This window comes from Myotis nattereri (genome assembly GCF_964212035.1).
Source record: "Myotis nattereri genome assembly, chromosome: 18".
NCBI lineage: Eukaryota > Metazoa > Chordata > Mammalia > Chiroptera > Vespertilionidae > Myotis > Myotis nattereri.
Genome location: NC_138093.1, coordinates 33,334,547 through 33,395,385, shown reverse-complemented (window position 1 = coordinate 33,395,385; position 60,839 = coordinate 33,334,547). Strand labels below are relative to the sequence as shown.

The window sequence follows — 60,839 nt, the reverse complement described above, 5'->3', positions numbered from 1 at the left end:
TTCTGATCTTCAGCAGGTTATCTGACCCACTTCTCAGACGGGGAAGTGAGTGCCCCTGGTGGGAGCACCAAGGAGATGACAGTGTGCAAATGACTTGGACATGAGGCAGACTGGCGGGTGCTGTAGGAGAGGCCCAGAGTGAGTGGGGGGGTTCCTGGGGAGGGGTCCCCTCTCATTAGGGAGATCAAGGAAAGAAAGGCACATGGCAGAGGAGGGGGTGCTGACTCAGGGACATAGGTGTTATGGGGGACACAGGAGACATACAAGGATTTTTTTCCTACTAAACAGGAGCTCAACCACATTCCCCTCCAAAACCCTTTATGGGATGCTGATGGTGTGCCAACCCTCTGCTGGCTACTGAGCCTGAGGAATAGGGTGCGTGGTCAGTAGCTCAGGAGAAAGCCTTGGAGTTGTATTGAACTTGGGTCAAAACTATGGGCAGGCGACTTGACCTCTCTGAACCTGAGCTTATCAACCAGTGCAATTGGGATAATAATCATGGAACCCCACAATTATTAATTATAATTCAGTTATTGATTATAGTATCTATGCATTAATTATATTAGAATTTGTCTTATATGATTCATTATACATCAATAATTATTAATACTATTTATGATGCTAATTAATTATTGGTTATGAGAAGGTGTCTCCAATTCCAGCATAATCACCCAGGGCCCCAGCTGCTGGGCCCCGAAGCCCATTGCTGCGTCTGCACTGAGGCCATGTTTCTTGCCTGCTCTCCACCAGCGATAGCACAGCAGGGACGCCAAAGCACATCGTTTCTGGGGAAACCAGGACCCTAGTGATGGCTGGCTTTGGCTGGAGGATTCCCTGGCAATTCTGCGAACCTTCCAGAGATTGCTCAGTAGTCCAGCAAACTTACACTCCTGTCCTCGTTCCTCTCAGTGGAGGCTGGGCATGGTCTGGTGGCTCCCCTATCCCCTCCCCCTTCCTCCCAGCTCGGCCTGGCTCCCCTCCTATTTTCTCTCATAAAGACATTTCTCCTAACAAGACCTTTGCCTGTCATTTTGGCATCTGTTTCTCAGAGGACCCAGACTAACATAACATCTGCCTCTTAGGTTGTGGTGAAGATCAAATGAAAAGTATCAAAGCTTGAGCACAATGCCGGGAACAGACCCCTCGCTAGCACACACCAGAGTAATTGGTGCCATTACTGTACCAGCGCATGCAGGTGGATTTAACTAAAAAGGAGAGTTTGGGTTTTGGAATTAGAAATGTGTCTTTCTGCCCCTTCCCTGCTTCATTTCCCCCTGCGTTCTCTACTCCCCCCACCACTCACTCCCCGACACATGTCCTTTTATAACAGTGGCAGCTGTGGTGGCCTGGGTGGGCAACCAGGTGGTTACCATTATGTGGCTTTGCCTGAGAAAGGGGGCACTAATGTTCTGCTGCAGGAATATTTAGACCCACTTGTGGTGGCTCATTAGCCCAGCAGAGAGGACCCCACCCATGCTGGGACCCCACCCATGCTGGGATCCCACCCATGCTGGCTCGTGGACTTGCTGGGAGGAAGTGTGAGTAGTTGGGTGGGTCACGAGGTGGGTGTTAGCAGCCAGGCAGAGTTGGGGGCCAAGGGAGGATGGTGGGAAGCCAGTGTGCCTTCTAGTAAAACAGGGGCCATGAGAAGGGAGGGTGAGTCACAGGGTTTCTCTCAAAACCCTGGTGCCCCTGATATTTAGAATGAGCTGAGAGAGGAGCCCGCCAGCCCCAGTTCTAAGAATGTGTCCCCCTTCCTCCCCTCCCACAGCTGCCAAAATTAATCAGGCCCCTGACTTTGGGGGTATTGCTCTCTTCTCTGAGAATAATTTTTCTTTTTCTCAAAGAAAACCGCTGGGTTATATCCCAGCAAAGGAGGCCGCAGAGATTAGGGCTGATTGGAAGGAAATGTGAGAGCAGTTGTGTCTAGTTTGGGTTTTAGCTAACCAGTGTCAACTCTCAGGCCAGTTCCAGGACATGTGAATGAAAGCCCAGTGAAGGAACCGCTCAGCCCGATTCAGAAGCCCCTGGTCCCCTTTGAGACAGTCTCTTCTATTTTGGATTTGGACCTCCAAAAACCCTGTGAGGTAGAGGTGTTACTACTCCACTTTACAGATTTATACACTGAGGCTCAGCTTGATAAGTATCTATTAAACAAGCGGTTGCAGGACCCTGATGTTCCACAGAAGTTTACAGCCCATTGGAACACCTCCCAAAGGCACAGAGGAGGCAGCCAAAGCCTCAGGCACAGAGAAGCTGTTTAGGGAACTACAGCAGTCATGGACCTGAAGGGCTGGAAGGGCTCAGCATTGGCCATTTTGTGCCCCTCCCCCAAGATGAAACGTTACTTCTTGAGATAAATGCACAACTCATTTCCCTTAGGTTTTGTTCATGGGCCACTTTTTCTATGATGCCTACCTTATTGCTCTATTTAAAACTGCAATCTTCTCTCCCATCCCTGCCTCCCCGTTCTGGGCACTCTGTTACCCTCCATGGCTTTATTTTTTAAAAATTGCTTGTTTTTATTAAAATATAATGCCCATAAAAAAGTTACCCTACACCCTAGCCGGTTCGGCTCAGTGGATAGAGCGTCAGCCTGGAAACTGAAGGGTCCCAGGTTCGATTCTGGTCAAGGGCACATGCCCGGGTTGTGGGCTCGGTCCCCAGTGGGAGACTTGCAGGAGGCAGCCGATCCATGATTCTCTCTCATCATGGATGTTTCTCTCTCTCCCTCTTCCTTCCTCTCTGAAATCAATAAAAATATATTTTAAAAAAGTTACCCTAGCCAGAACCGGTTTGGCTCAATGGATAGAGCGTCGGCCTGCGGACTCAAGGGTCCCGGGTTCGATTTCGGTCAAGGGCATGTACCTTGGTTGTGGGCACATCCCCAGTGGGGGGCGTGCAGGAGGCAGCTGATCGATGTTTCTCTCTCATCGATGTTTTTGGCTCTCTATCACTCTCCTTTCCTCTCTGTAAAAAATCAATAAAATATATTTAAAAAAAAAAGTTACCCTACTTAATTCCCCCACCCCCACTCTCCCATAGAACTGATCACCTTCTAATAATCTATATAATTTACTTATGTATAACGACTGGAATGGATGGTCAACAGGGCAGGAATTTGTGTCTGCTTTATTTACTGCTATATTCCCCAGCGTCTGGCACATAGTAGGCCCTCAAATATTGGCTGAACGTTGGCGGAAACCTTGTAGTGCCAGGCACTCTTTGTAGAGAATGCACATAACAGTTTCGTCAAGAGCAACACCAGGTGATGTCTGAGTAAGTGTCAAAGGGTGTGGTGGAGACAGCCACAGGCCTGGCGGGAGCAGGCTCCACAGCTCTATGACACACCCAGGAAGGCCTCCTGCACGAGGTTAGCTGGCACCCTGGTACTTTGAGCTCCCCTGTCACCGGAGATAGCACCTCCTTCCCTCTGTCAGCCCCAGTACCTCCACTACTGTTTCAGCCCATTTCCTCTTGTTCTGCCCTTAGTGGTCCTGTGGCAGTGACCGCACAAACCATTCCCACACATTTCATTCCTCAACCCCATGGCCCAGCAGGAGAGCTGAGGTGGCCAAAGACAAATTGCCCACAGGCTTGTGCAGCTCGGGAGGGGCGGGGGGAGAGGGGCAAGCTGAAAACTCTCGCTCTCAGAGTCGGTGGACTTGTGGAGTCAATCTCCTGACACCCCGCGGCCTGCTGTCAGCTGAGTGGATGGGTGAAGCTGAGGGTTAACAAATGCTCTGAGAAGTCCTAATTACCTAGCTTTTATCTAGACTGAATTTTGATTGTTATTTCACTTTCCTATTTATTTGCTTTAGTATTTGATTTTTATGCCACGTTTTCCCAAAGTGACAGTTCAAAACTTGTATTCAATGTGGTACAATTTAGCTGGGTACAAAAAAAAAAAAAAGAAATCAAGGGGGAGTGGGGAATGGAACAATATGGAGAGGAGTGTGCCCTGAAAGCTCTTACTAAGAAGCTGAGACCCGGACATGTAAACCCTGCTGGTGTCAGGCACTTGTCTGACTGTGTCTGCAATGAGCCACTCTGAGGGCAGCGCTGGGCCACAGCCCTGCCTTGGTGTAGGGGCATGTCCCTTGTTCGTGGGTCTACAGAAAGAAAGTGGATGTCACAGTTCTCATGGGGCCCAGCTCCTCATTGGCTTATATCATCACATGCCCTGCCAGGTGCACTCGAGAGCCGATGCGTGCTGCACATGCCGGGGGGTCTCCCTGAATCCAGAATCTCAGGGCCAGAGGCCTGTGAAGGGACACTGATGTTTCTCAAACTTTCCAGAATCATAAGACACCCAATAACATTTCATATGCTTCGCTCCTATACACCTTTTACTTAAAGAGCATCCCTGCCCCCAACCACTGAGTAGCTACATATAGAGCAAAACCCAAGGAGATGTAATTTCCTTAGGAATTGTGGTCCAAGAGTAGCATTTGATCTGTTTTTACCAACAGAAAATAATAAAACAATATTCTTTTTTCCCAACAGCACATTTGCCATTGTTTTTATAGGATCTAGAGTTCCATGAACTCTTACAGCTGAATTCACCAATCCCAGAGTTTACCCCCTCCCAGGAAGGAGTTCTGTAGCCTGGTTGGAACCCGCACCCTTTTCCTCTTGGTTTGTCCCTGGCGATTCCGAAAAGTGGTGCGCGGTGGCCTCTGGGGGGTCACCCTGGGCTGACTAATGACCTTTCAGCTGCAGAGCCCTGGCATGTACGGACCCTTTTCTAATTTGGAATCTACAACTTCCTATTTTTTCTCAAAGACAGCCTCCACGGTATTCAAGCCTCACTCACTAGATCCGAGGTTTCTTTCCACGGTGGCAGGAAAGGCCGGCTGTTTGCTAAAGATCCCGCTCCCCCTGGCCTTGTTGCTGGGCAGGTGCCGCTCAGTGACTTGTTTCTAATCATAGAAGGCGGGCCAAGTTTCAGCCCACCATTCCCGGGCCTGGCTGTTAAAACCTCCCCGTCCCTTTCCCTTCTTGCCTGATCTGCAGGCTGGGTATTGACATCCAGGCCAACCACGGAGGCCGTTTGTCTGTGACAACAAAGTGTAATTAAGAGTTTGCTTTCTGGCAGTGAACGTGGAGTTACATCTGGTCCTTCTCCTACCCTACAAACGTCAGCTTCTGACTTATGTTATTCCTGGTATTTGTGCATCTCTCCTTTCTCACTCTCACCCTCACTCCCAGTTTCTATGTGAAAGGCTGCCCACTGCTTCTCTCTACCTCAGAGCGGGGTGGAATGACAGCTTGTGACTCCAATGGTGTGCGAGCAAGTTCAGGAGAAGGCAACAGTCACGAGAATCCAGCAAACCTTCACTGGTCAGGTCCCACCTTTAAACTGCAAAAGCCACTTGTCAGGACTGTGGTTCAGGAGATATAGGAGTCAGGAAGAGTCTGTGGGTATGGGTGCTGAGTCGGATTTTAGAGGACATTCAGGGTCATGCCTGGGAGACCAAGTACTTCAGATCTGAAGGCTGATCCAAGAACAGAACAAGCAGCAGAGTCAGGGAGATTACCTGGGGTAGAGAAATTCAGGTTCACTCAGAAAAATGAAATGATGCTTTTGCATGGTGCCAATCTTGAGGGGAGAGGGCAGGTTCAAGGTCACTCTGGTGTGACCTTTTGGACTTCCAGTAGACTTGGTATATCTGGATTGCATCAAGGCATCCGAGAAAGTCTTATATCATCAATCTGTGGATAAGATATAGCTGCCTATTATTTGTAGCTGGGAGAAGGACCTTGATGGCTATCTGATGTGCTATGGCCTTGACTCACCATATTTAGTATTCTGTCAATCTAGGCAAAAGTATAGAAGCCAGGTTTATCGAAAGTTAGATCAATAGCCTTAAATATCTAAGAACAAAGCAAAGATGGATGAGCATCCCGTAAGTCATACATTTAGTTTAAAAAACTTCAGTGAACAACACAGACTGAGAATGAGGTAACTTAGTCATAGTTCAAATACAAAAGACTCGGGATTTTCGTTGATCTCAGGGTATCAGGTTCCTAGGGCTACTGTGAAATGTGAAAAACTACCACAAAGTAGATGCCTTGAGGCAGTAGAAATGTATTCTCTCCCAAGTCTGGAGTCTAGAAGTCCAAAATCAAGGACATGCTTACCCTGAAAGTCTAGGTGAGAACACTCCCGCCTTTTCTGGTTTTTGGTGGTTGCCAGCAATCTTTGATATTCCGTGGTTTGTGGCAGCATAGCTTTAATTCTGCCTCCGTCTTTACACGGCCTTCTTCCCTGTGTGTCTGTGTCTCTGTAGCCACGCTTTCCTTTTGTTATAAGGACACCAGTCATTGGATTCGGGCCCACCCTAACGACCTCATCTTAACTTGATTACACGTGCAAAGGCGACTTCCAAATAAGGTCACATTCACAGGTACTAGGGGGTTAGGACTGGAGCACATCTTCTTTTCTTTTCCTTTTCCTTTTTTTGCTCTTGTTTATTTTCATTTTTGTTATCATGAAACCATATCCGTATGTGAAACCTATCTGTATGGTTTAGAAGCAATACTAAAGCCAATGCCTGTGAACTCATAACCCAGGTTAGGAGATGTTTGTGATCATTTGTGGCGGCAGCCATGGAGGACCCACACAGGCTCCAGAGCTTTGAACAAACCTTTTGGGGAGACACAAGTCAACTCTCCACACCCAGGATGGCCAGCAATGTGGTGTGGCTGCTGCTGAAGGTTCTGTGGGACAGTGGTGAGGCCGTCTCCTGACAGGTGATCCTGTGGAAGGAGGGAGAGAGTCGGAACCTGCCTGGCCAGGCACATGCAGCGGACTTCCGCAGTCCTGGGCTCCTCCCGCTCCCCTTGGTTTCCATGATCGCACTCCACTTTCCCTCTGGCCTTTGTTTCTCCTTGGTCTCCGCTGCTGATACCTCTTCCTCAGCTCACGCATTCAATGATTGTATTCCCTGTTTTAAACCGTTTCATCTCATTCTACACATATTTTTCTGTGTTGACATCCTCTCCCATGACCCAGCTACCATTTATATATTGATGACTGCAGAGTCTTGTGGGCATGTCTCTTGAAATCCATTTAGACACCTTCACTTAGACATCTTCAAGTATCTCAGCTGAGTCTACCCAACCCTCGGATCTCCAGCTTCCTCATTCTTTACACCTGGGTCTCCACCAGGGTTTCCAACCATTTGCCTGTTTGTCTTAGATCAGTGGTTCTCAACCTTGGCTGCACATTAGAGTCACCAGGGAATCTTTTTAAAATCCTGATTTCTGGGCCGCATCCTCTGGAAATTCTGTTTCTTTGTGATGGGGTGGGGCCACAACATGAGTAACAAAGAAACAGAATTTCTGGAGGATGAGGCCCAGAAATCAGGATTTTAAAAAGATTCCCAGGTGACTCTAAGGTGCAGCCAAGGTTGAGAACCACTGTCTTCGATAGTCTTAATTTATCCCTTTTGGCCACTCTCCACATCCAGGCAGCCATCAGATCTCATTCACTACATCTGACCTATTACACAATTATGTCTATGTAAGTTCTTTTTATTTCCACTGCTGCTACTTTGGTTCAGGCCACTGTTGATTTCTTTTGGCTTGGATTACTGCACAGATTTTGAATTCGACTCCCTGTCTCCGGTCTTATTCTCTCTCAATTCACTTTCCATGCAGCAGCCAGAATGCAAATATGATGATGTTACTTCCTTGCTTAAAACCCTTCAATATGAGTCTTTAGGATATGAGTCAACCCTTTAACATGGCCTAATAGAAACTCTATGGCCTGATCCTGGTTTACATCTTAAGCCTCATAATCTTTCTATTCACTCTTCTTGTCTTTTTTTTTTTTTAAATCTTTATTGTCCAGATTATTACAGTTGTTCCTCTTTTTTCTCCCCATAGCTCCCCTCCCCCGGTTCCCACCCCACCCTCTGCCCTTACCCACCCCCACCACTGTCCTCATCCATAGGTGTATGACTTTTGTCCTGTCTCTTCTCGAACCCCCCACACCCCTTTCTCCCTGAGAATTGTCAGTTTGCTCTCTTTATATGCCCCTGGTTCTATTATATTCACCAGTTTATTCTGTTCATCAGATTTTTTATTCACTTGATTTTTAGATTCACTTGTTGATAGATGTGTATTTGTTGTTCATAATTTTTATCTTTACCTTTTTCTTCTTCTTCCTCTTCTTAAAGAAAACCTTTCAGCATTTCATATAATACTGGTTTGGTGGTGATGAACTCCTTTAGCTTTTTCTTATCTGTGAAGCTCTTTATCTGACCTTCAATTCTGAATGATAGCGTTGCTGGGTAAAGTAATCTTGGTTGTAGGTTCTTGCTATTCATCACTTTGAATATTTCTTGCCACTCCCTTCTGGCCTGCAAAGTTTCTGTTGAGAAATCAGCTGACAGTCATATGGGTACTCCCTTGTAGGTAACTGACTTTTTTTCTCTTGCTGCTTTTAAGATTCTCTCTTTGTCTTTTGCTCTTGGCATTTTTTTTTTTTATTTTTTTTTATTTTATTTTTTTTTTAATTTTTATTTTTTTTTATTTTTATTTTTTAATTAAATCTTTATTGTTCAGATTATTACATTTGTTCCTCTTTTTTTCCCCCCATAACTCCCCTCCTCCCAGTTCCTGCCCCACCATCCGCCCTCACTCCCCACCCACTGTCCTCATCCATAGGTGCACGATTTTTGTCCAGTCTCTTCCCGCATCTCCCACACCCCTTTCCCCCCCAAGAATAGTCAGTCCATTCCCTTTCTATGTTCCTGATTCTATTATAATCACCAGTTCATTCTGTTCATCGGATTATTTATTCACTTGATTCTTAGATTCACTTGTTGATAGATGCATATTTGTTGTTCATAATTTGTATCTTTACCTTTTTCTTCCTCTTCCTCTTCTTAAAGGATACCTTTCAGCATTTCATATAATCCTGGTTTGGTGGTGATGAACTCCTTTAGCTTTTCCTTATCTGTGAAGCTCTTTATCTGACCTTCAATTCTGAATGATAGCTTTGCTGGATAAAGTAATCTTGGTTGTAGGTTCTTGGTATTCATCACTTTGAATATTTCTTGCCACTCCCTTCTGGCCTGCAAAGTTTCTGTTGAGAAATCAGCTGACAGTCGTATGGGTATTCCCTTGTAGGTAACTGAGTCTCTTTCTCTTGCTGTTTTTAAGATTCTCTCTTTATCTTTTGCTCTTGGCATTTTAATTATGATGTGTCTTGGTGTGGTCCTCTTTGGATTCCTTTTGTTTGGGGTTCTCCGCGCTTCTTGGACCTGTAAGTCCATTTCTTTCACCAGGTGAGGGAAGTTTTCTGTCATTATTTCTTCAAATAGGTTTTCAATATCTTGCTCTCTCTCATCTTCTGGCACCCCTATAATTCTGATGTTGGTACGCCTGAAGCTGTCCCAGAGGCTCCTTACACTATCCTCGCATTTTTGGATTCTTTTTTCATTTTGCTTTTCCGGTTGGGTGTTTTTTGCTTCCTCGCATTTCAAATCATTGACTTGATTCTTGTGCTCCTCTGTTCTGCTGTCGGGAGTCTGTATAATATTCTTTATTTCAGTAAGTGTATGCTTAATTTCTAGTTGGTTCCCCAATATAACATCGAGGGTCTCATTTGTTTTCTTGTAGATCTCATTAAGTTTATCGGCGGCTTCTAAACAGTTCTTGAGAGACCTTAAAAGTGTGGTTCTGAACTCTAGATCTTCCATTGACAATTTTGTCCTGTTTCTTTGTCTCCGCATTTTGTTATGCTTCCTTGGTGCACCCCCTAGTGGTCTTTGTTCGTGGTTTTATAGTTAAATCTTGATTGTTGTAGCTAATTCCAGGGAGGGTTTGACCTCCAGGCCAAGTGGCTATGAGAATCAGCTGTGTCAGCAGTGAGAGAACTTCTGTCCTCTAGGGAGGTGCTAATCTGGCGTTTGCCTGAGGCTATCCGGCAAATGCCTGTGTTCAGGGCTTGGGCGGGGCGGGTCGCACAGGATCAACAGGGTGGGCCGGAGAGAGCAGTTATGGAGGCTCTCAGTCCTGTCCCCAGGGGCTCTGCCTCTCTGAGTCCCAGCACCCGCTGCAAAGCTCGGAGAGAAAGCTGCACTCGCTCTGACCGAAGCCAGACAGTCGCGCTTCTCCCGTTTGAGTCTGGGTCCCTAAAGACTCGCCCGGATCTGGAGCTCAGAGTCTATGACTTCCTCCCGATTGAAAACGCCAACCGCGCCCTCCGCCGCCAGCCCACTCCGCGCACTCCGCACCTCAGAATTTGACTTCAGCACTGCGCCTCCTCTGAGTGTCCGTATGCGTTTCTCTTTCCTCCTAGTTGTAGGACTTCCACTCAGCCAGCGTTCCAGTGGTTTTGGGTGATGTCCGTTCTGTCTTTTAGTTTCACTTTTGAAGTAGTTGTTCAAAGCAGCAAACTCCGGCGTTAACCTATGCCGCCATCTTGGTTCTCCGGCATTTTAATTATGATGTGTCTTGGTGTGGTCCTCTTTGGATTCCTTTTGTTTGGGGTTCTCTGCACTTCCTGGACTTGTAAGTCTATTTCTTTCACCAGGTAGGGGACGTTTTTTGTCACTATTTTTTCAAATAGGTTTTCAATATCTTGCTCTCTCTCATCTTCTGGCACCCCCATAATTTGGATGTTGGTTCACTTGAAGTTGTCCCAGAGGCTCCTTACACTATCTTTATATTTTTGATTCTTTTTTCTTTTCTGGTTGGGTGTTTTTTACTTCTTCGTACTTCAAATCTTTGACTTGATTCTTGTGATCCTCTAGTCTGCTATTGGATCTCTGTATAATATTCTTTATTTTAGTCAGTGTATGCTTAATTTCTAGTTGGTCCTTTTTTCATATCCTCGAGGGTCTCACTAGACTTATTGAGGGTCTCACAAAATTTATGGGCGGTTTCTAGAAAATTCTTGAAAAACCTTATAACAGTGGTTTTGAACTCTATATCTAGTAGTTTGCTTTCCTCCATTTCTGTCATTTGTGACCTGTTTTTTTGTCTCCACATTTTGGCTGCTTCCCTGTGTTGATAGGGTGGCTTTCTGTGCTAGGTGTCCTATAGGGCCCAGTGGCTCAGCCTCCCAATTACCTGAGGTAGACACTCTTGGTGCACCCCTTTGTGGGCTGTGTGCACAATCTTGTTGTAGTTAAGCCTTGATTGTTTTTGGTATCACTGGGAGGATTTGACCTCCAGGCCAATTGGCTGTGAGAATCAGCTGTGTCTACGGTGGGAGAACTTCTGTGCTGGAGACACCCTTCTGGGGCAAGACTTGCTTCAGTTGGGCTTTGGTGCTCACTGAGTCTGCTCCCTGAGTGTGTCCCTTATGGATCTCAGGAGTTGTAATCTGGGTGGTCCCACTCTGACTAATGGGTACACTGGCACTTGGATCTCTAAGGAGGTGCTAATTTAGCCTCTTCCTGAGGCTACCCAGCAGGAGCTATGGAGAGATATGCAGATTCCTCTTCTTTGTTTGGAGTTTGGAGGTGCCCAGATGAGGCCCAGCTGTGAAGCAATGCAAGCTGCTGTGGGGCCTTGGGCCTTCTTTTGAATGTTTTGGGTCTCTCTGACTCAGCTGCAGTTTTTTAGGTAATTGTAGATTGCAAAGGGCCAGGTCATTCATATGCAAAAGCCTCTGCCACTGCTTGGGTGGGGCAGGGTCTCAGGGAATCAACAGGGTGGAGCAAGCAGCTATGGCTGCTCCTCAGTCCTACCCTAAGAGGCCCCGCGTCTCAGGGTCCTAGTAATCGCTGCAAGTACCTCTGAGAGAAAACCACCCTTGAGTTCCAACTGATGCCAGACAGTCCAGTTTCTCCCCGTATGAGTCTGGGTCCCCAGAGACTCTCCAGGAACTGGAGTTCAGAGCAGTTGTGAGCTTGTGTCTCCCTCCCGATTGAAAAAGACAACTGCATCCTCAGTTACCAGCCCTCTCCGTGTGCGCCTCCGTACCTCTGCACTTTACTTCCACACCTCCTCTGAGTCTCAGTGTGCTTTTCTCTTTCCTTCTAGTTGTAGAATTTCCACTCACCCAGCCTTCCTGTAGTTCTGGATGATGTCTGTTTTGTCTTTTAGTTGTAGTTTTGAAGTGGTTGTGCAAGGCAGTAATTTCAGGTGTTTATCTATGCCGCCATCTTGGTTTCTCCTCTTCCTTCCAACCGGTGGGTGCCCCACACCAGCCTCCACAACCCAGAAAACACGCAGGGCTCTATTCCCTCTTCTTAACTCTCACACTCGCCCCCTTCTCCTCCACATCTTTATACTCGATGTTTCCTCAGCCCAGCACATTTTCTTTCACTTTGTTTGATGAACTGAAACTCATATTTCAAGTCTCATTTTAAATGTGTTTTTCTTCTAAGGAGGCCTTTCCTAACCCACAGTTTGCTTGCTCCATTCAGTGACTGGTCTACCACATTGCGTAACTCCAGGGGTGACATTTCTATTGTATTATGTGTGAACAGTGGCTCTGAAGTTATGCAATTCAGCCACCAGGCACACTCTGTTCCTTGCTCTTATTGGACTGCAAGTTCATTGTCTGATTCTCTGCTGTACGCCTGGTGCATAAGAGCTCAGTTAATATTTATTGACTTAACAGATGAGGCTTAAGAGAGAAATGAATCTTTTTTTTTTTTTTAAATTGTTGACACGACTGCAGATGTCCCCCATCTCCCTCACCTTTACCCTCTTCCACCTAGCCTTCCCCACCCCCCATTGCTGTCTGTGCCCATGGGCTATGTATATATGCTTATATGTCCTTTGGCTACTCTATTCCAGCCCCCTCGCACCCCCCTTCCCTCTGAGATCTGTCAGTCTGTTCCACGCCTCTGGTCCTATTTTGCTTACTTTATTCATTAGATTCTATACGTAAGTGAGATTATATGGTATTTGTTTTTCTTTGACTGGCTTATGTCACTTAGCATAATAATCTCCAGGTCCATCCATGCTGTTGCAAAGGGTAGGAGTTCCTTCTTTTTTATGGCTGAGTAGTATTCCATTGTGTAAATGTAACATAGCTTTTGAATCCACTCATTTACTGATGGGCACTTGGGCTGTTTCCAGATCTTGGCTATTGGAGGTAATGCTGCCACTCTCTTAATGAGGGTATACCAGGGAAAACCCGGAGCTGGAAAAGATTCTGGGAACCATACTTTTACAGGATGATGTAAGTCACTCCCCATAGTTTGCTTGAAGAAATGATGATTTACTAGTAGAACTGATGTAATAGCTCCCTTCAATATTTGAAGGACCATCATGTGAAAATTGAATATATTTATTCTATTTTTATCTTAGAAAGTACAGTGGGGCCTTGACTTACGAGTTTAATTCGTTCCGAGACCGAGCTCTTTAAGGAGCTCGTTAACTCAAATTATTCTATCAACTCAATGCAAAAAATCAGCCGAGAGACAGCTGGTTAGTTGGGACACTCGTAAGTCAAGGCCCCACTGTACAAGACAACTGAACACAAGTGAGAGGGAAGCAAATTTGGGTCTGCTAATAAAACTGCTTTCCAATAATGAGAGCTGTCCATAAATGAAATAGGCAGTACACAAAGTAATGAACTCTGTTAGGATCATTGTGGCTGGCGGTTGGACAGGAGAGCCTTTGAGGGTCTAACTCAAAATGCCTGTGATTTTCCCGACCGGTGTGGCTCATTAATTGAGTGTCGACCTATGAACCAGGAGGTCACGGTTCTATTCCTGGTCAGGGCACATGCCCTGGTTGTGGGCTTGATCCCCAGTATATGGTGTGCAGGAGGCAGCCAATTGATGATTCTCTCTCATCATTGATGTTTCTATCTCTCTCCCTTCCTCTCTGAAATCAATAAAGATTGTGATTTTAGGACTGTTGGAACGTTTTCTTTTTAGCTGAACTCAAGACTTTATTTAATGTCTCTCTGTGCTTGATGCTATTGGGGACCTAGGACTGCAAGGCTCGCAATTCAAAGGTGCAGTCAGGTTTGAGGGACAGCGTCAAGCTCATAGGAAACCATTAGAAGGCAGAACCTCTCAGAACATTATTAATTGCCTAAAAGTGTGGCACGGTGGTTTGGTCAGTGAATGGAGACAACCGTGTGTCTTCCACTGTGGGAAAGCTTCATAGACGAGGAGGCACTTGAAAGGGGACTTAGAGGACGGGAAAGAGTTGTAAAGGAGGGTCTACCTCAAGAGAAAGGGGGCGGAATGGGAGAGCCCTGTGAGAAAGGCAGACGTGGGCCAGATACATAAGCAGGTGCTCCTCATATTTCATTCCTAGCATCAGTGTCCGCACTTAGCTCTGCACAGCTCTGGTTTCCTTAGATAAACCCAGTGAAGAAGATGGGATGTGGGCAAATTCAGCTCAGAATTTGCTGAAACTCAGGAGTGATGATCTGTGGTGAAAGCGGATGGACTCCTTGCCTATCCTGAACTCCCTCAAATATTTCGGGTTCAGTGGATGAGTCAGAGGTGACTCACTGCTCAGAAGGAGGAAGGGAGTAGGGGAAGCCCCAGGATCAAAGCTGCCCTATTGCCTGAGAGTCACATATATTTTATATACATTCTTTTGATGGCAAGTAACCGAAAACTCAATTAACAGAGACTTAGACAAAAGGAAAATTATTATCTCACATATTAAAAATTCCGAAACAGTCCTCTTCTAGGATTGGCTAATTCATGGGTTTAACAAAGTCACCAGGGACCGACTTCTTTCCATTATTCTGTTTGCTATTTTCTGTCCGTTGATTTATCCTCTTAGATTGAATCCCTTCATGGTCTCAAGAAGCTTCAGCAATTCCAGGCTTTAAATATGAACAACAACCAGAGGCAGAAAAAAATCTACTTTCCTTGCTTTTAAAAAAAAATTTTTTTTATTGATTTCAGAGAGGAAGGGAGAGGGAGAGAGAGATGGAAACATCAATGATGAGAGAGAATCATTGATCAGCTGCCTCCTGCACCCCCCCCCCCCCATTGGAGATTGAGCCCTCAACCTGGGCATGTGCCCTGACCAGGTATTGAACCATCACCGCATGATTCATAAGTCGACGCTCAACCACTGAGCCACACCGGCCAGGCTACTATCCTTGCATTTAAGAGTCAGAAAAACCATTTCCTGGTAGACCCTCAGCCAACTTCTCCTCATGTCTCATTGTCCAGGTTATATCACACACCCATTCCTAAACCAGTCACTGGACAGGAGGAATGGAATTACCACCGGAGTGGCCCAGCTACCCTGGAGTACATGGATGCCTGATACCTGATAAAAATCAGGGTTCTTTATTATGAGGGAGTGGGGGGGGGGGAGTTGGAGGAATGGCTGTCAAGAGTGGCTGCCACTCTTCCTAGTTAGGATGCTAAATGCTTTGGGTATGATGAAGACAAGGAGAGAGATAACCTGGCCAGTACCACTTGCTTTGCCTGAACTGGGGGTCCTCATCAGGATATGGTGCCTGTGTTAGGGTGCCTGTGGTTGGTTCATTGGTGGGGCCGGGAATTCTCACTGGAGCAATAGGTTATGCAGTGGTTCTCAACCTTCTGGCCCTTTAAATACAGTTCCTCATGTTGTCACCCAACCATAAAATGATTTTCATTGTGACTTCATCACTGTAATGTTGCTACTGTTATGAATCGTAATGTAAATATCTGAATTGCAGGATGGTCTTAGGCGACCCCTGTGAAAGGGTCGTTCGACCGCCAAAGGGGTCGGGACCCACAGGTTGAGAACCGCTGGGTTATGGGTTCAAACAGATGATCTTTACAGCAACTCACAGCCCTCATTCTGGGCCTGCCATTGTGGTAATCCGGTAGCACAGTACCTTGTGTCATCTTCATCTCAAATCTGTAAATCAAGAACTATTATCCCTCCCTTCAGATAAGGAACTGAAATTAGGTAATTGGCCCAAGGTTAACAGTGAGTGGCAGATTGGGGATATGAAATCGAGTTAGTCTAAGTATGATATATGTCTTTCTACCATTTGTATCTCACTACCTCTTTCTTCCAACTTAGTTTGCATGAATCTAGGAATAAGCCAGGGAGTGTGTTTAAGACCCATGTTTCTCAAACTATCTTTGACTAAGAACCAAATTTTAAAAAAATTTCCAATCTAGCCCTGACCAGTGTGGCTCCATTGGTTGGAGCGTTGTCCCATACACTGAAAGGTCGAGGGTTCGATTCCCAGTCAGGGCACATACCCAGGGTGTGGGTTTGACCCCTGGTCGGGATGTGTAAGGGAGGCAACTGATTGATGTTTCACTCTTGCATGGATGTTTCTCTCCCTCCCTTTCTCCCTTTCTCTTTCTCTGTCCCTTCTTCTCTCTCTAAAGTCAATTTTAAAAATTAAAAAAATATCCAGTCTATTATGAATTAACATTTTTATAAAATACAATAAAAAGAATCACGAGGAAAATAAAATGAGAAAAAATATAAAGATATACAAAATACAAATCCAATTGTAATGATTCGATCTAACAAACATACTGTCAAATTGCTATCAAGTTTTCTAAACACGTACTCTTCGTTTCTGTATTCCCCTTGCCTCTGACAGGTAACAGTTTGTGGGCCAACACAGGCCACACTGAGCAGCACTGATTTAGACAGCTTTCTGCCTCCATTCTTCTCCCGAGACTGCACCTCTGATGTCTCAGCTGAGATGAGGGTGGGAGAATTGCTCATTGTAATGTTGAGCCAAAGATCATAGGAAAAGGTTCGATTTTGCATTGCTGTTTTCAGGGGGAATTTTATTTTCATCAACAGATTTGTATTATACTTGCACTTTCTTGATGGTGATTTTCAATCCTCTGGCTATGTAAGAAATAGATGGAACACAATAGGAATACGAGAGATTGAAGAGATTTGGGGGTGGCGGGGGAGGGGGGTTGAAGAACCTGCACATGGGAGGAGAGGTCTGTGGTTAAAGATTTGCTGGAGGTTCCCAGTTGGATGTGTCATTGAATGATGACTCATCATGGCAAAAATTATAAGCTTCTTGATTTGAGTGTCTCTGGGGTTGCATGTGATTAATGCTTGGACGTTTGTTATTTTTCTGACGTAAACATGACTTCAATCTGGTAACATATGTTTACAAATATATAGGTCCTTTTATTTATTAGGAAACCCCAAGAAGTCTATATTAGGAAATCTTTCAAGAAATCCAACAAGTTGCTGCCTAGATCTGTTTCCCTCTAAGATTTAGAAAATCTAAAATGATCATTTGCCCAGTGTGTGAAACTCTGAGAACTCTTCACATGGGAAATTAGAATCCACTAGAAGCTTCAGACACCTTCTACACCTCTCTTTCATTCACAAATGATTTGAGCACCTATCTCACCCTTCCTTCCAATCCCTTCTGCTGCCATGAGCCTGATGGACTTCAGTGCCCCTGCGGATAATTGATCCAAAATGTGGCTTTTCAATTCCATGACCTCCAGATTCCAGACCTTTTCCTCTGCCTTTCCTCAGCCTTTACCCATGGTTATAGCATGGGTTTTGTCATCCCTCAAAACTGCCCACCTCCAAAATCTCCTTATTCAGTCTTTCCACTCTCTGGCCGCTGCCTTCTCTCCTTGGTGATTCAGATTCTACCATCATAACTGTTTCCTTGCTCATCAGAACCCTTGCATTATCCCTTTCTATCAGTTCTCTCCTGTCTTCACTTCCCTCATCATTCAACTTTGACTCCTGGGTCCATTTTTCTAAACAAGCTCTTCCCTATATTCTCAATGTCCTTTCCCCCTTGTCCTCTTGTTACATTCACGGGGAAAAACAATTCTGCTTTCTGTGTTCACTCCAGGATGCCAAGAGAATCCTGAGAAAACTTACACAACTTGGCAGACCACTTCAATTCATGTTCACCTCACTCAACTGGGCTCAGCATTGTCTGGAAATTACCATATTTCTCTAGAATTGTTTGCTTCCACATATCTGCAAACATCATTTCAAATCTTTTTTTCTCTCCTCAACTGTCCTTGAATTCTCTCCTTTTTATTCATTCTTTTCAGAGAAAATAGAAACCATCTGATGGAAATAACCTCAACTTCCTGCCAACAAATTTTCAAATCAACTTGCATTGTACCCACTGTCCCTGCTTCCTTCCTGTTATTATTGAATGAAGCCTCCTTTCAAAGGCTGTCCTGCATGGTACCCCTTCCTGCTCGCTGAGGAAACTGTCTTCATCATTTTTTCCCATCTCACTCCTTGATCTTCCATTTCTTTTCCTCCTCTATTGGCCTAATGTCTTTTTTAAAAAAAATCCTCACCTGAGAGGAAGAGGTGAGATGGGGAGGGAAGAGAGACACACAGAGAGACAGAGAGAAACATGGATGTGAGAGAAGCATTGATTGGTTGCCTCCTGCATGGGCCTCAACCGGGGACCAAACTCATAACCGAGGCGTGTGTCCTGATTGGGAACCAAACTCACAGCACTTTGGCGTACGTGCCAATGTTCCAACCAACTGAATCACCCAGCCATGGCTGGCCTAATGTCTTGAAAGAGTCATCCACACTTGTCATCCCAATTTTTAACTTCCCATTTTATGCACAATTCCATCTGTCTCCCATCCCCTGTCACTTCCCTGAACTCTTCTTGATAAAGTCATCAGTGTCCCCACTTGCTATATCCAGTAGGAGCTCTTTTGTCTTGATCTTACTTGACCTCCCAATAGCATTTGTTCCATCTGACCATTTCTTCTTCCTTGAAATAGTTTCCTTGTCCTCAGGCATGCCACTGTCTCCTGGTATTTCTTTTTACTGCCCAGGCCTCTCTTTATAAGTTCTTTTGCAGTGTCTCTTGTTCTGACTTACGAATACCTGGGCTCTCCAGGGCTTGGTTCTGGGCTCTCTTCTTTTCTCACCCTAGATTCTTCCCCTTGGTGATTTTCTCCATTCCCATGACTTCACTAACCGTCTCTATAGCAATGATATCCATTTATCCAGAGTACATCTCTACGTCCAGTTGACTACTCTGAATATATTCACTCAAAGTCTCAGAGGCACTTCCAACTTAGTAGGGCTAGTGTAGAACATATTACCTTCCCCTCCAAACCTGCTTTTTCTCTACCCAGTTGTTCGGGCTAGAAATCTGAGGTTTATCTTGGCCATCACCTGCTGTCACCACTCTCATCTAAGTAGTGGCTGAATAGGTAAACACTTTTACTTCTCTCAATTCCTATTTATTATCACCTTGGTCCAGACTACAATCGCCTCTTGCCTGGAATGGAAATAAATGACCCAGATAGGGTCGCATTCAGAAGATATATACTCTCCTGTCTACTGAGTAGGATTCAATGGCTTCCCTTTGCTCTTAGGTTAAAGTCTAAAATTCTTACCCCAGTCTGTTTCATCCAGTTCATCTGAAATCTCTCTCCCTCATGCATAATGTCCCTCATTTGAGTGTCACCTTTGAGTTCCTTAAACAGTTTAAGTTCCTACCAATTTCAGGGCCTCAGAACATGAGAGGAGATTGAGAAGTCAGAGGGTCCTCTATGGCCACTGAAAAAACAGACCTAGGGAAGATGGTGCTTTCTAAGGTCATAATTAGGTTCAAGGTGAGACTGCTCATATCTTTCTTATATTATTATAGTCTTTCTTTAAAAGAAAGATATTCTTATTGATTTCAGAGAGGAAGGAAGAGGAAGAGAGAGATAGAAACATCAACGATGAGAGAGAATCATTAGTTGAAAAAACAAAAACAAAAAAGAAGTCAGAGGGTCCTAAAGAGGACCCAGTGTCTACCATGTTGAAGTCGGTATAAATCCACTTTTGCTTCAGAGACACCCCGTGGTCCCCATTTTTAAAGTTCTATGGGGTCTTTAAATGTATGATTTTTTCTGCCTAAGGTCCTTGTCCCTCTCTCTTTATTTGACCAATTCTCATCCTTCATGTCCTGCTGACTGTCACCTGCTCATGGCAGCCTTCTTCTAACCCTGAGTTTAGGTTAGTTTCTCTGTCAAAGCTCCCACTTTGCATTTAGTAGTTATCATAATTATAATAAAATGGTGTAGTTAAGCCCTAACTGGTTTGGCTCAGTGGACAGAGCGTCAGCCTGGGGACTGAAGGGTCCCCGGTTCAATTTCGGTCAAGGGCATGTATCTTGGTTGTGGGCACTTCCCCATTTGGGGGTGTACAGGAAGCAGCTGATCGATGTTTCTCTCTCATCGATGTTTCTAACTCTCTATCGCTTTCCCTTCCTCTCTGTTAAAAAAAAAATCAATAAAATATATTTTAAAAAAAGAAAGAAAGAAGCATTACTATTTTTAAAAAAATGGTGTAGTTAACATTCTAATGTCTTTTCCTGTTCCTATCAAATCCCTGAAGGAGTACTGGAAAATGGGACGCATGTCACCTGGGACCCATGAACCCCTCAGAGATAATAGATTGACTGGTTCATTCTGTAGCCAGTTCTGCAGCTTATGAAAGTTCGGAGGACTTCCTGTCATTTTTAATTCTGAGCACAGGTTCCTATGATCCAGCTTCTCTTTCCTTGGAGTGTTATGTCTGCTTTTCCCTAAACCACCCCAGGCCTGAAGCTAGTCCCATGTGTGCATATGGGAAATAGAGAGAGGAGCGCTGTGGTGTTTCTCCTCATAGGAACACTAATCCCATTATGAGGTCCATCCTCGTGGCCTCATCTAGCCCTAATTACCTCTCAAAGCCCCCAACTCCAAATGCCATCATCTTGGGGCTTCAACATACAAATTTTGAGGGCACACAACCATTTAGTCCTTAACACCTGGGAAAGAAGCTTTGCTAGTTGCCCAGGTGAGAACCTGAGGCTCAGAAGAAGTAATGTAATGATACTCAGCCAATGAGAGAGAACTTTAGGAGGGTAGTGTCCGTGATGATGACTCCTCCGCACACACTGATGCCTACCCTTCCCTTCACCCCCACCTCCCTCCCAGCCTAGGACAGAGCTATTTCTTCTAAATTTTTAGAAGGGTGTGTTAGTTTAAACACGTGTCCACAAATTCTTTGATATTCTTCTCTTAAAAATGTGGAATCTAATTATTTTCCCCTTGAATACTGGCTATAGTTACCAACTCACATAACAAATAGAATGTAGCCGATACACTGAAGTGCGCTTCCCGAGATGAGGTCTAAAAGACACTATGACTGTCTTGGGCTCTGGGACAGACAGCTGCCACGTTGTGAAGACATGCAAGTAGTCCTATGGGAAGGCCCATGTTGTGAGGAACCAAGGCCACCAGCCAATAGCCAGCGAGGAACTGAGGCCTCCTGTTGTAGCTATGTTAGCGTGCCACCTTGGGTGTGAATTGTCCAGCCCCGGTCAAACCTTCAGGTGATTGCAGCCCTGGCTGCCATTTTGACTGCAAACTCATTAGAGATCCCAAGACTCATTAGAAACCCTGGTTGTCATTCCCAGATTCCTAACCTACAGAAACTGTGAGATAATAAATGCTTGTTGTTCTAAGCTGCTAAATTGTGGGGACAGCAATAGATAATTAATACAAAGGGAATGGTGTTTTATGCTATTCTCAATTCTCCATTCTCCACATTACCCATGTGGCCAAGCCATACCCACATTTCTGAATCAGTTTCCTCTTAGAGAAAATAGCATCAAAATACCATATAGTATGCCTGATACATATATGCCTAGTACTGACTAGCTCAAAATAAGCTCAATAAATTGTAGCTGTTGTTAACACCTGATCAGCTGTGTGGCTTTCCCAGGTGAGTTTCTGTCTACTGGCTTCAGGTGCCCATTTCCCTCAGATGAGGTGACAGATAAGAACACACACTAACACATTGCGGGCGGATCAGGCGCGTTCTCGCTTCAGATTACACAGTGTTTTACAAAGTATTATACTTTAAAGAGACATTAGCTTGTAAGAACATGTAATAAATAACTTCAAAATGCAATGGGTACTTAATTTTTAAAGCGTGCCTTTAACATTCATGTAACACGTTTTTTGTACTCATTCAATAGAAACTTATCTGGCCACTGGGTAAAGCTGGCAATAAAGCTACTGGTCCACAATGTGTTACGTTAGTGTATGTTGCCTGGAAGACAGCCCTAAATGCCTAAACCTTCCGGCTTCTTCTCATTTTAGCATAGATACCTTCACTTTGGTAAGCTTCCATTCTTAAACCTAACCTCTCATCTCAGAATTTCAGCTTTGATGCTCCCACTTCCTTCCTATGGTTACTTTAAACAAAGTGAGTCAGGTCTTACTGAAAAACTGACCACAGCCAGTCAGCTCCTGTCCTCCCCCGACCTAGGGCTGCCTGGGCAGAGCGTGAGGGCGATCAATGTTTACTCAGCCCCTTCTCTCCCTGGCTCCTCCGAGCCACCCGGCTTAGAGTAGGGCTTCCCCAGCCACCATGCTCCTCCCAGCAGATCACAGTCAAAAGCCAATCTCACGTTTGTCTGATGGTTCAAGGCAGAGTGGCAGGAGCTTGAATCCTTGGGTATCCTATTGAGTGGGCTAATGTGCTCACATGCTACTCTATTGGGTCCATTCTGTTGCTTCAGCCCAGGGAGAATTTGGTAGAAGTTTTTAGTAGGAATGCCAATAACAACCCACTATGGGCACTGGGACCACCTCCTAGTGCCATGACAACACCCCATCTTAGTCCTCACCATAACCCAGACAAATTAGTGTCCACCCCTGGAACTCTGGTGCTTGAAGAAGCAAAAAAATACTAAAAAACTTCTTCTGCCTATCTTTCTAATGTTGGTGTGTGTATAATTCATCCTTCGCCTTGAAGATCAGCATGATCTTTAAGGATTTGAGGGTAATTTCTTAAAGGATTGAATTTATGGAAAGACTATGGTGGTCTTTGGTATTGGCTTTTGAAGGGAGAATATCTTTTCCCCCCACCCGGACTTGGATATTTTTATTGATTTCAGAGAGGACGGAGAGGGAGAGAGAGATAGAAACATCCATGACGAGAGAGAATCATGGATCGGCTGCCTCCTGCAAGTCCCCCACTGGGGATCGAGCCCACAACCCAGGCATGTGCCCTTGACCAGAATCGAAGCCGGGACCTTTCAGTACGCAGGCCGATGCTCTATCCACTGAGCCAAACCGGCTAGGGTGAGGGAATAATTTTAGTCACACAGAAGTCAACGGACACCATAACATGATTTTAATAAAACTCATTTATTTTATTCAAAATTAAAATCTGCTACAAAGACAGACAAACAATGTAACATTCCCAGAGGAATTGAACTGCTTCGAGTTAAAACTGAGTTCTATTAGAACCAATTTTAGGCTGTCATAAATAACAAGCTGGCCACAGCTTTCAGGAATGAAGAGGTTAGGGAATGAGGTCAGGGGGATCTTCCTGAGCAGCTGGGATATGAATGATCAAAGCGGCTCCCAAGTTTCTCTTCCTAAGAGAGTGAGATCTTTGTAACATTCTGGGAGCCCCAGGCCCAGGGACAAAAGAGCGAGACCAGGCTTGGAGTGGAAGCTTCCGTTGGCTCCCCAAGAAACATTTCCTTTTCTTTATAGATAACTTACAATTTGTCTTAAAACACTTAAATACCATAGGGTGTTACCTTACGGAAACAGCTTACACACAAGTGAAAATAATAAATATTGAAAAAAATATAATATTAGGCTTCTTTCTAAACAGTTCACAGAGAAGCTCAGTAAATAAATAGCAAAGGGAGTTGAGGTATCAGACGTAATAAATATTCTAGGAGAGAGGTACGGCGAGATTTTCCAAGGAACTGGCTTGGCTCTCCTGGAACCCGGGTTGGATTTTGGAGATCTCTAATCGATGTCCTAGAGTCCAGGGGAGCCACCATCCTGGCTGTTTTGTTGCTTAGATGTTTCATTTTTTCATCTTCATTGTCATGTAGACCTCTATGTAGTTGATGAAGATGTCAAACTCACTCATGGCTTTGTAGACCCCTCTCTCCTGGAGCTGTGTGGGGAGACAAGAGATGGTTAGTGAAAACCCAATCTGAGGGAGTCAGGTGGCTCCTCGCTTGAATGGCCGTCACCCTGGGGTCTAGAAGCTGCACTTGATCCCACGAGTTGGGAGGTGAAGGGTGGACCCAGGCAACCCCAACCCGAGGATATGCTCAGCCGCCCTGGGAAAGGCTGGGCATTGGCGTGAGGTGGAGCCAGTGGTGGCGAGAGGAGCACCTGCTTGCAAAGCACAGTCTTTAAACTGGTGCCTTGTCAACACATTCAAAGGCCATGTGCTCACATGATGCTTATTCAGAATTTGATGAAAGAATGTCAGAGGCACCGCTTTGAAAACAAGGCGGTGCGAGAGGAGAGAAGGGCGCCTCTTTGAGGTTTGTTCTCTTCCTCCAACAAATTACCAGGCCCCACCCTGCGGATCCAACCTGTGCCGGGGGACTCATGTTCCCTGATGTGGGAACCCTGCCCAGTGTCTGTCCCCCGGTCCCCAAAGAGGACACAGGCCACATGGCTTCTGGGAAATGGTGTTTGAATGTCCACAAAGAATTGGAAGCCTGAAACCCTCTGGTTTGAGAGTTGACATTCGCGGGCACCTGGGGAGCTGGGAGTGGCAGATGGAAAGTGAACGCGGACCAGCTCCTGAGGGGCGAGAATCCTGCTTCCTGCTCTGAGTCTCGGGGAGGCCAGGCTGAACCCCTGGGCGTGTGTGTGTGTGTGTGTGTGTGTGTGTGTGTGTGTGTGCGCGCGCGCGCGCGCACACATTCACGTGTCGGCTTCCTGCACGTGTGGCTTCAGCCTGGATTCCCAACAAGCTACTTTCTGTTTCCTTTGTCACTCTCCCCAGCACCCCGCTCACTGTGCTCACAGGCGGGCCAGCCGCTCAACCCACAGGCCTGCAAAGGCGGGGCACAGTCATTTAGAAACCCCCAAAGACACTTCACAGAAAGCAAATAAACCGAGGCGGCAGCTCCTCACTGGCTGTGGAGGTCACACCATCTGTCGGGTTCCCACAGTCCCTCCCAGCGAAGGATGGGCCTGATGAGCACCTGCCCAGCCTCTGCCCCTTGGGGAGTGGGCCCAGGCCGTGCGCCCCAAACCCTCCCGGCATCGTGCAGCTCACCTTACTGAAGGCGCTCTTCACCTGCTCCACTGCTTTGCTCTTATTCTCACAGGGCAGAAAGCGATGCTGTGGAGGAAAAGAGAAAGTGTTACAGGTACCGGCTTGCCGGGGGACACGCTGGTGGCAAGAAGAAGGGACCAGACTTGTCCTCAATGCCTCTACCTCCCGCCATCCCCCCTCCCATCCTTCCCCAGCAGAGGAGAAGAGACACAGCCCAGGAGAGGAGCCGTGCGGCCTGCCAGTGAGGCCCGCATGCCACCCAGGGCTGCAGCCCAGATGCGGAGCCGGCCATTCCGCCCTTTCCTGCCCCTCCCGCTCAGTCCCAGACACGGAGGGGCATGTTTCTAAGTCCCCGAGGAACAGAGACACAGCCTCAGCTCTGCAGACTGACCTCGGCCTAGTCCCACCCTCCACACAGAGACCCAAATCGGCTGATTTCGCATTCTCAGCGCGACAGCAAAGGAAACCAGCGAGGAGACCCCCATTTCAGTTGAAAAAGTGGATTCTCCTGGGGGATTGTTCGCAGACACTAGCTTCCAGGCCCTTCTAAATACCAGGGGAAGTCCTGTCCGCCCGCTGGGCCCATGCAGAGCGCTGTTTCTAAAGGGTTCCGAATGAGAGGGAGGTGGAGTTTCCTCTCCCGGGATGCTCTCCTCCTCCTGGCCCCTCTAGCGGGGCTCAGGGCGTGGGTCCTGAGGGATGGGGGAGCCCTGACTAAAGCCCTGGGCCCCTCTTCTACAGAGACAGGAATAGTTAATAAGCCACAAATGACTCACAAATAACAGGAAAGCTGTTTGCAAATCTTCGCATGTAAATGCCTAACAGCCCCCCCCCCCATGTTCTCAGAGAGAAATGAGCAGCCTCCTGCCACCCAGTGTGTGTGCCTGGGTGTCAGTGGTGTCAGGAGATGAGTGTTTCTGAAAAGCCAAAGCCGAAGAGCGGCGAGGGAGGGAGCAGGCCTGCTACTCACACAGCGCCGCAGCTGCAGCCTCAGCGTCTTCAGCTTCTCCCCCAGCGAGTTCACGGGCTCCTTGATGTCGGGGCCCTGGCTCTCAGCCTGGGGCATCACCTCTTCCAGGTAAAACTGGATCATCTCCGACAAGGCTTGGCAACCCAGGTAACCCTAAGGGCAGAAGCACGGGGCGGTGACCGGGAGGAAGGGCTGTGCCACTAGCTTGAGGCTGGCTTTCTCCTTCAGGACCCGTCTCCCCCCAGGACCTTCCCCCAGGACCCAGCCCTCTGTAACCCTCTGGCCGGCTCTGTGCTGAGTTAAGAACTTCTCACTTCTCCTTTTCACGTGGAGGAAGCGGACCCAGCTCCCCGCAGGCTGAAGCAGATTCCCCTTCTTTAGTCACCAGACACACGCTCCCCCTGACCCACCCCGCCGGCTCTCACCTTGAAGTCCTCCAGCAAAGACCCGTTCAACAGCATGTTGTCCAGCTGGTCCTTCATTTGCTACAAGAAGAACACAGTGAGAGTAAGCCGGGGCTTTGGGGAAACACCTGAAATGAATGTCCTTGATTGATAGAGTTTTTTTTATTTGAAATCCATGCAGCCCCAGCCCACAAATGGGAAGGACAGTTATCAAAACGTTGACGCATTCAATGGCGCTGGAACCCTTAGCTAAATCAGCCCCCCCACCCCCCACCCCCTGCCCAGGGATCCAGTTATTCCAAACATTCTGCCCGGGTTTGAAGTTAAGGCAGATGCTTGACTGGGTCCTGCGGGGACTCATTGGGTGTCTGCCCTTCAGTGCTCTCTGCCCGTCTCCCCCTCCTGCCCACACCCCGCTGCATCTCTGAAGACTCCCTGAGAAGTGTGTGTGTGTGTGTGTGTGTGTGTGTGTGTGTGTGTGTGGTGTGGGGCAGCTCCTCATGCAGGTTCCCCCTGCATGATGCTTCCCCAAATGTCAGTCTCTCAGGTTCCGGACCACTCTTAGCAGATGCAATTTAGGCTTGCCTGCCACAGAGCGGGGGGAGCATCTTCACCTTCAATCATACCCGTGGGGGTGTCTCCCAGCCAATGAAGCACTGAGCGCCAGCAGAATCTTATAAATCATTTCTGAGCATCGGAGACAGAGTGCTTTGACCCTGTAGGCAGCTTTTCCTGCACATTTGGCGCATCATCTGGACTTAGCTGAACTCATGAAACCCATAGCTCAACTGGGGGAGTCTCTTAAGAACTTAACTGTGGGGCGATGGTTGGTGGGGATGGAGGTGAGCAAGGAGAGTTCTGGGAGTTCTAGCAGCATGCCCTGTTCGGGCAGTCTCAGGGAGGGAGGGTAAGGAGGCATCATACTCACAAAGAAAGTCTTCACCCTGCTGAAGGCAGCTCGGAGCTCTCGAAGCATGTGGGGCAGGCTGGTGGAGAAGTGGGTGCAGCTGTTCTCAGATGGCGTGCCCTGGGCAGGGCCGGCCCCCATCCCAGCCAGGAAGACCAGGCAACAGAGCAGTGCTGAGCTGGGCATAGTGGCGCTCTGCCTTCTTCTGCCAGTCGGCCTTGTGGTTTGGTTCTGCAAGAGCAAGGCCCTGATGTGTAGCCTTCACCTACTGTGTCCCCCCTTTATATTGGGTTCAGTAGGGCCTCCCCCATTCATAAAACAGTCACAGACCCACAAAGCTTCCTGTCAAAGGATTCTGACCAGAGCCCCTCCCTTCTCTAGACCTTTGCATTAGATGAACTGCTTTAAGTGTTAATTCATTGCATCGTCAGCAAAAAGGATGGTTGAAAAACGAACTTCTGCGTTATGCTATTTTTAGTCTGAGCCACCTCTCTCTCTCTTTTAAAATAATTTTTTCAGCTTCTCTTAATAAAAAAAAAAAGTTGACTTCCTGGGGTGACCGGCTGTTCTGTGCGCAGAGGCCCACAGTGTGGGTTCCATTCACACGTTCCTAGGTCACAGTGACGTGGACAAGTCGGCCATTACGGAGTGTGCTGCGATTGAGCAATAATTGGACCCCTTCCCTAACCTGGGTTGAATACCCAAGGCTTCTCCTTGCTGATTGGGGAAGTCACCTCAACTCTCTGGGCCTTAGTTCCCCCCGGTGAAAACGCGAGGGTGAGCTAAATATCCTCAATGCTGTCTTCTGGTTCTTTCATTGCTGTTCCAAGCCGGCCGCTCCGAGAGGCCAGCTTCCCACAGGGTGGCCGGGAGGTGCCACATGGCAGAGCCGGAATTTGCACCCGGGCTGGCCTGTCGCTGACACCACGCTCCGGACTCTGCTCTACACTGTCCCAGTGTGTGGGGTGAGAAAACGGAATTAAAGTCCTTCAGGTTTATTTGAGTTGTAAGCTTCCATGGCTGGAGACTTAAGCCTGAAAGAGGGGAGGAAGAAGTAGAAATCACATGAAAAATAAGTCAGGATTCCATGAAGGCTGGAGAACAGGCTCCTTTCTTTCCTCTTACCTAATTCTTCTCTCCTTCTCAAAGAAGCCTTTGTTATAATTGTCTTAGATTTGGACACGTGAATGTGTGCGAGTGTGTGCATATGAGCGTGTGCATATGTGTGTGTGTGAGTGTGTGTGTGTATGTGAAGGTGTGTAAGTGTTTAAGTATTGAATGTGTGTGTGAATGTGAGGGTGTGTGTGAATGTGAGGGTGTGTGTGTGTGTGTGTTGCAGGGGCAGGGCAGCCAGAGATGGCGAGGCATGCGGCTCTCCCTCTAGTTAGGAAAGGCAAGGGTAGTGGCATCACTTCAGATCTCTGGAAAGTCTCTGGGGGTCATTTGTGCCTTCACCTCCCCCTTCCACAGGGGCCTCTCCCACAGTGTACTGTAGACAGTGAAGGGGAGAACACTGGCCAGGGAGGGGGCAGAAGGCTTGGGCTCTGATGTGGCTCTGTCACTCTTTACACCCAGGGCGCGTGCCTTGACTTCTCCATGTCTGTTTTCCATCTGCTCCCTGCCTGCCAGGGGCCTGGGCTTCCCACGGGATGGGCTTGGGGAATTAACAAGTGGACTCAGATGTAAGAAATCCCCCGCTTTCTCTATTCCCTTGCCCTCTTGCATAAGCACTGGGATGCCTTGAATGGCACTGGGTCTGAGCCTGCCCCTCAGAGAAGGTCACTACGCCAGAGCAAGTGAGGTGGACGTACTGGGGCGGGGCCAGTCTGGAGTGAGTAGGCGGGCCCACCTGTGGATGTGCCGTGTGGGCCCGAATCAGGGACTGTGGCCTCTCCTCCCAACCCTTTGTGCTAATACAGAAACCAAAGAATCACAAAGGGAGAACGGGCCTTTCTTTTGGAAACAGGAGTGGTGCTAACACAGGAATTGCTTATCCTGAGATATACACGGGGCCCAGGAGCGTGTGATTTGCAGCCAGGAGAGGGAGAGGAGCCAGGAGCTGGGCTCTGCATCCTTTCCGCCTGTCTCCTTAGTGCGTGCCTGCTGGGTGTTTGAGAAGTGTCAGCTTTGGCCCATAGGGCTGACCCCTCTTTGAGCCGGGTGTTCCAGGTGCAGACAATGTGGTAGAGCAGTTAGCCCAGAGGACCCCAACCAGGATAAGGCTCCCAGGCCCTGCCCATCTTTGTTTGTCACCCTGCCCTGTCCTTTCCTCTGCTACTAAACCTACAGCCCTACAGCTATCACCCATGTCTCACCCTGTCTCAGCCAATCAGCTGTGAGGTCCCTGAAGCAGGATGTTGTTTTGTTATCCTTTGTGTACTTGGTGCGAGCGCAGGGTCTGGCCCATGGTAGGTGCCAGGCACATAGCTTCCCCTTTACTATATTGGGATGGGCATAGCGGAGTGTCCCGGGAACCTTGGCTGGGGCTGGAGAAAGCAAGGCTAAGGAGGCTGTTCGGGCAGGCGAGGACTCCGAGGGCTAGGCTAGGGAGAGCAGCTCAGGGAGGCAGGAACCATCTCTTCCACTTCCTTATCATTTGAGATTTACACACAGTAGCAGCTGGGAGCTCAATTGTGAAAATGAAATTTATCTTAATAAACACTGCCTTTATAATTATTCAAGGTATGGCTATGCATTTTTGGGGGCATATTATCCTATACTACTAAAATAAAAGCCTAATATGCTAAGTGTCTGACCATTCGTTTGACTGTTTGACCGGTCGCTATGACGTGCACTGACCACCGGGGGGGGGGGGGGGGCTGATGCTCTGAATGGTAGGTTAGCTTGCTGCTGGGGTCTGGCTGCTGGGGTCCAGTCTGGGTGAGATGGGCCGGACACTCCCTAGAATCCTCCTGCGGTCCCCCCAGCCCTGATTGTGCACCAGTGGGGTCCCTTGGCCTGACCTGAGCCCTCTTGCAATCTGGACCTTTCAGGGGATGTCAGAGAGCTGGTTTCAGCCTGATCCCTGCAGGACAGGCTGAGGGACCCCACCGGTGCACGAATCCATGCACCGGGCCTCTAGTATAATATATATGTATACACACACGTGCTCACATGCATGCATGCACAAGATGGCAGGGAGGTGGGCAAAACCCATTTCTATCTTTCTTTAATCCATAAGCCATGTATTGAATAGTTGACTCTTTCCTCGTTGATTTGAAATCACTGTCCTCTCTACTCAAAATTTCAGAACCTAAAGGGTCAGAGGCAACCTTAGGCAAATTTCCTGATGCAATTCCTTATTTAACAAATAGCGACAACAATATGCTTTTTATCAACATATCTCTAGGATTGATGTCAAACTGATACAAGACAACAGGGATGAACAATTTGGGGAAAATTGAGACCCTCTATTTTTATATCAACAAAACAAGGAGAACAACACAAATAGCAGTCAGTCATCCTATTTCTCAAGGCTGTGAAGAATGGCAGCCTTCTTGGTATGGTGGCCTCACACTGGCAGCAGTTCTGCAACTCAGACCAAAGAGTGGCCACAGTCTTGTGGGGGCTGCACTGGAGCGTCAAAAGGAAGGCTAAGCGATCTGGGCTTGTTGGACTCAGGGTCCGGCCAGTTGACATGCAAACAGGGCCACTTGGGAGGGGGCAGGCAGGCTTATGATGCAGGCAGAGAAGGTGGGATGGTGGCTCCCTGGAGCAGCGCAGTGACTGTCCTGATGAAGAATCCCTTGGGGATTGGCTTCCACTCGGCCATTAGTAACATTCAAGGCTGATAGTGGGAGTTTCATTTCTTCTTATCCAGGACATCTAGTGCGTACAAAAGCTTCCCCAGCTTGAAATTTCTAGTGTTCCCTTGAATAACCTTTCTCAGCTCCCTGGTCAGAGACTTCCTTGGTAGCTATGCTGCAATAGGCCCGGTCAACACACAGAGTCTGGAATCACGTGAGGCTGGCGGGGGGTGGGGGCGGGGAGGGGAGCAAGAAGACAGGGATCTTTGCCCCTGTGCTCTTCCGGGATCCTCTGACTTTGGACTTGTGCCTGGGGGGCTTCAGCATAAAGACCTGGTGGCCGAAGGAGGCACGTTGGGCCTGGCCCCTTGGTCAACTCAAGCAAAGCTGGTGCAAACCCGATTGGGTGCTCTTCACGATCTAGGATCGTGTCAGGCAGATGCTAGAAACCACAGCGGAAGGGCTGATAGTTGGACAGCCAATGTGGAATTCCCCTTTTGCAATGGGGCACCAAATCAAGCAGTTTGGATTTTCCTTGGGGGACAAACACTGTGATCTGTAACTTGTCACATGAGACATTTGGCTGGCAGGAGCCAGGACACCAGGTGTGGGAGGCCTTGTTACCCAAAGGATTTAGCTGTTTCTACTCGGCCTGCATGACCACCTAGAACAGCGAATGGGCACAAACGCAGTCTCGCAGCTCCAGTGCTGTGAGTCTGCTGGGACTAGGTTTACTCAGCTCTCCTCTGGATGACTGAACAGGGCTGGCTGTGCGGCCCTGCGACTTGTGTGGTCATATAGGGTCCCATGCTTGTAAAGCCCCGCCCTTGCTCTGCGGTCACTGTCTTGAAATTCTTCATTGCTGAACAAGAGGCCTCACGTTTTTATTCTGCACCGGGCCTGCCCCAGTTTATGTAGTTGATTCTGTATATGAGACTAAACTCAGCGCATTCTTTCTCTGGCCTCACCTTCACTCAGTCCTCCCTAATCCGTAAACGGCACTACCATCTAACCCATCATACAAGCCAGAAACCTAGAAATAACTTGTCAGTTTCTCCCTCCCCCTCTCCAACTTATGTTCAATCTATTTCCATGTCCTCCAGACTTTTCTTCATAAACAACTTTCTAATCTGTTTATTTCTCTCCATTTCCATCATCGTCAACCATTGTCTGGTTCAAGCTACTGTCTTCTCTCTTCTGGGCCCCACAGTAAATGCTTAATTGATACTCTCACATTCATTCTCTAAACTGTTCTCCACTTTGTAGCCAGAGTGATGGCTTCCAAACACCAACCCCCTACTTAAGCCCTGCAATGGCTGCCACTTGCCCTTCCTGGGTAAGGTTCCTTTAGAACAGTGGTTCTCAACCTTGGCTGCACATTAGGATCACCTGGGAATCTTTTTAAAATCCTGATTTCTGGGCCTCATCCTCCGGAAATTCCGTTTCTTTGTTACTAATGTTGTGGCCCCACCTCATAACAAAGAAACAGAATTTCTGGAGGATGCGGCCCAGAAATCAGGATTTTAAAAAGATTCCCAGGTGCTTCTAATGTGCAGCCAAGGTTGAGAACCACTGCCTTAGAATATGTGCAGACAGAGCAGAGTTTCGATTGGTTTCTGGACATGACTGCAGTGGTGTTAAAAGGCATAGTTTGCATGCCCTCCCACCACAGTGCCCCTGAAGCACCTCATCTCCTTCAAGAAACTTTGCGAGCAGAGTTGAGGTTATTCTAACCTCTATCTGTAAAATGTGCCTCTGACTATAATTCCCATATTCTTAATACTGTCATCAACTCCGTGAATCAGCTGACTCTGTCTGTTTCTTCTGCTTTGACTTTCAGCATTTCCAGCCTGATCGGCTTTCCTCTTTTTCCCCCCTGATGGTCCATGCTCTCTCTCCTACCTCAGGGCCTTTGCACATGTGGTTCTCCCTTCCTGGATTGTTCTTCTGTGGGGAGCCGGCACGGCCATGGCATCCTCAGCCCCAGGGCGCCTTATGTACCATGCCAGCTCAGCCTGGTTCAGTGACCCTGAGTGGGGGCGGTGAAAGGCTTAGAAAAGACAGACAAGAGAACGAAAGCTGGGTCTCAGTGGGACGCTGCTCCTCTGATGGAGAGAGACAGCGCCCACGCCCACAAGCTGTGTCTTTATTTTATAGCAGATGCCACAAGGCAAAGTAAGGGCGTGATCAAGATGTTTACAGCATTCTTGTGAGTTTCACTCCTACTCAGCTACATGCACCTGAACTCTATCACTCAGGTGCGTGGGGCCACATATTCGGACCATAGATTCAAGCTTACAGCTACAGCTGTGGGCTATCATTGTGCTGGGAGGGCCCTGCCCTCCAAGCTGGGACTTGCATGTGGCCATGAGAGGACTGTGCCTTCTCAGTAGTCCAAGGCTTGAACCTGTCCAGACACTGTAGCTGCTCTCCACATTCTTCCCCTTCTCTTCATCCTTCAGTTCTCAGCGAAGATGTTATTTGCTCCAGTGAATTTTTTTCTATTCTCCGGTCTAGGTCTTCTGGGTGTATCTTCTCAGAACACCTTGCTCCTTTGCTTTTTGGTGCCAAGGTCAATGTATAATTATACATGTGGGCATTTGGTCACTTGATTGATCTCCATCTCTCCCATTAGATTGCCTTCCACAGGGGCAGGGCCCCATATCAGTTTCTGATCATCATTGTTTGCCTAGTACTTGGTACAATTTTGGGCACATCCAAGGTTCTCGCTAAGTATTTGTTGACTGACCGGCTGAGTGTGTGCTTTCTAAGCTTTTTGTAGCTGTAACTGGCTATATGTTTGTTTCCTGCCTCATAGAGATAAAGGATGGATTCACTTGGGGAAACAGCTACGCTCACACAATATGTGCCCATTCTCATTTAGCTTTTCTATTAAACATACACATACAATCTAATTACTATCCAACATGCTTCCATGCAGATGTTAACCAAACATCCCATGGTTGTTGCTGTGTTAAAAATGCCCGCTGTCATAGGATGTCAGAAGAGAAAGGAACTTGGATGTTAGTTAACCCCTACTTCTCATTTTACAGATGAGCAAACTGAGGGCCAGAAGAGAAAGTGACTTTTCCAGGCACTAGAGTTAGCTCATCGATTGTCTTTGCATTTTTCTTCTCAAATTAGTATTTAACTCCTTGACTCAGATGAATATTAAATTACTCTGAATTCTCATGGCCAGCACCAACAATTGGGGGAGTTGTCTAGGACTTGTGCAGTGCGTGGGGTTGCAGTGGTAAGGAGAAGTTGAAAGTCTGTGAAAATAAGTTTCCACCTGTAAAATAATTCTGACTCTACTGTGGACTGTGTTTGAGAGCTGGAGACTGGGTGAGGGTTGCGTAGAATTTCTGTCCTAGGGAAGCATTTCAAACCTTAGAACACATGCACACAGAATATCATTCCTACTGTACCGTTTGTGATAAACATCACAAATATTTAGGGAGAACCTTGGATGTGTCCAAAAGTGTCCTAAAGCTCTAGGCAAACAATCACGGTCAAAAACTGATTGTGGAAGGCAATCTAATGGGAGAGATGGAGATCAATCAAATGACCAAATGTCTGAGAGACAGAAGTTGGGTTAAAAGGCATCGTTGGGTGTGCCCCGAAGCACCATCCATTTCAAGAAAACGTATTCAAGAGATCGGAGAGCGAAATGCTTCATTTTGTCTAATCTGATCTTTATCTCTAAACTATGCCCCAGATTCTAAATCCTAAGCCACACTCCTCGTGTTTCTATTGTGTGCTTTACACACATCTTCATTACAGGAAGAGCCTCCGTCCTAGGCTCAGCCTGGATTCAGGCCACCTCTACTGTGACTATCCTGTACACGCAGCCCTAGGTCATACACTCTCCCAGGGAGGGGCTGGGAGTGTGCAGCTGTGTCCAGGGTGGTCCTGGATTCTCTAAGTCATTAGGGGTCAGGACCCCTTCTCATACTTAAAAACTGTTCAGGACCCCAAAGAGCTTTTCACTTATGCGAGTTATCACTATTTATCAACTAAGAAGCTGAAAGTGAGAAATTAAGATATCTATTACGACATCTTAAAGCAGTGATAAAAACCCACTGCATGTTAACATAAGTAACATCGTTTTTATGAGAAATAGCTGTCTTCTGCAAGCCAGAACGCATTTAGTGAGAAGAGCGGCATTGTGGGACAATTGGTTCCAAAGCTCTTTAAACATCTGCTTTAAGAGATGAACTTGTGTTCTTTCATCTGCCTCTACATTTGGTCTGTGGTGGTATGTTGTTTAGGTTGAAGTATATCAAGAAAACCCCGTCTCACATAAAAGTATAGTTAGAAAAGGGAGGACTTTTCAGAGGTCCCTGCACCACCCTGTGGGAAGCGCTGGCCTGTGTTTAACAAAACTCTCTGGGTGAGGATGAGTAGGACGAGGGTGATCAGAGGAAGGGGTGAGGGATACCCCCCAGGGCACCCGGCCTGGATGGAGAAGCGGGGTGCCCACTGCCTCACTGTTGTCTTCTTCAGTCAGAGTTTCCAAATAGCCGATGTGGTCCTTCAGCGCAGCCGCCTGTGAGCATCACGTATGTCACGGAAGCTGAAGTGCCTCCTCACATGCAGTGTTTGTGGTTTCAAGTCAGAAACCATGGGATTTTGGGGGCTGACGTGCCGCGTCCTGCCTATTACGGTAAGCCCCTCTCCAAGGGGCCCCGGGCCTAGGACCAGGCTGTAGGGGCTGAGGGCAGTCAGGTGACACAGGGCTATTGGAGGGACTCTACTACAGGTTTATTTTGGGTTCTACCTTTCACTTCCACTTTTAATTTAATTTCTCTCTCTCTCCTTCAATTCTAAGAGGTAGTTAAAAACCCCTGCTTTCTCTTTGGTTAGCCTTGTACTTTCTCAGTTTTCAGAATAACCTATTAAATAAAAACAGACATTTTTCAGTCCAACTGGCCAGGATTTATCCAATCAAAGTGATACGATTTGCTTTCTCTTCTCTTCTTACCTCATACAAAATTGAGTGGCATATGCAGTCAGGAGGCTGTTACTGAGCTGGCTAGCTGAGGAATGGCTGAGAAGGTGGGCACCGTTTCAGGAACTGGGCCACACATTTTGTGCTCAAGTTAAACCTTGCCCCCAGGCTGTCCTGTGGACTGTGGGAGACTCTCTGCAGAATAAATGGGAACAGAACCACTTCTTCCCCGAGCTGGACTAAGAACTCCTGAGACCCTAAGATGCTTTAACCTTCAAATGTAGCTCAGAATAACACAGCACTCAACCTACTAATTAAATCAGGACGTCCAATGAGGCTTGGCTACTTAAAAAAAAAAGTATATATATATATATATATATATATATATATATATATATATATTATTGATTTTTTTACTGAGAGGAAGGGAGAGGGATAGAGAGTTAGGAACATCAATCAGCTGCCTCCTGCACACCCCCCACTGGAGATGCACCTGCAACCAAGGTACATGCCCTTGACCTGGATCGAACCTGGGACCCTTCAGTCCGCAGCTCTATCCACTGAGCCAAACCGGTTAGGGCAGAGGTTTGGCTACTTTTGGTGATTGTATCGATGCTTAAATTTTTTTAAACAAAAAATTGCAGAGAATCTGTGCCTTGGCTTTTGGGTGATTGGGACTGTTCTTAGGTGTAGTAAGGTCAGAAGCCTCAGGCAGGAGGTTGGACATAAATTGGTGTCAGGGAGTCGACTGATTGCAGGAGAGCGGCTGGGAGCTTGCACGGAGCCTCTCTTTGGTGCAGACCTCATCCACCTCTGACAGCTAAGGCTAGATCCTCGATAGCTAAGCACCCCTCGCCCCCACATTGCCAACCCTCAGTCCCTGGGTCCCGGTGTTCAGTTACTGCAAAGCACATCACGTGCCTTGCCCCTGGGCTGGTCTTTGCAGTAGGGTATGGTGGTTTCCTGTGTGGGCCCTGGAGTCAGGCTGACTGTGCAGCTTGGCTCTGCCCCTCACCACTGGTGTGGCCTGTGCTGGACATGATGACTGGCCCTGTCGGCGGTTGCAGGGCTTAAATGGAATGTCCACTAGTGCTTAGATGAGTGCCGGGCACATCGCAAGCTGCCAGGACCTCTGAGCTGTGGTTGCTCATGCTTTTCCATAGCAACGCTCACCTGCTGTACAGCGGATGGACCTCCTCATGGACCCGAAGACTTGGGACAACGCCAGGGTCTCCACCTCAATACCCTGAGGGTGCTACCTGGGGACAGGGAATCAAGTTTACAGTAGAAGGAACTCTGACCTGGGTGTGGAGGAGAGCCCTAGCCAGCCCTGGACCTTCCACTGTGAGATGCTGGACAGTTCCTTTCTGTCCTTCAGCCTGACTTTTTTATTTTTCCCATTGATCTTTAGAGAGAGTGGAAGGGAGTGAGGCGGGGTGGGGGGGTTGGGGTGGGGAGAGGTGAGAGAAACACATGGACTGGTTGCCTCCTGCACATGCCCCGACTGGGGCTAGGGATCAAACCGAGATACATGCCCTTGACTGGGAATCACACCTGAGACCCTTTGGTTCGTGGGTCACCCCACGAACACCCCGCTGGGGCAGCCTTGCTTTCTGCATCTATAAGTGGAAGGCTTGACAGAGTTGCTTTGCTGAGGTACTTTCCAAATCTAGCATCCTAGCTGTTATTCCCCCAGCTGCCCTCTCACCCTGCCCCAGCTAGCCTCCCTGGCAGGAGTTAGTTGGCACGCGTGGTGCTGATGTATACTAGTACTTTCCCTCTCTGCCCAGCTGCTGGCTCAGCGGGGCCCAGGCCCCTTCAGCACTTCCAGCTCACAGCCCTGGAAGCACCGCTCTGTAAGAGGAACAAAACCTTTCCCTCGCGCAGCGTGTGCGTGATGAGTTCACCTGTATTTCCTTCTTGCAATCCTCGCCCCTCGTGTTCTCGAGGTTGCAGTTTCGTTGTGACTCAGGCCTGCTGAGAGCAGTGGAATCCGAGGGCCTCCGCTTCGCGCGGGAGGACGTGAGCTGCCTTTTCCTCAAGAGCAGGGCTGGGGGGGTGGGGGTGGTGGTAAGGGGGGTGGTAGGGGCGTGGGAGGGAGGTGATCACCTTCCGGAAGTGGATTTCTCACATTGACTATCTCTGGGAGGAAAGAATATTACTGGAAAGCCCTAGAGATCGCTTGCCATCTCCTTCAGGAGGGCGTTTGTGTTCTGAAGAAATGATGTGCCCCGTGTGGTAAAATGTCTGTGTGGTTCTGGCGGCTGCTGCCAGGCAGACCAGTGGCCGCCGGGAGGAAGTGTTGGTGGTGTGGTTGGCTCATGGCAGGAGGCGGGGGTCAGAGGGTCTCCGGGTGGAGGTGACCATGGCTGCTGGATTCCCATGGCAAAGCACGATGGGGGGCTAGATTGCTGCTTCAGCCAGGGGCTGCCTGGTGCTCCTGGCTTTGAGCAGTGAATGAAGCCCCTCAGCCGGGTCCCACAGGAAAAGAGGAGAAGGGAGGGATGACCAGCGCTGGAAACGGGCTTTTGACCACTGTGCGAACCCAGCGTGGGTGAGCACTCACCTCACGCAGGCTCCAAAGAAGCAGGTTCACAGGTCCCGTGAAGACAGCTCTGCGGTCAAGTCCACGGAGGACCCAGAGAACAGAAACATACAGAGAATGCAAAGAATACACAGGCCACCCCAATTCAGAAATGCCTGTGTTCTATAGATGCAAGTAGCATCTATGGCTTCCTCTTTGCCCTTTTGAGGTGGGGAACCCTTCACCTCAGGATGCTGCCTCTGGGAAACCCTCAATGAAGTAGCCAGTAGCTTCCAGAGCCACTGGGCTCCGACTCGGAGTTGCAATGAGGAAGCAGCAGCCCCTTAGGTGTGCTGAGTTCCGTGGAGGGCTGGCGGTGAGCTGAGATGGGTGGGGAAGAGGATAAGTCAAGCTGGGCAGAAGGGAGGAGTGTTAATGGGGGCGGATTTCACATGAGGGTCCCCCCAGAGGGGAAAGTAGACAATAGAGGGGTCTCAGGGAGAGGGAGTAGAGTGTGATGGGTGGTGATCCAAGATAACTTTGTTTATTTCAAATGTTGCCTATGGCAGGTCACGTGTCCAGTAGGCGAAAGAAACTCTCTTACTTGTAGACCCCAGCTCCCACAAACCTGGACTGAGTTTGTAAATCTTATAGACCCCAGGTCCCACAAACCTGAACTGGGTGTGGTGTTACATATGATTTTTTAAAAATATATTTTTGTTGACTTCAGAGAGGAAGGGAGAGAGAGAGATAGAAACATCAGTGTTGAGAGAGAATCATTGATTGGCTGCCTCCTGCACACCCCTACTGGGGACTGAGCCCACAATCCACGCTTGTGCCCTGACCGGGAACTGAACCATGACCTCCTGGTTCATAGGTCGATGCTCAACCACTGAGCCACATCAGCTGGGTGTGAACTGAGTTTGGTGCTATTGTAGGATAGGAGCAAATCAGCATTTATAAAATGAATTTCTGTGAAGATATTGCTCCAGGTTCCAAAAAAGTGACTCACAAACATCTGTGCTACTTGCATTGATGTGCCCGGTCAAAGGGGCTGCAAGAGTTGGCTGTGTGTAGGGAAGAGGTGGTGATAGGGCCTTGGGGCTAGGGCTGGAAGGGAGGAAGAACAGGTCATCCTTAGCAGGTGTCATGAGTAAACTGGTCTTTTGGCAGCTCTGCCACTGGAATCCAGAGCTCCATATCCCCCTCCACCAGGGAAACCTTGTCATATCTGTATGACGAAAGAAGTATTAATACCCATCTCCTGGTCGTGAGCAGAAGGGGGATGACATGCTTGTCCCAGTGCCAGGCGGTAGTGAGTCCTCAGTAACAATTAGCTGGCAACCTGTTTGTTGCTCACCCTATGACTACTATATAACTACGCTACAACTACTACAGCTCCCACGGCCACTGCTACCAGAACAGCTGACTGGTGATGCTACTGCAATTTTGCTTTCCCTTCTGAGCCTCCTGAAATGACTTTGAACTTCCAAAGGGTGGTGCAAAGGGGAGGAAGAGTTGATTTCCTCACCGAGTCCTTCCTGTGGGGGAGGGACTGCAGAGTCCAATGAAGCAGGGCCCTTGATGAAGGCAGGTGTGCTGAGGAGGCTTCTGTTTCATTTCATGTAAAGTCAGAGGGCTTTAGAGTAAGCTGGAGGTGAGGAGGAGGAGCCGGGTTGCACGGGAGGCCACAAGGACCCAGAGCTTGCTCCTTGTACAGGCCACAGTGATGGGAAGGCTGTGGGTGAGGCTGCTGGAGTCACTGACACAGAGAGCTAGGTCTGCAGAAACGGTGTGAAGGGTGCTGAGTTCTTCATATTGACTCCACTCCAGGCCCTGGACCTTCCCCCCTCGCCGAGCTAAGGGCCGGTGGAGGTTCAGCTATCACTGTTAGTTATGGCCATTACTATTCTGAGGACAATCATGTTAATTCTTTATGTGACTGTTTCCTTCAACCCAGGCAGCCGGAGAAGAGAATGCATTCTTTAAGCCATTTTAGATTTCTCCAGACCACAGGCCCGTCCTCCTAATGCACCAGTTTCACCACCAACTTCCCAGGTGCATGAAAATCCAATGGCTGCCCAGTGCCTTCCACAGAACCCAGGCATCAGAGCGTGGCATTCTTTCCCGCAGATTTTCTGCACATGGTCTCTGGCCAAAACGAGGACTCTCATATGTTGTCAGATGATGCCCTGTTCTCTTCCAACTCCTTGCCTCCACTTGGCTTCATTGGCCTGAAATGACTACCCCCACCCCTGCCCCTTCCATCCAGCAGAATCCTTCAGTGCCAACTCTTCCTTCAGCCTTTCTCTACCCATCTGATGTCACTGAGTTTTCTGTCTTCCCTTTTAAAAATCCTCCAGTACTTAGGACCATACTTAGTGCACTTATTGTACACAACCTAGAATTGAGAAGCATCTTTTCCTGGGTATGTATTTGCGTGTGTGTGTGTGTGTGTGTGTGTGTGTGTGTGTGCATGGGTCTGGACCCATCCTTCACATATGCCAGGGAAAGAGAGGAGACACATTTTATTCATTTTGGCTAGCACATGGGTTTAAGATTCTCAAATGGAGAGGCCTAGGTCCAGGAAAAGGAAACCTGTTTTAGTCTTTTTTTGGTAAAATATATTTTTATTTATTTCAGAGAGGAAGGGAAAGGGAGAGGGAGCTGGAAACATCAATGATGAGAATCATCATCGCTGCCTCCTGCATGCCCCCTACTGGGGATCAGACCTGCAATCTGGGCATGTGCCCTTGACTGGAATCAAACCCAGGACCCTTCAGTCCGCAGGCCGATGCTCTATCCACTGAGCCAAACCAGCCGGGGCTTAATCTTTTTTCTGTGTGACTATGAAGATGCCTTCCAACTTCAGAGAGTCTCAGTTTTCTGTCCCTGTGAAACAGAGACTCCTCACTTCTTTTTCCTCCTTTGCCGAGGATCAAAGAGGCTTGCCAATAGGAGGTAATACTTCAAGGTCACAAAATAACTAATGGCATGAAAGAGCTAGCTCCGCCGTGGGCTTTTCCCTGACTCAGGGAGGGAAGCCCTGGTGGCTTTTCCTGGAACCAGCAGCAGGAGTAGGATCCAGGACTTCCTGCTCGCCAGACAGGCCACAGACCACTAAGCCACACCTTTTCCCTGGGCCCTGTGCTTCCCACTGTCCCATGAGGTGCAGCCTGTCAGGTCTCACTTTCCTTTCTAGCAGTCATGTTCCAGCCATGGGGATCTGTGTTTTTCAGAAAGCTTCCTTCTGAAATCCCCTCTGCCCAGGGTTCCTGGGATCCTGCAGACCTTGCTTCCTGTGACGCGGCCGGGAAAACACACTGGCCTGTAGAGCTCTTATTCATCTTCTCAAGCTGGAGACGGCGAGCTTAAGCAATGATCTGTTCTGAATGTGAGGGTGCGCTCGTGTGCACGAGGAGGTATGTGACTCTGCAGCTCTTCTATGACTAACAGATGCCAGCTGTCTGCTGCCATGTGGTATGTGCCTACTGTGTGCCATGGACTTGACACAGTCTGACCCATGAAACCCTGCTTGATGCCCATACCTGCTACTACCTGGCTCAGTTGGTTGGTATTCCTTTACCACTCTGATTTCTTACTATGTGCCAGGCACTTTATTGATATTATTTCACTTTAAGTGTTACAACAATTTCAAGAGTTTACCCAATTATTAAGCCTATTTTACAGAAGAGTAAAATGAGGCTCAAGTAACTCCCTTGAGGTTGAAGCAGAAATGTGAACCCAGATTTGACCCCAAAACTTAGATGTTATCAGAGCTAGAATTTTCTGCACATGGTCTCTGGCCAAAACGAGGACTCTCATATGTTGTCAGATGATGCCCTGATCTCTTCCAACTCCTTGCCTCCACTTGGCTTCATTGACCTGAAATGACTACCCCCACCCCTGCCCCTTCCATCCAGCAGAATCCTTCAGTGCCAACTCTTCCTTCAGCCTTCTCTACCCATCTGATGTCACCGAGTTTTCTCAAAGCCACCCTACCTGCCCACTGAACCTCTTTTTTTTTTTGGGAAATTACAAAATGATTTCTCTACATCCCTTCTAAACCCCACTTGCTACCCACTCCACCCATTCTCCCCATCGGTTGCTTCAGAAAACATTGCCCGTGCACCCACACCCTCTAAAAGCATCTTTTAGGAAGCTACCCCCAGATCCCAGTGAGCTGGACATCGACATGGCCCATTTTCAATCCAAAGGCCTGTTATCCGTGGATTTTCCATGTGTGTGTGTAGTGTGTATGTGTGTGCATGGGTCTGGACCTTGTTTCCTGTGACACGGTCGGGAAAACACACTGGCCTTCCATAGGAGGCTTAAGAAATAGCCTAACACTAGAATCGAAGTGGGAGTCATGTGGTCTGGGTCTTTGCTCACAAGACATGGCTAAACAACCTGGGGCCAACCCTGGTCTTGTCTTTTCCTGAAGCCTTTTAGAAAAGGTCCCACAGCGTCTAATGATCCTGGTGGTCAGAAAATTTCCTGTGATCCAACAATAAACCTCTCCTGCTTTATTCTAAGCCCGTTGCTAGCTTCATGGAATGCCTGCCAGGAGTCCCAGATAGGTAACTAAAGCCTCCTTCCATTGCCCAGGTAAGTAGAAATTATACAAATACTCTCCACGCATCCAGGGTGTCAAAACTTAACAATATGTGTCCTTTCACACATATTGTATTATTCAGTCCTCCCAGCTGCCCTGAGAGGTAGGCCAGGCCAGATTCTTAGTGTGGTTTTACAGAGGAAGAACCAAGGTTTAGCAAGGCTAGCTGGCTGCCCAACATCAGATAGCAGGCTAGAGGGTTTCGACTCCACTCTGAGAACTCAGAGCTCTCGGAGTGAGGAGGAAGTTTGGAGTTTGCTTAATTCTATATGAACCCTCTCTTTTTATAGACGAGGGAACTGAAGTCCAGAGCCCTTCTAGAACTCGTCTGAGTGGCAGACTAGAAGTTAGAATGTTGGTCTACTGCTGATCGGTTCACTTCTTTACTCAAAGCATCACACCACGATGAGCACCGTGGCTTCAATCATTTTTGAAAGGTTAAAAAAACGTCATCACACCTGAAATGGATATAACGTCACATGTCACTTACATCTCAAACACTAGTGTCATAAGGGCTGTGGTCCTGCCCACCCCGTTCCTCTCCATGTCTCAGAAGGAAACCCGAGCCCCACGAACTTCCATCCCTGCTAACATTCGGCCTCTCCCTCTGCCCGTGGCCCACCTAGGGACAGGCAACAGCAGCCCCCACCCGCCCCCCCATTTCAATGAAATGAAATACCTGCCACCTCCCAGACAGAAAAAAAGGGGGAAAAAGAAACCCAAGCGTGGTGATCAGAGCAGACAAACAACATCGCGTCTCAATATGGTTCATCAGCAGAATTTTCCCCAGAGCAACGGCCCGTGTCAGAGCTGTATTTTCCACTCCGGCTACCGTGATTTGGTTGTGGCACACTTGCTTGCTTTCCTTTCGATGGAGACAGACTCTGACGCAGGTTAGGGCTCTGGCAGGTGTCTGGGGATTCGCTCTGGCCTCTGACACCTCCTCCCCTCCCCCACCTTCCCTTCCTCCCTGATACTACCAGCCAGGCTGGGGCAGAAGCCGTTGGAGGTGCTTGCTGGAAAGGAGTTGCTTTCTTCAGAGCCCCCTAAGCAGGTGTCTGCAGCCTGAAGGCAGAGCAGGCAGGGCAGGGGCGAGATTCTAGAATCCGTAGGGCCGTGGTTGGCAAACTGCAGCTTGCGAGCCACATGCGGCTCTTTGGCCCCTTGAGTGTGGCTCTTCCTAAGCCTTAGGAGTTCCCTAATTAAGTTAATAACAATGTACCTACCTATGCAGTTAAAGTTAAAAAAATTTGGCTCTTGAAAAGAAATTTCAATCCTTGTACTGTTGATATTTGGCTCTGTTGACTAATGAGTTTGCCGACCACTGGCCGGGTTTCCAGAACCCATTCCAGAAAGCTTGGGACCATTTGATAGGTGACATTTGGTATCTTTCCTCATTCTGTCTTGCTGAGTTGTTCTCCCTTGTGCTCGGGACATCTGTGGGCTGGAGGGCTTTCCCAGGGCTAGTCAGTTGCACATCTCAGCTGCTGATCCCTGTGCGAAAGGCGAACAGTGCCTGTCACATCCACTGATAAACAGATTCCTCGTCCACTTCTTTCTTGGGAAGGAGATGGCTTCTGGGTCAGCTGTAGAACTGGATGGAAAGAACTGAAAATGAGCGTGATTGGTTCATTATCAGGGCAAGGCTGGGCATATTCCCAGGGGCCCAGAGTGTCCCCAGGTTTTTGTTTGTTTCTTTGTTAATCCCCACCCAAGGATATTTTTTCCATTGATTTTTTTTTTTAGAGTGGAAGGCGGGGAGACAGAGAGGGGAAGAGAGAGAGACACATCAACTGGTTGCCTCTGAATGCACCCCGACCAGGGCCAGGGATGAAACCTGCAACCCAGGTATGTGCCCTTGATTGAGAATCGAACCCATGTCCTTTCGGTGCTTGGCCCACACGCTAAGCACTGAACCACACCGGCCAGGGCTGTCCCAGGTTTGGACTAGTTCTCTGCATACTGTGCCCAGCCCCATCTCTTCCTGTGGCCCATGCCCAGCCCTCCAGTGACCTCTTAGTATCTCTCATGGTTTTCAAAGCTTTGGTGCGCTTTCCTTCACCAACAGCTTCACTCTTACCAGGTGCTCGCTTCTCCTCTCCCTTGTGAAAACCCCATTTTCTTAGAGTAACTGGCCAACTGAACACTAAAAAATAGGTTATAACTCATTTTCTTATCCTCGCAGGACAACTACTGTTTTCCCTGATAATATTGCAATAGGGTACCTAATCTGCAGTGTTAGTGTGTGTGTGTGTGTGTGTGTGTGTGTTGTGGGTACATTTGAGGGCAGGGTGGGGGCAGGCCCTGGGTCTTCCCACACTGGCTGGCTGTATCCTCTTATTTGGCCTTCCCATTATGAAAGATGAATAGTGCCAGTCACGAGCACATGCCCGCCTCTCTGTAATTGCCCCATCCTGGGAATATCTGTGGCTTCTAAGAGCTGAGTTTAAGATGCCTTTTTTTTTTTTTTTGTTCTAAGCTTTTGAGGAAGCCTGGGAAAGAGCAGAAAAGTCTGCCCTGGAAATACTATACCAGCAAACCAACCTCCCACCCACTTCCCAAGTAAATGTGCTGGGTATTCCTGAGCCTTAGGGCAGGTCTGAGTTTCTTAGAGCATCTCCCACTTCCCTAATCCCGCGCTGGCTTTGGCCTTGGCCCGCTCTCTGCCACACTGAAGGCTGCATTTAGTTAGCCGTGGTGGTGTATGCTCTCCGTCAGGGAAAATTGGGTAATGATGAAAACATGGTTGTTCTGGCTGTCCCCTTGGGGTTCGGCACATGCATATTCCTCCCTTATTAAAAGCCATTTTCAGGACTGAGCCTGCTGCAAGTATCATGTATTCTTTAAAATAAATGAAGGAAACAAAAACTAGTTAATAAAAAAGAAAATATATTATTAGTACACTAAAATACTTGTGTAGGCTATTTTATTGGTTGATTCTTTTTAAAAAAATATATTTTTATTTATTTCAGAGAGGAAGAGAAGGAGAGAGAGATAGAAACATCAATAATGAGAGAGAATCATTGATCAGTTGCCCCTGACATGCTTCACACTGGGGATCCATTGAGCCCACCACTCGGGCATGTGCCCTCACTGGGAATTGAACTGTGACCTCCTGGTTCATAGGTTGATGCTCAACCACTGAGCCACGTCAGCCAGCTTGGTTAATTATTTTTAAAAAAGTTTCATTGAATGATTTGAGAGCGAGAGAGAAAAACATGGATTTGTTGTTCCACTAATTTATGCATTCATTGGTTGATTCTTGTATGTGCCCTGACTGGGGATCGAACCCACAACCTTGGCATATTGGGACAACACTCTAACCAACTGAACTACCTGGCCAGGATTCCTAGCTAACATTAAGTTCATGCTTATTAAGTGTATTTTTCCTATTTGAACCTCACAGTGAATTTTTTATTAAATTTATTGGAGTGACATTGGTTAACAGGATCAGATAGGTTTTAGGTACAGATTTCTATTTTATAAGATCTGTATATGTCCACCACCCAAAGTCAAATCTTCTTCCATCACCACATATTATATATAATTTAGGACACTACATAAGTGTTACATATTACTACTGCTATTGTGAGGTTAAAAGGTTAAAAGCATATGCTAAAATATATGTTTGGGTAAAAGATGTTAGGCGGGATAATGTGGTGAAGTCAGAAAGATCAAGGTTATAACCTCAGCCTTATCACTTGCTAGCTCTGTCATCTGAGCCAAATAACCTCTCTGAGCCTCAGTAATGAAATCCATAAAATGGGGTAATAATATATGCTTAAGAGGGTGGTGGTGAAAATTAAGAAAGAGTGTAAAAATAAAATACTGCTACAATAAAATTTGTGTTGTTCTTAAGTTTAACATTGGAAGACAAACTAATTTGTTTGTAATAAGGTATAGTGTACAAATAAAGCAGCCAAGTTGTTGCTTTAAAGATAAAATAAAATAAAGTAAATAATGGAAACAAAACCAGAGCGAACCCTTGGAATGTATCAGGCACTGTTCTCTACATTAACTCCTATACTGTAATCTTCATGACAATGCTAATTTAGAGTCATGTAATTAATGGCACCTCCCATTAATTAGCCCAGCTTACAGTCGGGCACCTGAATGTCAGAGGGGCCTGGTGCCCAAGCCTGGCACACACAGCTTAGTAAGTGTCAGAACCAGGATGTGAACCTGCGCAGTGTGGCCGCAGAAGCCATGCTTTCTTGTCCCTTAATAGGCAGAGATATGGGGCCGCCAGTAGCATATCAGCTCAACCACTGGCTTTGAATCAAAGACATTTCTGTCCTAATTCCAGCCCTGAAAGCTGCTGCTGGGTGGCCTCAGGCAAACGGGAACCGCTGAGCCTCAGATTTTTATCCAAGTAAGAGTCAGAATAGTCCATGTCATAGGACTATGTAACCATGCGCTGAAATGAAGGATTTAAAGCTCACCAGATGGTGCCCAGCACCTAGAAAGCACCCCATAAATGTTAGTCTCCTGTCCCCTTTTCAGTTCCTTTGAGGGGAATGGTTTGCATTCTAATAACAGCGGGATGGAGGGCTTTCGGGCTCCATCGTAGAGTGGAGCAGAAGGGTGGTTGTTGTGGATACGTTTGTCAAGCACCCAAGCCGGCCACTGGCAGGCACCTGGGGAGTCCTGGAGTCAGATCCTGACCAGGCCTTCTGCAGGCGACTTTTATAATGTCTGATACTTCAGTATCTTCATCTCAGGTAGAGTTTGCTGTCTGGGGAATTTGGGGGGATGATGATTTAAAAAATAATAGGAGGCAGCTGGTGCTGTCTGCTTCAGAGGTAGCACATGAGCCAAGTCCCAGGAGGGGAAAGCCATGAATCAGGCATCATGTAGCAAGACAGGGTTTTCCTTCGGCTCAGCATGGTCGGTTCCCTTGAGGGATTCCCCGACTGCCCGCCTCAGGGCCACGTTCTGCTAGAATGCCTCCGATTCCGCCATCTGGCCTGACTCACCCCATCCCCCAGATTGCTCAGTGCCACTCAGCCCTCCATCAAGACGCTGTTTGAAGAGTCAAATAGGACCCCGGTGGGCACTCCCCTCACCCACCACAAGGCTGGGTGGGAGGCTGAACAAACGGTATGTCCTCTCACTTCTGAGAATGATTGGGCCTTCCTTTCACTCTTCATCTCACGCCTGGAGCCTCAAAAGGGAGAAAAAACACAAAGGCTTGAAAAAAATAATTGTAATAATTATTAACGCTTTCTGAATCTGTGACACTACTTGATTAGTCATAGCCGTAGTTTGGGGAGCTGTGATGGTAATACCTCGTTAACAGTTGCTGCTGATGAATGACCTCATCCAATGGCCAGGAAGGAATGTTCCTGCTGGCAAGATGGAGAAGCTGAGTGGCAGGAAAAGGAGAGGGGGCAGGGCTGACGCCAGGTGTGGGTAAACACCCTTGGGGCCAAGGCCTTGCAAACCGGAAATAAATATATTACCACTCTTGTTGGGAGGATGCCAGGAAATAACAGAAAGTGCCTGGCACAGCGAGTGGCATACTGTAGGCACTCAACATATGGTGGTTTATTTCATCCCAGTTTCTCTCTATGGCATGTCCCATTCAATACTCGGGTTTCTGTCTCCTGCTCTCTAAGCTACTTGCCCTGCCTTCCTGCCCCCTCTGCATTCATGGATTTCCAGGCCACCATGCTCTAGATCCCCTCCTCGATGAAGCCTCCTCCCACTGCTCCAGCTCTCAGCCTCTTATATTTTCAGTTTGGCCCTTGAGTATTGTTTCCTGCCTGGGTTCTCCCTACTTATGGCCTGAAGGTAGGCTTTGTCTTCCATGTAGACCAGTGATGGCAAATCTATGACACGCGTGTCAGAGGTGACATGCGAACTCATTTTTTTTGGGTTGATTTTTCTTTGTTAAATGGCATTTAAATATATAAAATAAATATCAAAAATATAAGTCTTTGTTTTACTATGGTTGCAAAGATCAAAACATTTCTATATGTGACACGGCACCGGAGTTAAGTTAGGGTTTTTCAAAATGCTGACACGCCGAGCTCAAAAGGTTCGCCATCACTGATGTAGACTGTAGTTTCCCAAGTTCAGGAACCAGGTTCATTGCTGATTTAGAGTCCCATGCTCAACAGGTCACGAAGTGAGCAACAGGTTCTTTAGAAGAAACCTGGGGTTTGGGGGTGGATGTGTGGCAATGGAAAGTTACCCAAAGTGATGGGGAAACCAGCTGGGCGCTTCTGTTTGGGGATTTCCCTGGACCGTGTTTCATGACCTGTACCAAGCCCCTTGCTTTGTTCCTGCCCATGGCACACGTTTGAATTGGCAAAGGTGCTGTGGGATGGAAAATGCCAGGAATCTCAGGGCAAAGGCCAGTGAGTGCAACTTTCAGGGCAGGTTGAGGGATCCCCAAACCTGTGCTCTGCTGATCACACCAGGCCTCCCCAACCCCACCTGATCTCCCTGTTCCTATTGAAGCAATCCTGGCTGTCCTGACCAGGCCGCTCTCTCAGGGGCTCTCTTTTCTCTGTGCAAATACCTAAGACACAGGGGCCAATCTAGATCCAGACATGTGGACCAACTGAATAATGTGAACCTAGAGTAACATCTGGCAGCTAGGGCTTGCACTGTTTTGCTGGCAACAGTCTGCGGGCAGTGGTCTGTTGTTAGAGGGGACAAATGAGTCATCTTAAAACTGTAGTACCTTTCTAGACGCAGCTCCACCTTCTTGATACACTCTAGTTTCTTTCTATCCAACTGAGTTTATTCTGTCATGTACACAGTTGTCTTTTGTTCTGGGGGTGCTCTACAGGGACCCGTCCTGGATGGTGCTTGGTCAGAGGTGGGCTTTGAGTTTGTTCAGCCCAAGCTGATATACCTGGATTACTCTTAGATTAGATGCCTCAAAAGCCTGGCCTATCCTCTTTTACTTACCACCTATTTTCTACTGTACTCAAGCCAACTCACCTTCAAACTCTTCTCTATACATCAGGATAGTAAAATGTAGAATGCTGGAATTGGAAAGAGCTGGAGGAACTAGCTAGTTTACCTTCTTCATTCTACGGGTGGGAGACAGACCCAGGGTTTGGGAATAACATGCTGTGAACTCATATGAACGCTACTCATGAATAGCTGTGGACTCTCCTACCCCAAGATTGGAGCTTGCCCTCAGGTTATTCCCACAACCCATTCTTGTTGTCTCAATTGTATCTTAATTAATGACTTCCTTCTCCTTATTCCGTCTATTATCAGTCTTAAGACACACCTTATCCGAGATGCCTTCTCTGGTTAATTCAGTTCATTCTCCACCCTTTATTGAGCTATCTTAATTTTCACTTAGTATTGCTTTTTTCTCCATGAGGTCCTGTAGGATTATGTCAATGTATTCTTTATTATCCCCATTTGTCTTGATGGGCTTGGTGACAGCCAAGGTTCCCATCTTAGCCTCTCATCTCAAAGGTAGAGTCCATAACTTGCTTCCCCCATCATTCTAGGAGGCTGTGAAAGCCATCATCTTCTTCCTCTGAATCCTCACTCTTCATCCAGCTCAGGGCTACAAACTGAGGGATGCTCACAGTCCAGGAGGCGGGTAGCATTGCCTGATGATCCAGGTCACAAAGTCTCTTCGTGCTGAGGGTCAGGCTAGGGTGAGGCTTTGAGGAAGAAGAACCCTCCCTGACTCCCATGCCAGGTCAGGCTCTAAGGGTCAGGGATCAAACCCTGAATTGCAGCGGCCTTGCTGCTGAACAGGATGTGAACATCCTTGATTTTTGCATGGTCAAGTTAAGTAACTTGTCTGGGGTCACTCTGTGACACATTAATTGCCAAACCTATTCTTTTTGACAAGTCAGTCTTCCTTTGTACTTTGTTGCTCAACCCATGAAGAATTCTAGAATTCCCAGGCAGAAAGAGAATCCATGGTGGGGAGAGGTGGGGTCAGGATCATGTTACATATCCTCCTAAGTAGAACACATGGAAGTCAGAGGCATCAAGTGTCTCCACGTTTACCTGTGGTTGCCCATTTCAGTATTCCACATCTCAGAAAGTCCAGTGATTGCTGCAGATGTCTAAATATTGCAAATTGTAACTTGATACTGAGTTACCTGACAGTATGGGAGTAGACAGGTGCCTAAAATATATCACTTGAAAAATTTCCATGTTTATTTGCCTAATATATATCACTTGAAAAATTGCTCTCCAAATGGAAGCACCTCAGCTCCCTAATTTTTGTTTCTTGCTCAAGACCCAACCAAGCTTCTACTTCTGCCTCCATATCCACTGCTCTTATGCACAAACACTAGAGGTTCCATGGACAACGGATGACAGCAGGTGGTCATTTCAGGCCATGTCCCATCAGGGATGAGGACTCTCTGAGACATAAAGGGAATCCAAGAGAGTGTAGTGGTTTGGGGAGGTGTAACATTCTGGGATATTGGTTCTGGCCCTTTCTCCATGAGACTTTGAGATGAGAGGTTAAGATGAGAACCCTGGCTGTCAGCAAACTCAATCGCTGATTTTAGAGACAAAAGAAACAGGATCTCAGAGCAAGCTAGTGACAGAGCAATTGACCAGGGCCACAGAACTCCTGATGGCTCAGGGAATCCAGAACCCTCTGTGTTGGCTTGTCTGAGTTGGAGTTGAAGGAGGAAGCAGAACACAACTATGGTAGGTTGTGGGCACGGGTGACTTCCTCTGGAACATTTGCTGCCTTCTCCTCCTTCCCCACAGATCCCAGCAGAGTAAAAGCTTCTACAGGGACAACCCTACTCTGCTCCCAGTTCAGCAGACAGTATTGTGAGGACATGGGGCTTTGCTTCCTCTTGTAGACATGTCTTTGCTCCTTCTGAAGCTTTGGTCTTGCCCTTAACAGCTCTGAGCCTTACCTTGGTCAGCTGTAAAACTGGGAGAATCATCCCAAATTCATTATCTACAGTTTCAAATGCTTTGAGTTCCTCACACAGAGGGATAGTGAAGAGACTTCAACAAGAGGAGAGCATGGTCCTGATGAAAACCAAAGCATTAAACCCAACAGCTGTTGGCCCACAGTGCTGGGAATTATGATGCATGGAAGTCAACCTCACAAGCATTTACTGCGTTACACATTTCCCTTGAATTATTGGCACAAGAACACTACGAGGTGGGGTCAAATTTTATCTCAGTTTTGCAGAGAGGAAACAAAAGTCACAGAGAAAGCTGAAATAACTTGCCTAACGTCATTTCGCTAAGAAGTGGCAAGAACTGGGCTGGTTCCAAGCTTGCATTCTGAGTTATAGTCACACTGCCACCCTCCACCTCCGCCGGTGACCACAGGGAATGATCTATGAGCAGTAGCAGTAAAGGCAAACAAGATGAAAAAGTTTGGAAACTGGCAAGTTTAAGGAGTGTCAGGAATGGGAGAAATACTGCTCATTTCTCTCCCTCTCAAGCTGCCTGGCTCATGTTCGCCACCTGGCCAGGTGTTTCATCTGCTTGCCCTCTCTAGTTTGCAGGAGGCTTGTAGAAGCCCACACTGCATCACCTTTAGGATAAAAATGGTACTTTTGTGGAGACACAAATCCTCTGGGGACTTCAACTGGTATGGAAATGACAAGGACGGAAGAAGGAAAGTGAAGTTTTTAAGCTCACATCCCCCGACACCCAAGTCGATTTCTTGCGAAGCTAATAACCCTAAAGCTTCAGGGTCTCTCACTTGCACCAGCCCTTAACCAAGTATTATGTTAGTAACTGTATATATATACATATGTATATATTAAAGAGAGCTCTCCATCCCATTGAATATGCCTCAGGGTCCATCAAACCTGACTGTGCCCCTCCCCCACCCAATGAGCCAAATGTCAGAACCCCACAAGCCCTTGAGAAGCACTAGTGAACTCTCCTCCTCGACTCTCCCACACAGTACTAGCCTTGATTGAAGGTGTGATTCCACTCAGAGTAGCTGGGTTAAATTTTTGTAAAGAGGTTTCTGTGTATGCACTTTTGCAGACCTCAAAGCCACCAGAAGGTGAGGGCTTAGTAATAATGACTTGCTTTGTAATGATGACTCTAGGATTTTCTGCATAGATAGATGCTTGCAGGCACTGGCATGATTCCCAGAAGATATATAGAAGGAGTATTACATATGAAGTCACGTGTTCCTCACCGTCCAGATGTGTGGATATACGTAAGCATGCATGTATGCAAATACTCCTGACCTCTGTTCCATGGGGTGAATCATTTGGAATTGGCTGTAGAGTCATTCTCTGGAACCAGAGATGGCCAGTTTATTCCAGGGTCCCATAAAACGGAGCTGCCAGACACCCACCAATCTCCAGGACTGTCTAGGTCTGAGCCATGCAGGTCCCTAGCTGCTAGGCTGCTGGTTGGGTTTGAGCATATGGAGGCACTTTGGACATGAGATGCTGAAGGGGAGGGAGGGAATGTGGAGTGGAAATGAAGACCACATACCCTCACATCCCTTCCCCATCGGTCCCCATCCTGGCCATGGCCCATTTCCTGGCATCTGCAGAGCCTCCACCTCCATGCTGGCTGCGGTGATACAGTTTCTTTCTCTAAGACAGCGGTTCTCAACCCGTGGGTTGCGACCTCTTTGGGGGTCAACCGACCCTTTCACAGGGGTCGCCTAAGACCATCAGAAAACACATATATAATTACATATTGTTTTTGTGATGAATCACTATGCTTTAATCATGTTCAATTTGTAACAATGAAATCAGGGGTCACCACAACATGAGGAACTGTATGAAAGGGCCGCGGCGTTAGGAAGGTTGAGAACCACTGCTCCAAGACAAAAAGCGGGGATTCACTGTAAGAAGCCTGGGAGTCTCGGAAGGTCCATGGTCGGAAGCTGCTGCTGCAGGTCGCTGAGGGCTGAAATGAGGAACGGAAGCCACCGGAAAGTCCAGCCTCAGCCTCTTGCTTGCTGAGGCCACATGGCTACTCCTTTCTGTGTTTGTTGTTCCCCATGCATTCTGCTCTCTCTACAGACCAGCATTCTCTGCATCTCCGAGAAGTTTGTAAAAGACCGCAAGTGCACAGCTTCGGAGGTCATTCGTCTTTCATTCCAGGGGCCAGCAAAAACTGGTTAGTCTCTGCCTGAAGGTCAAGGGGTTGATTCTAGGTCAGAGCACATATCCACGTTGTGGGCTCGATCCCCCAGTTGGGGTGGGTGCAGGAAGCAACCGATTGCTTTCTCCCTCTCCTTTCTTCTCTCTCTAAAATCAATAAGAAAACCATATTCTTGGGTGAAGATTAAAAAAATAAACTGATTAGTCTCTAATTCCAAATCCTGGGGGACAGAGACTAATGGCTCAGTCCAGGTCAGGTGCCCCTGTCCAATCAGCTACACCCAGAGGACCAGGGTCATATGTTGCCAGGGTCAGACTGGAAAATCATAAATGGTGTGTCCTCCATGAAGACGCCCAGCAACCAGAGAAGACTTTAGGAGAAGTCCTCTCTCTCCTGACCTTCCATAGCACTTTATCTGCCCCTTCTCCATGACTTATTGCTTCCTACCTTGTGTTAACGTTGCTTTAAACATCTTATTTACCATCCCACATATCTAGAAGCTTCTTGCTTATTTTCCTTTATATATCTTATGGCTTATGCAAAAAAAAGGTGTGAGTTCAATAAATATTTGAAGTCATGATAATCCCCAAATAAATCAATTTTCAGGAAACTCAAACAGCTTGGCCAAGCCTTTCATTTCATCACTATGTCTTGAGTTGACTAAATCTAACAAATTCAATGAATTAATTAATTCAGCCAATTTTTATTGAGGGTCTTTTACATACCAGGTGCTGTCCTGGCTGTGCAGAGGCTACAACATGAAATAAGACAAAGAACGTTCTTTCCCTATTGAGCTTCCAACTTAGTGGTGGAGACCATCCACAGACAGTGTTTGCTATGGATCGGACTTTATGTTGGTTGCTAAGACTAGAGACATGTATGTCTTCAGCCCTGAAGGAGCCCGGTTTCCCTGGGAGTCACAGACAGATCATCTGACATGTTTTTGCGCCATGGGATAGCGCTGTTAGGGGAGTGGGGAGAAGTACTGATTACTTCAGAGAGAGCAATGGATCCCCTGGGGAGGAGGGGGTGGCTGAAGGAGCTCTCACTGAGAACTGTGTACTGTGACACGTGGCTAAACTTGAAGGGTAAGTAGGAGTTTACCAGGGAGAGTGTGAGTTGTGTGTGTGTGTGTGTGTGTGTGTGTGTGTGTGTGTATGTGTGTTTGGGGTTTGGGGCAGGGGGAAGGAACTAGGAGTGACAGTGATCAGACCTTTCCAGACAGGCACACGCAAAGGAGACTTCAAGCTTTGTGAAAGGGCTGCTGGGGGTGTGATGAGATACTCAGCATGCCTGGAGCACAAGGAACATGGCGGCAAAGCATGGTGATGTTGCCTGGGCTTTGCCTGGCCTTGTGTAGCTTACCCTAGGAGGTGACAGCCAGCTGCCATGGAGTCCAGAGGGCAATGATGTTGGCTGCTTCAGGCATGGAGCCAGGCAAAGCCTGGAGACCAGCAACAATACGTGACCAGAAACATTTGTGCAAAGGCCCTAGGACGAGGCACTGTGCTGCACCGGCTCTGTGCGTGGCCTCTGGATCACAGAGGCGACTGGATGGTGAGATAAAATTTTCACTCCCAAATTGTGACCTTCTTCAGAAAGTACTGAATCTTCCAACTTTCACTCCCTCGTGAGTGGAGTGGGATTTTCTAACTTTTGCAATTGAATTTAAGAAATCAAAAGAAAAGCTGTCTATTTTTAGTTAAAAAAGAAAAAAAAGTTCAGCAGAAGCGGCTCTCCATACCCTCATGTTCTTCTGAGACAGGCTAGGAAGCCAAGACAAGTGGAGTAGGGAAATGGAGACATAGTTAAATGGCCAAGCAGTCTACAGCCATCCAGTAAATCAAAAAATCCTATCTTCCCTAACCAAGGACACTTAAGAATAAATAAATGATTTACACTTCTTCTCCCCAACCACAGGATAAACAGTTTAAATCACCCTACTCAGGGAGATAGATAACAAACATCCAATTAGTGCCATTTGTGACAACCACACCCAAGGACGGATGAAGTCAAGAGAATAAATCTCATTTTGGCACAACTGAATAAAGCTGATGAAGATCTTATTGAGATCTTCTCCTGAGACATCCCCTAAACACCCAGCCTTTAAAACCCTCCAGGTGAAGGATCCAGCTCTCCCCTCAGGAGCATGCCCACGCCTCCCCCCCCACCCCCCCAATTCCTTCCCCCTTTGACTTTCTCTCTCCTAAGCTCCAAGGGCCCTTGTTTAACTTGTTTCCTAAGCCTATGCAGCCCAGCTGGCTCTCTTCTACCACCTCTGTAACATTCTAAAGAAACTTTCCTTTATAATTTGAGTTCTTGTCTCTGAATTTTCTTTGCTGAACTCAAGAGCCGAGGTCCAATTTCACCACCAACACCACCAGTAACACTTCGAGTTACAATCCTGCATCCCATGGTCCCTTAGCTAATGTTATCGCGAGGGCTAGAAATAAGTGATTTCTAGCGGCTGCTCCTGCCCTGGGATGGTGTTCTTTGTGGAATTCTAGGTCTTCTCTTCTCTGTACCAACACCATTCACACTCTGGTCCCCTCCTGCCTTTCCAGCTCTGCCTCCATCCCCTCCCTACTCCAGATTAGTCTTTATCCATGCTGCTACTATCGTCTAGCTCAGATGTTTGGGATCCGGGACAACCTTAGACACCCTTTTCCTTTTCTCTGCCCGTCAATCATCACTCATCCTCCAGGTCCACCCAAAGGTACCTTGTCTCTGTGATGGCTTCCCCAACCCATTTGACCCAAGAGCTCCCTCTTCTGTACTCTCCCAGCACTTTAGGCTTTTGTTGCTACTCTCATCTCATTGTGTTGAGAGTTATTTGTTTTTATGTTAAGTCAACTGAATTTGTTGAGCTCAGGGACTAGACCGCAATCATCTCTGTATTCCTAGGCATAGCAACAGTGCCTGACATATAATAGACTCTCAGCAAATACTCTGTTAATGAAGGATGGCTTATCTGGGCATTTGTCTGTTGGGGTTGGGTAGCAGGAAGACAGCTTCGGGAAGAATTCCAATTAGCAGAAAATGGGGAAAAGGCATTCCAGGTGGAAGAAGCAGTATGGGCAAAGGCACCGAGGTAGGAGAGCATGGGCAAATATGGAATCCTGGAGAGGGATGTAAAAATATAAGACACCTGGCCAAGGTCTCAAGAAGAGAGGGAGCAATGGCCCCGGGGGGTGGGGGGGGGGGGGCAGAGACAAAGTTGTCCCCTTCTCCATGTACTTTTCCTTGTAGGGATTCAGTCCTGAGTGATTGAAGTTCAAAACCAGCCTTGTTCAGAATTACTTGGAACTGCTCCTTCAAAAGGCAGATTTCCTGATCCCACCCCTGATATTCAGAAAGCTTTCGGGGGCCTGAGTCTGTCTTTTAAAACGAGCGCCCCAGAGATGCTACAAATCGAGAACATGCCTTCTGCGGTGCAGTTACACCCATGGGTTTTAGCTGTTGGCACCAAGGGAACTTGAAGTGCCAGGAACTTGGGGCTGGATGCCATCCAGGTCCCTCCCCCAATCAGAGGCATTGACCTGGAGGCCATGTGTAGGAGTCCCCTTCTTTCGGAATTAGTGATGTGGTTAGAGTAGCAACGTGATTCTCTGTGGACGGAAGAAGGTAGGTCGGATGTGAGAGTCTCCCTCCGTGAACCTGTGTGCGTCATCTCAGTCACAGCTTGTATCCTCACTCTAAAAAACAAGTCATTTTTGTTCCTGTCAGCATCTTAGCTGGCCCACAGCACAGAAGGCAAGCTGGGATGGAGAGGGCCAGACACAGACCTCAGGTGATGCTTTAGGTTAGATCATGGCTTTGGTTGGGGAGAGCAGAAAACATTAATTGGCCTGCTGTCCATAATAGTACAAAATATTAGAGAAAACACTGCCAAAGAAGGGAAGAGCTGCCTGCTTGCATGAGTTTTAGGGACTATAGCTTTTTTGCTTTTGTTTTATATCACCAAGGATGGGGTGATCTAGGCTGGAGCTTTTCAAGGAAGTGAATTGCAAGCTGGATGCACTTCAAAATGACCCGAAGTTTAAAAAAAAAACAAAAACAAAACATGTCTAGGCCTCACGGCAGAATTCAGACTTTCAGGGGTGGGATGGAGGCGTCCACATAAAGCTCCTCGGGAATTCCGGAGCAGCCAGCCTGGTGTTGCTTAAGGGATTAGCATCTGCAAGTCATGGAGCCGTGGTGGGTGACATCTGAACAAGTCATGGCATAGGGAGTCCCTGCACTGGGAGAGTTGGGGTCCAATGAACGCTGAAGTCCTTCCCAGCAGAGACATTTCTGGCCTCATGGTTAAGCATTTCAATTTGTTGTTTTCTTGATTTTCATCTGTTTTCTACACCTCCTTAGATTTCCTACCTGGGGATTACCCGCAGGTTGCGTGCATTGAAATCATATGGGTAGTGAAAAGCTGAAAGTGACTATAGATGGAAGAAATTAAAGTCTATGAAGTCCCCCCCCCCGACCCCCCCCGACGTGCATCACTTGAGTCGTAGGCTGAATCTTTACTCCCAATAACAAGCTTTTATTGATGTCAGTGCCATTTTAGTACAAGCCTAGTAAGGAGGAGATTTGGTGCTTCAATGTGTTCCTGACCAGAGGTGCCTGACATAGTGACCCATGAATCAAACACAGACACAAGAGAGCCCCCTGCCCCTTCCTTTGGGGGCGGAAGAGTAGAAGATGGGTTGAGATTTTTCAGTCTAAAATTCTCTATTTGTTTGGGCCCTGGAATGTTATTACATTACAGGAAAAGTAGCTGTGCCTCTGAAGGATTGAGGAGGTATGCTGATTCCCGTGGGCAGAATGATCGGAACCCCAGAGGAATGCTCTTTGGAAGGAGAACCCACCAGCCCCCTTCCTGTCCCGAACATACCCCTTCTTCAAAGTTCCACTTAGTCCTGCATGGACACTGTTCTGATCGTTTAAGCACCAAGTATTGTCCCCTGCCCGCACCTGGCTCTGACTCTAGCGTACACTTGGATCTGTACAGTTCACTCAACTCTTCATCAAGAATGTATTTCTGACAGTTTGCAATTGGCCTTGGGCTGTTATTTATCTTTTTTGTGTGTGCTAGTTTTACCTTTTCAAGGATACCCTGAGCATATTAATACATTTAGAAAATCCATTTACATGTCTAAAAAAATAGCTCTTGAATGCCACCTGGGCCAGGCATTGTTCTAGATCCTGGGAAATTATCTATCTATCATCTCTCTATCAATCAGCCTCAGTGGCGGGTGCTATAAAGACAAAGTAGGCTGAGGGGAATTCAATAATATGGTAAGGGAAATTATTGATCAGGAAAAGAAATACTCCACTCTTTTTTTTCTTAATTTACCAAAGAGTACTATATGCGAAAAGATTACATCTGAGTGGAAGAAAAATGTTATTAGGCTGGAAACCATGGCTACCGAATTAAACTCTAAACTGGAAGCCACGACTTGCAAATGAAAAATGCATGACACTGAATTAGTGCGTAAAAGATAAACTGAAAATAAATTTCCTAGAACACAAAAGCAAGAGATAAAGAAATGAAAATGAAAGAATAGAGTAATTACGAAAGACAGATATCAAAGAGCCAACCTCCAAATAATAGGAGTTTCAAAGTAATTAACAGAATCCTGTAGAGCAGAAGCCATATGTGGAACGTTTATTGGTCTGAAGCAAAATCTTATTTTAAAAAATGGAACCTTTGGCTTGTGTCAGTCTCCCAGCTCAAACTGGCTTAAAGAAAAAGGGGATTTTATTGGCTCACATAACAAAGTCAGCGGGTTCACCAGAAATCCTTCTCTTCAGCTCTGGCTTTTCTCGGTTGGCTTCATTCTTGGGTAAGTTGTTCCCATGAGGAGTTACCTAGTAGCTTCAGGCTAATATTCTTTCAGTTTTCCAAATCCAACAGGAGGAGAGAGTCTCTTTTCTAGTCCCTGTGGCATTAACCTTGGGTTAATCCTCATTGACTTTGATTGGGTTGGCTTGGGCCACTCACCTTTGCATCACTCTAGGCAGCTGAGAAGGGTTGTTGCATTAGTTTCATTGGCAGCTCACTCCTCCTTAAACAGTGGTTCTCAACCTTGGCTGCACATTAGAATCACCTGGGAATCTTTTTAAAATCCTGATTTCCGGGCCTCATCCTCCAGAAATTCTGTTTCTTTGTTATGGGGTGGGGCCACAACATTAGTAACAAAGAAACAGAATTTCCGGAGGTTGAGGCCCAGAAATCAGGATTTTTAAAAAGATTCCCAGGTGATTCTAATGTGCAGCCAAGGCTGGGAACCACTGTCCTAGAATGAGAGGTTGGTCAGCTCTATCCAGTGCACACACAGACTCCAAGTAAGAGAGAAAATTTCCCAGAGGACAATAGGGGTGCTGACTGCAAAGGAAAGAGGAATGGATGCTGGTTAGGCTAAAGAACATTGTGTTGGGCAGATCAAGAAAGGAACTACCGTCCTAACCGGTTTGGCTCAGTGGCTAGAGCGTCAACCTGCGGATGCAAGGGTCCCAGGTTCGATTCCGGTCAAGGGCATGTGCCTTGGTTGCGGGCACATACCCAGTGGGGCGTGTGCAGGAGGCAGCTGATCGATGTTTCTAACTCTCTATCCCTCTCCCTTCCTCTCTGTAAAAAAATCAATAAAATATATTTTAAAAAAAGAAAGGAACTACCTATTCCTGTAAAA

General features: G+C 47.3%; 1 protein-coding gene across 1 annotated transcript; it reads right to left on the bottom strand.

Annotated features, from left to right (window-relative positions):
- Positions 1-23,075: 23,075 nt before the first annotated feature.
- On the bottom strand, positions 23,076-27,451 carry IL10 (interleukin 10; the record flags this gene model as incomplete). Its single annotated transcript, XM_081112962.1, has 5 exons — positions 23,076-23,859; positions 24,985-25,050; positions 25,955-26,107; positions 26,380-26,439; positions 27,287-27,451. The coding sequence occupies 5 exons, from the start codon at positions 27,449-27,451 to the stop codon at positions 23,767-23,769; spliced, it is 537 nt and encodes a 178-aa protein (XP_080969088.1). The 3' UTR covers positions 23,076-23,766.
- Positions 27,452-60,839: the final 33,388 nt, after the last annotated feature.